This window comes from Molossus molossus, unplaced genomic scaffold, assembly GCF_014108415.1.
Source record: "Molossus molossus isolate mMolMol1 unplaced genomic scaffold, mMolMol1.p scaffold_m16_p_4, whole genome shotgun sequence".
Lineage (NCBI taxonomy): Eukaryota > Metazoa > Chordata > Mammalia > Chiroptera > Molossidae > Molossus > Molossus molossus.
The window spans coordinates 78701142-78768704 of NW_023425377.1; the positions used below are offsets into that span (position 1 = coordinate 78701142).

At 52.2% G+C, this 67563-nt stretch overlaps 2 protein-coding genes across 5 annotated transcripts; both read left to right on the top strand.

Moving 5' to 3' along the window:
• The first annotated feature begins 4988 nt into the window (after positions 1–4988).
• Positions 4989–34548, top strand: MAP2K2 (mitogen-activated protein kinase kinase 2). The gene is made up of 11 exons (XM_036240298.1): positions 4989–5337; positions 8933–9143; positions 15752–15898; positions 23094–23171; positions 24116–24167; positions 24252–24376; positions 25264–25477; positions 27095–27159; positions 28704–28765; positions 29856–29901; positions 32133–34548. The coding sequence occupies exons 1-11, from the start codon at positions 5246–5248 to the stop codon at positions 32241–32243; spliced, it is 1203 nt and encodes a 400-aa protein (XP_036096191.1). The 5' UTR covers positions 4989–5245; the 3' UTR covers positions 32244–34548.
• Positions 34549–50860: 16312 nt separating this feature from the next.
• ZBTB7A (zinc finger and BTB domain containing 7A) lies at positions 50861–64465 on the top strand. 4 transcript variants are annotated; one of them, XM_036240560.1, is made up of 3 exons: positions 50861–50881; positions 60531–61822; positions 63905–64465. In XM_036240560.1, the coding sequence occupies exons 2-3, from the start codon at positions 60546–60548 to the stop codon at positions 64401–64403; spliced, it is 1776 nt and encodes a 591-aa protein (XP_036096453.1). In that variant the 5' UTR covers positions 50861–50881; positions 60531–60545; the 3' UTR covers positions 64404–64465. The 4 variants fall into 4 exon arrangements, with proteins under 4 accessions (XP_036096453.1, XP_036096452.1, XP_036096451.1 ...); XM_036240559.1 differs by lacking the exon at positions 50861–50881 and adding an exon at positions 52036–52135; XM_036240558.1 differs by lacking the exon at positions 50861–50881 and adding an exon at positions 53792–57462.
• Positions 64466–67563: the final 3098 nt, after the last annotated feature.

The following is a 67563-nucleotide window of genomic DNA, read 5'->3' on the forward strand; positions in this document are numbered from 1 at the left end:
AGCCGTTCCTTCAGTTAATCCATTGCGCAGGTGAGAGAGATAAAGTTCAGGGTGCATTTGGAGATAGAAAGTGTGTACACATGTGATATTAATGATAGATTGTGCCTAAGCAAGATAAATGTCACCTTGGATTGAATCTATCAACAAAGCTATTAAAGATTTATTTCCTGAGGGTGGGAGAAGTCACTTAGGAGCCACTCAAGTCTCTGGGACCAGGGAACAAATGTACTAAGAATGTAAGCAATGACAAGTAAAGAGAGATATAACAGGGAGAAGTTATAGAGCAAAATGTGCTCACTAATAAAGATAGAGGAGGAGGTGGAGGGCGTGCATCTGTACTGTAACCTCAATAATAAAACCTCATGTTTTATAACAAGTGCTATGCATCAGGTAATTAGCAGGAAATGCATCTCCCTAAGGACAGAAACACCCATTTCATTTATTCAAGTAGCATTTATGTGTGAAGTTTCAACTCCAAGAAGCTGGACAGGGAGAGAAAGAGACAAATCCAACATCTTCATGCCCTCAAAACATTCCTAACTAGTAGGAAAGGCAAAATGAAAGAGCAGTGATGTGAATCAAAATGCAGCAAGAGCCATTGACCAGAAATAAAAAGAGGGCCTTGGGAATGCCAAGATGCAGGGAAGTAGCAGGAAGCAGGAGAACCAGGCTTTATAGAAAAGGTGACGTGTGAGCTGAGACCCCAAGTAGGAACCAAGGACAACTGAAAATTCTGCACTTGATCTTAACCAAAAGGCCAAGAAGTGATGAGAATGGAAAATTCTGATTTTTAGAAAAGACCTGACCTCTTTAACTTCCACAGGAAGGTTCTCTGGGAAGGGCAATCACCAACTACACACTATGGAATATCATATAGCAAGGAAAAATAAAACTATGGTTAGATACAACCACTTGGATGAATCTCAAAAATATTGTGTGGAGCCTAGCCTGTGTGGCTCAGTGACTGAGTGTTGACCAGTGCACCAAGAGGTCGCTGGTTCTATTCCTAGTCAGGGCACATGGCCAGATTGTGGGCCCGATCCCCAGTGTGGTGTGTGCAGAAGGCGGCCAATCGATATTCTCTCTCATTAATGTTTCTCTCTCTCTCTCCCTCTCCCTTCCTCTCTCTCTAAAATAAATAAAGACAAAAAATTTTTTTTCACATAGTGCGGAGCAAAAGAAGTGGGGACATAAAAGAGTTCATACTGTATGATTCTATTTCTATGAAGCTCTAGAATGCGAAATGTATTTATGTGGATAGAAAGAGAATCTAAGGTGTCTCTGGGTAGCGGTGTGCTCAAGTCAGCTTGTCCTGGCTCACAGGTACCTGTTGTTAACATTCTTTCCAATTCCATGATAATCAGCTGTGGTGAAAATATTTATACCACAAAAATGTGGCCATTGCTAGGTGGCTCAGCTGGTTAAAGCGTTGTCCGATATGCCAAGGTTTGGGGTTTGATTTCCAGTCAGAGCACATACAAGAAGCAACCAATGAATGCATAAATAAGTGGAACAACAAATCAATGTTTCTCTCTCTCATTTCAAAAGCCTACTGTTAAACATTACCAGCACACTACTACTAGGTGGGGTGAGGGGAATTATTAACTGAATGGGGCACTGAAGAAACTCTGGAGTGATGTAAATGTTCCCTGTCTTGTTTCTGGGAATGGTCACATGGGTGCATACAATTGTAAAAGCTCAAGAAATTGAACACTCAAGAACTCTGCATTCATTTTATGTAAGCTAAACCCCAATAAAAAAGACTAGATGCATATATAGCCTAAAATAAAATATGCCAGAGAGATCAATTGCGGAACAGAAGGACAGTGGAAATGCCCAGAGCTAGAAAAGATCATGGCATTATCTGAGGCCAGCTGAGCATTCTCCTGAATTTTGGGTGAGTGGAAGCAGTGAGAAGCAAAACTAAAAAGGCCCAGATTGTAGCAGAGGAACAGGTATACCTGAGAGTAGTTTTAATCAGGGAAGAGCTGTGGTTACATCATTGCATTTTTAGAGCATTGTCACATTTTGCAAATATGTATATGTATATTATATATCTATTTTTTTAAACATTGTATCTCTGGTGCCCTCAGTATCTAGCACATAAAAGGCATTGCAAATTAACTGTTAAAAGAATAACTGAGCTTTGGCTCCGTGGTTAGAGTGTAGGCCTGCAGACCACAGTTGCAGGTTTGATTCCGGTCAAGGTTCAATTCGATACCTTGGTTGTAGTTGGTCCCTGGCCCTGGTTGGGTGGCGTGCAGGAGGCAACCAGTCAATGTGTCTCTTTCTCCCTCTCTCTCTCTCCCCTTCCCTCCCACTCTATCTGAAGATAAATGGAAAAATATTCTCAGGTGAGGATTAAGAAAATACAAATAAAAAGAATAACTGAGCTCTGGCTGGTTTTCTCAGTAGTTAGAGCATAGGCCTGAGGACCAAAGGTTACAGGTTCAATCCCTAACACCAGTCGGGGTGGTGTGGTGAGGAGGCAACCAATCGCTGTGTCCCTCTCACATATATCACTTTGATGTTTCTCTCTCTCTTTCCCTCCTTCCCTTCCACTCTATAAAAATCAATGGAAAAACATCCTCAGGTGAGGATTAACCAAACCAAACCAAAGAATAACTGAGGGGCAGAAGGACATGAAGTGGGCAGGACTGAGCCAGGGAGACCAGGGACCAGGGGAGGTGGGCTGGACCCTGGAAAAGAATAGTGACTGAGCCTTTCCCTGTTTCTTCCCACATGGTTCACAAAGGTACACCCCACCATAAAATGTACACTGTTGCTCAAAGATGTGACAAAGGGAAAAGCAATATGGTGGATTTTACAAAGTCAACTTTTTCCCATTTAAGTGACTGTCCTTTATTCTGTGCTGTGTACTTCCTTCTTTAAAATATCCTTTCTTATAAAATGGTGCAGCTACTGTGGAAAACAGCACAGTTGTTCCTTAAAAAATTAAACATAGGCCCAGCTGATGTGGCTCAATGGATTGAGCATCATCCCATGGACTGAGAGGTCCTGGTTCGATTCCCAGTCAGGGCACGTGCCTGGGTTGCAGGCTCAATCCCTAGTGGGGGGCGTGTGGTCGATGTTTCTCTCTCACATCAATGTTTCTATCTCTCTCCCCCTTCCTCTCTAAAAAAAAATCAATAAAAACATATTTTAAAAAATTAAACATAGCCCAGGCCGCTTTGGCTCAGTCTGTGGTCCAGAGAGACCCGGGTTCGGTTCCCACTAAGCATACGTACCTCAGTTGCGGTTTGTCCCCAGCCCTGTTTGGGTCGTGCAGGTGGCAACCACTCGATGTGTCCCTTTCACATCAATGTTTCTCTCTCCCCCCCCCCCCCCCCCGATTCTATCTGAACAAAATAATGGAAAAATGTCCTCGGGTGAGGATAAAAAAAAAAAAAATTAAACATAGAATTACCACATAATCCAGCAATTCCATTTCTAAGTAGACACACAAAGAAAAGCAGGGACTTGAACAGATGTTTGTACACCCATGTTCAAACATGTTCAAAGCATTATTCACAATAACCAAAAGGTGGAAACACTCAAATGTCTACAACAGATGAACAAATCAACAGAATGGGATCCATCTACCCAACGAAATATTATTCGGTTTTAAAAAGAAAGGAAATTCTGACACCGACTACAACCGTGGATGAACCTTGAAGACATTATGCTGAGTGAAATAAGCCAGACACGGAAGGACAAATACTGTGTGATTCCAGTTATAGGAGGTCCCTAAGGAGTCAGATCCATAGAGACAGAAAGTAGATGGTGGGTGCCAGGTGCTGGGGGAGGAGTGCTGGGGGAGGAGTGCTGGGGGTTAGTGTTTAATAGGGGCAGAGTTTCAGTTTGGGAAGATGGAAAAGTTCCTGGAAGTGGATGATGCCAATGTTTGCACAACAATGTGAATGCACTAAATGCCACTGAACTGTACACTAAAAATTGTAAAAATAGTAACTTTTTTTTTCTTTTTTATCCTCACCCGAGGACATTTTTGCACGTATCTTCAAATAGAGAGGGATGGAGGAAGGGAGGAAGAAAGAGGGAGAAACATTGATGTGAGAGAGACACATGGAGTGTTTGCCACCCACACAACCCCAACAGGGGCCGGGGACAAACTGCAACCCAGGAACGTGCCCTTAGCAGGAACGGAACCTGGGACTCTCTGGTCCGCAGGCTGATGCTCTAACCACTGAGCAAACTGGCCAGGGCAAATGGTAACTTTTATGTTATGTATATTTACCATAATAAAAATATTTTAGCCCTGGCGAACGTGGCTAAGTGGTTAGAGCGTCCTCCTGTGCACCAAAGGTTCTCAGGTTCAATTCCTGGTCAAGGGCACATACCTGGGTTGAGGTTTGATCAGGACAGGTCCGGGTGCTGCAGGAGGCAACCAATGGATGTGTCTCTCTCACATGATGTTTCTTTTTCTTCCTCCCTCACTCCTGCTCTATCTGAAGATAAATGCAAAAATGTCCTGGGGTGAGGATTAAAAAAAATTTTTTTTTAAATACCTCCCTTTCACAAATGAATGGGTTACTTATGGGTTGATGGGGGCTGTGTGTGTGTGTCCATAATTGGCCAAAAAGACTTCAGTTGACTCTGGATGTCTCCCACAACTTGTGGAGATTGAAGTGGCTCATGCAGTCCCAATCCGGCACCCACACGGCTCTGGGAGGACCGGATTTACCCCCTACTCACCTGCTCCAGCTCCTCAATCCTACCGCTGCCTCCTTCTCACCTTGCCTTCACCTGCGCCCCGCCCAGCGCCCCAGGCGCGTGCGCACAGGCGCAGAGAGTGGTGAGCGAGCGCGCACCCTCCGGGCACCGCCTCGGTAGGTCTCCGCCCCTTTTCCCTTCGAGGAGGCGGCCACCGGCCTGTGCACCGACGCCCCGGCGAGGGACAGGGCGGGGCCCTGCGCGGCTCCCGGCGCTGGCTCTCGCGAGAGGCTGGTCTGCGATCTCATCGCTTCCCCTCCCCGCCTTCTGCCTCCGGGGCTCCGGCTGCAGCGTCAGCCTCGGTCCGGCCTCGGCAGCTGCAGCTCATCACTCTCATCCCCGGCGCCCCTTGGCGCCCAGCGGCCCGGGTCCGCAGCACCTCCTGCCCTCGCCGCCCGGGTGCCGGCCTAGGCCGCGGCCTCTGCTCCGGGATCGTGTCGGCGCCGCCCGCTCCCGACCCGCCCCCTATGGGCCCCGGCTAGAGGCGCCGCTGCCGCCGGCCCGCGGAGCCCCGATGCTGGCCCGGAGGAAGCCGGTGCTGCCGGCGCTCACCATCAACCCCGCCATCGCCGAGGGCCCATCCCCCACCAGCGAGGGCGCCTCCGAGTGAGTGGGCCAGGACGGGCTGAGGATGGGTGGGTGGGTGGGGACCCCTGAGTAGGAAGATCGGAGGAGTGGGGCCCCCGACAGGAGGGATGGAACGTGGGGGAGACCCTGAGTGGTGAGGTCGGTGGGGAGGGCGTCCTGGTAGTGAGGTCGGAGTGAGGGGAGGGCCCTATGGATAAATGAGATGTGGGGCACCAAATAGCGACATTTTGGTGAGGGGGGCTCCTGAGTAGTGATTCAGGGTGAAATGATGTCCCTGCAGGAAAAAGATGGGGTATGGGGCCACTGAATGGTTAAATTGGAGTTAGGGGGGAGTCCCTGAGTAGTGAATCCAGGTTGATAGTTGGGGAGAGGTTTCCTGAGGGAAGAGGATGAGTCAGGTGTCCCTAGTAGTGATATCAAGGTGAGGAGGGGTCCTCACATACCCAGAACAGAGTGAATGAGGCCCTTGGGAGTGAGGATGAGGTGAGGAAGTCCATACAAGACCTGGAAAAGGGAAAGAGTTGCCTGAGAGATGAGGATGTGGGAGGGATCCCTGAAGGGGGAGGGGGCTCCCTGAGGGAATTTGTGGGGGGGAAGCCTGAGAAAATTCTGCTAGTTGGGCATGGGGGTGAAGCCCCTGAAGTTGGGGAGAGGTGAGGAGGTCCAGAGGAGGCTGGGGAAGCAGGGAGTGAGGGAAATTTGGAGGGGCAGGGTGTAGGGGGAAATAGGAGACATAGAGGAAAAAAATGGGGGGCCTGCTGAACCCCTGACAGCATGGATTAGCAGAGCCTTGAGGGGCTGGAGAGGTGCAAGAGGTTTGAGGCAATTGAGGGAGACAGGAGGATTTGTGGGGACTGGGACAGAGAAAGGAACATCTCTGGGTGGTGGGGGTTGCATGGTGGCAGAATCTTATTTTTTGAGGGAAAACATGCTTGTGAGGTCACACAGGGTGACTGTGTGGCCCGAGAAGTTTCTATGGCCTCCCCACTCCTGTTCTGCATGGTGGAGCAGAACAGGACAGTCCCAGAGGCCCCTGGCCGGGGTCCCTTTGCTGTGCTGTGGTGTGACCCCCATGAAAACCAGGTTTGAAGGGTGAATGGCATGTTTGGTGCCCCTCAGGGGACTTGGCCTTTTCTGCAACCCCAGTGATGGGTAGAGTGAGGATGAGGGGTAGGAGGTAAGTCTTGATGTATGTGGTTGTAAGTTGACATCTTTCTCTGTCTCCACGCGCATAGCTCATTGTGGGGATGTGTTCCTTATTCAAAAACCCACTCCTCTTCTTAGAAGACAGGTCTTTCTTCATATTCTCTTTCTTTCTTTTATGTGGTATCTGATATCTGTCCCTTCAAGAATTCTCCCAGTAGAGGAAGCCAGCCATTGGGATTCCAGGGTTTTTTATAACCACAGTTGACTTGCCATTAAATTTAAAATGGAATAATCAGCTGACTCCAGTATGCATTTTAGATGTCATAGGGCAGTGCTGGAGACTTTCCAGAGTCTGGCCTCAAAAGTTGCTTTTCAACCCTCCAGTGAAGGAACTGTGTCACATTCATTCATTTCTGTACCTTCCCTCTTCTGTCTATCAGAGTCCTTCTCATTCCTTCTTCATCGAGGTCTTGGTTCACCAAACATTCAGTGATCACCTGCTAGGTCCCCGGACATGGCTTAGGGGGACACTGTGATGAGCGAGGGCCATGAGCACAGGCTGTGCAATCAGGAAGGATACAGGTTTGATTCCAGATACTGCCACTTGCTAGCATTGTGACCCTTGGGCTAGTTACTTAACCTCTCTGACCCTGTTCCCTTATGTGTGGGTTGGGTCTACAAGAGACCTGCCTCTCAAGGGGATCATGAAAATTAAACAAAATAGTGTGATGGTGTTTATAAAGCTCTGGTACTTGCTCAGGAAATGACACCCAACGCCCTTGTCTTCCAGCTACCTCTTTGCAGTACCAGCTCAAGTGACATCTCCCAGTGGCAGGTCATCTTGTTCTTGGCCCATGTGCCCCTTTGTTCGAACCTCTTTATTTTATTTATTTATTTTTTTTAAAAAAAGTTCTCTTTTATTGTATATAAATAATGGTTAGTCCACATTACTGGGGGGAGGGGTTAGTAATTAATCCCTTAATCAACTCTTTTTTTTTTTTTTTTTTTTTTATCCTCACCCGAGGATATTTTTCCATTTTTTGTACAGATAGAGTAGGAGGGAGAGAGAGAGAGAAACATCGACGTGAAGGGACACATCGAGTGGCTGCCACCCGCACGACCAACCAGGGCCGGGGACAAACTGCAACCGAAGTACGTGCCCTGAGCGGGAACCGAACCCGGGTCTCTCCAGACCGCGGGCCGACGCTCTAACCGCTGAGCCAAACTGGCCAGGGCAAGAACCTCTTTAAATTGTAGGCAAAACATAGTCACTTGAGGATTGGAAAGTTCCTGAGAGACCATCCAGACTCCTTTCTATCCCCTGTTTGAATCCCTTCTATGAGATCTTCCCTAAGTGGACAGTCAACCTTGACTTAAACACCCTCAGGAGTTGGTGGCTGAGGACTGCCCCAGGTGGCCCATTCTCTTGTAGAGACTTTTCCCAGAGCTGCACTCACTCTCTGGCACAGTAGCCACTTGAAATGTGACTTGTCCAAATTCAGGGGATCTGTAAGTATAACATGCATCCCAGATTTCAAAGACTTAATATGAAAAAAGGTAAAATAAATATTCCATCAATTTGTTTATATTTATTGCACATTGAGAATTGTATTTCGATGTGTTAAAATCAAATGTACTAAAAGTAATTTCACTTGATATATCATGTTTTTTAATGTGGCTATAAATTTTAAATTGCACACGTTGCTTACATTCTTTTGAACAGCACTGGGTTAGTTCTTGTGTGCATTGTACTAAAGTTAACCAGCCTGTTACAGGGAACTGCATTTTCCTGCAGGATTTGGTTCAAACCCAAGGCATTAATGAGAATAGCTAATTGTCAATTGTACAGTAGTGCTCAGGGTATAATAAGAGTGTGCTGGTTGAGTGGAATGCCCTGGAATTGTCTGCACTGTTTAAATCAGGTCCCTCTTCTCCCTTCCAGAGCCCATGTGTAATTCATGTATGTTATAACTTCTGTCTTCTGCCCATTGGTTCTTGCTCTTTGCTCTGAGGCCACTGAAAACGAGTTCACTTTTCCATCCTCACAAAGACAGGTGTCCTGGCCCAGACCTTCTCTTGTCTGATGCCCAGTCATGTCTCCCCAGTTCCATGTCCCCTTCCAGAGTAGTCAGGAGCCCTTGTATCAGGAAGAAGGGCTCCTGAGTCTGATACCAGGGCCACTGAACCAGAGCTGGTCCTCCTGGTCCTAAGGTCTCCTAACCTTTGTGAGCAGGGAGAGAAATGGTGGCCTCAGTTCTAGGGGAGCCAGCCTTCTCTTCTGGTCAGCTGTGTGTCTGCAAGTTGTCTTTCTCTTCTGCCAGATCATCGGCCTCTCAAGCCCAAGAATCAAGTCTGATTCATCTCTGCATTCTCCTGGCTACACTGCCACATGGTACCCTCAGCTCAGGTTGAGTCATTTTGACAGCTCGCACACTCTTCACTAACCCTTGCCTTTGTGTCTCTATAGAGCAAACTTGGTGGACCTCCAGAAGAAGCTAGAAGAGCTAGAGCTTGACGAGCAGCAGAAGAAGCGGCTAGAAGCCTTTCTCACCCAGAAGGCCAAGGTTGGGGAGCTCAAGGATGATGACTTTGAAAGGATCTCAGAGCTGGGAGCCGGGAACGGTGGTGTGGTCACCAAGGTCCAGCACAGACCTTCAGGCCTCATCATGGCAAGAAAGGTGAGAGGTGGCCAGTGGCAGGCATTCTGTCTCCATGCTCTGTGGGCGGCATGTGGTGGGGATAGGTCCCCCTGGAGATAGGAGAGCAATTTGAAAGGTGCCAGTCTCTGCCTTCTTATTGGCTCCTGGGCTCAGAAGCTCTCCCATCAGCAGTGTGTTCTTGTTCCTGAAAAAGAGCTCGGCTTCTAGTTAGAATGCAGCAGTGCTGGCTTGCCTCAAGCAGCTCTTCCCTTCCATTACTGACTTCTGCCTTCCTTTGGGGATGGCTTAAATTCAGGTTCCCAGAAAGCTGAGTGGAGTTTTTGGAAAAAAAGGTAGAGAGTCAAGTCTCCTTAGAACTGGCATCACCCTAACTTCACAACCAGGAGAAAGCACTGCAGACCAAGACAGGGCCTCTGTTGCGATGGTCCCTGGGCAGTGGGTAACTAAACCACCTGTATTAGTCCAAGTTCTCCAGAGAAGCAAAGGTGTGAGAGGTGGGGGAGAGGTATTTTAAGGAAATGGCTTATGTGATCATGGTAAGTCTTAAATTTGCAGGGCAAGCCAGCAGGCTAGAGTCCTGGAGAAGAGTTGATGTTGCAGCTCAAGTCTGAAGGCCATCTGGAGACCTAAGTCCCTCTTCTTTGGGGGACCTCAGTCTTTTCTCTTAGGGCCTTCAACTGAGTGGATGAGGCCATCCACTTATGGGCGGGTTGTCTGCTTTTCTCAAAGTCAGATGATTTTCATATTAAATCACAACTAAAAAATTACCTTCACAATGAAATCTAGACTGGTGTTTGACCAGATAGCTGGGTACTGTGGGCACATTAAATCAGCCATCACTCCACCCTTCAGTACAAACTTTGGCTCTGAGAAGTCCCGAGCCTCCCTCATCTGGGCTCCTCTGCCACAGTGCAGCCTTCCGATAAACATGCGGACATAACCCCTGGGAGATAATAGGGAGTGGAGAAGAGGAGGATGTGACCATCTAGGAACAGTAGCGTCTTTTTTATTTTTAAATATGTTTTTATTGATTTCTTTAGAGAGAGAGGAAGGGGGGGAGAGAGAGAAACATCAGACAGCTGCCTCCTGCATGCTCCTACTAGGGATTGAGCCTGCAACCCTGGCATGTGCCCCGACCAGGAATCAAACCAGGATCTCTCAGTCCATGGGGTAATGCTCAGTCCACTGAGACACACCAGACAGGCGACAGTGGCTTCTAAACGTAACTGTGAGGACTTCATGTTGACAAATTGTTTAGCTTATACTATCGTGTTCTTTCAGATATTGAAAGCTGCATATTTCTGGAAGCCCAGTGTCCTGTCATTTCCAAATTGTACTCTCAGAAGCCTGACCACCCCATGCCTGGTGGATCCGTACACGTCCCACCTTTCCTGGGAACGATGTGCTTGGTTTCCATCGGGATTTAGCTCTGTAGCTATTTCTCCTGCCTCTAGAGCACTGCCCTCCCTACTAAAACCTATTTCTGTTCCCTTAGCACAGGCAACCTTTTCAAAACCAGAACAGCCCCAGAAATCTCTGGTCTGCCATTGCTTCAAACACCAGGAATAAAAGGCAGGTGTAAGATTCAGACTGTGACTGGGGGGGTACTTTGTTCTAGCTGGGTAGGGTGGGGGGCAGTGCTTGAGAACAGTGCTGGCCAGAGTTTGTATCAGAGAACCAGGGGTTCTCTCAGGCCAGCTTCGGAATCCTCCAGGAGTTCCCAGCATGCCTTGTATAAACGTGAATCTGGGAGTTTGTCTGTACTATAGCTATAGACTCTGTAGCAAGTCTTAAGAGTTTAAAACTAGGATAGATAAGTTCTGTAGTCAAGTTAGCGGTGGTACTCTCCCAGTGTCAGTTTCCTGGTATGGTCCTTCATCATAGAAGATGTCACTGTTGGGGAAGCTGGGGGAAGAGTACATGGGACTCTGCTGCTTTTGCAACTTCCCTGTGCTTCTTTAATTCTTTCAAAATAAAAAGGTATGGGTTTTTTGTTTGTTTGTTTGTTTTTGTAAGGTCCAAAAAATGAGGGTCAGGACCTCAGATTTTGTTCCCTGTATATTTTAACCTCCTCCCAGCAGAGAGTCAGACCAGCACAGGCACCTGCAGGCATTTGGCAAATACATTGAATGAGAAGGCTGTCCACCTGGGCATTGTGTGGTCCAGGGCTGTAACTCCCTATGGCCCAGGAGATCTGAACCGGTCTGTGGGAGTCACGGGTTCCTTGTAATGCATCTGGAATGCCAGTCCACCCAGGAGGCCTGTTGCCTCTATTCATTTGAGAGCACAGATGGGAAAATTACCAAGACAAAGTGGTTTTTAAGAAACAGTGGCCTCAGTCCTTCCTCCACTGCCCTGGCTGGAATTCCGAATTTCCCGGGAAGGCTGGTATGAATTCCATACATTCCAAGTGTGTAGGCTTATCAGATCTCCAAAGGCAGTCTGCCAGCAGGTGTGAGGGTGAAGGTTGGGTGGAGCTCCTGGACACCTATACAACTCCTGCTCTGTGGGCCAGCATCCTTCCAGTCCCTGTGATTGGCAGAGGATCATCCTAACCAGTAGGACGGGCTGGGGAAGCAGCAAGACCAGTTTGGTAAGGCCCAAGAAAACCAGTCTCAATTTCTACAGTCAGGCTTGTTTATAAATGTTTTCTTGACTTAGCATGGCTCTCCAACTCCTGCATCTTTCTGAGGGACCTAGGAACAAAACCACTGCATTACTTGGGCCAGGGGAGATCTTCGAAGAGTTTAACATGTTTGTTACACAAGCGGGGCTCCCTTGACACCCTTCTCTCTACTTGGAGCAAAGGAATGTGCGCTTCTACACTGAAGGTCATGTGACCTGCCCAAGGCCACATAGTAATACTAGCTGCTATCTTTCAAGTGATTGCCCTATGTCAAAGCCAATTCTAAAACCTTGACACATGTGCCCATTTAAATGGAGTGACCGCTCTATTTTACAGGTGGGAAAACAGGCTGGGTTGGGTCTTATCTGAATTAGACTGGAACCTTCATGGCTGACCCTGCCCTTGGGGAAGCTGTCAGGGTTTTACCTCCAGAATCCATGTCCCTCTTTCCCCAGTTTGTACCCTCCACCCCCTGTTCAGATCCCCTATCCTGCAGTCGAAACTGCCTTAAACTTCTTAGACAGGCTCGGTGTTTAGTTTGAACTCCCAGCACCGTTCTGATTTAATTAGCAATTGGGGCTCGATTGGCCCCAGAATAGTGCTATGAAAGACTGTGGGTTCTGGCAGTCTGTGGGCTTAGCCCCAATCCTGACCTGACTGCTCACCAGCTGTGTGTTTCTGGGAATAAAATTTAATGTCTTGGAACCTGAACTTCTCATCAGTGCAGTAGGAGCAGTTACCCTGTCCCCACCAGGGTTGCCACCAAGGTGAATTGTAAGCACATGTGCTCAGAAACATGCCCCTGCCTTCCCATTCCTGCTGTTTCTCTGCATACCGTCAGTGCTGGCTCCTGCTCAATGCAGAAGGTTTGCTTTACAAGCCCCATATATAATGGACCCATTAAAGCAGATCACGTAGCAGCAGCCCCTATGTTCCCTCTTTACCACATCATTCCTGAAAGCCTCTCACTTCCTGGGGCTTTGTTCCACATTCACACCACTCCAGGCTTCCAGGACCTCTGGGATCCTGTCCAGTTCTGCCCAGTTTTGTCCACCTCTTCTCTAAAGCCTGGTGAACTCTCACTCCCCTGCTGCTCGTTCGCCTGTGGCTCCTTTCAGGTTCTTGGTTGAGAGCCACCCTGGGTCAGACACAGCCAATGAGCCCTTGAAATGTGGTCAGTTTGAATCAAGGTGTGCTACATGTGCAAAAAAACACACCAGATTTCAAGGGCTCTGTATGAAAAAAAACCAAAAACTTATGCCCTGGCCAGTTTGGCTCAGAGGTTAGAGTGTCAGCCTTGGGACCAAAGAGTCGTGGGTTTGATTTCGATCAGGGGCATGTGCCTCGGTTATAGTTTGGTCCCTGGCCCTGGTCGGGGTCGTGCGGGAGGCAACCAATGGATATGTCTCTCTGACGTTTATGTTTATCTCTCAAAAAAAAAAAAAAAGGAAGAAAAAAACAACTCATTAATGTTTTTACATTCATCACATGTGACTACTTTTTTTTTTTTTTTTTAAATCCTCACCCGACGATATTTTTCCATTTATCTTCAGATAGAGCAGGAGGGGGAGAGAGAGAGAAAGATTGATGTGAGAGAGACACATCGATTGATTGCCTCCTGCATGACCCCAACCGGGGTTGGGGACGAACCGCAACCAAGGTACATGTCCTTGGCTGCAATCAAACCCACGACTTTTTGGTCTGTGGGCTGAAGCTCTAACCCCTGAGCCAAACCAGCCAGGGCAATACTTTTTTGATATATTACATTGAGTTAAACAAAAGACATGAAAAATTAATTTTACCTGCTCCTTTTCACTTTATTCATATGGCAGCTAAAGGATTTTTAAATTACATTTGTGGCTCGTGGTGTATTTCTGTTGGGCAACCCAGGTGTCCATCACCCTGCATTGTCCATCCATCAGCCTCCCATCTTCCATGAAAATGTCAGAGCTCCATTTTCAGAGCCAGCATCTCACCCCTTCAAAGCACATATGCAGCCCTGGCCAGTTTTGCTCAGCGGTTAGAGCATCAGCCTGCAGACCAAGGAGTCCTGGGTTCGATTCCAGCGAAGGGCATGTACCTCCATTGCGGTTCATCCCCGGCCCGGTTGGGGTCATGCGGGTGGCAACCAGTTGATGTGTCTCTTTCACATCGATGTTTCTCTCTTTCTGTCTCTCTTTCCCATCTGCTCTGTCTGAAGATAAATGTAAAAGCATCCTCGGGTAAGGATTAAAAATAAAAACAAAGCACATATGCACGTGCTGTCGGGCATCTCCTCACAGATGCAGTGCCACCGAAGGAGAGAACATACTGGAGCTCTGGTGTGATGCCATCCTGGAGTGGCAGGGGGAAGTGGGCAGTGTCCCAGGAACCATAGCCAGGGCTGGGTTCTGCAGGCTAGGTTGGGTGGAGAACCAAATGCCTGAGGAGCCCTGAGGGCTGGAGGGTCCGAGTCAAGGAGGCACTGCCTGGGCATGATAGGGGCACCAGGCTCCGTGCTGCTGGGGCCTGCCACAGTTCTCAAGGTCACAAGGGTCATTGGCATGGGCCTGTGAGCAGGTGGTGCCCCCCCCCCCCAAAAAAAACGTGTACTTAGTACACGCCCCTTTGTGCCTTGGTGTCCTTGAACAGGCAGTTCTTTGTCCCTCTGCCTGCAGCGCTGGCCTCAGTGTCACCTGAGCCCCAGATCACCTCTCCATGATTCCTCCATTGGGGCACCTCCACCATACTGGGGTTGTTTCACCTGCTTCTCTTCCCTCCTGATGGCATGTCTCTGAGCAGGGTCATCTTTGCCATCTTTCTCCTCATCACTGACCTCTGCTGTGACCAACTTTATGTAAATGTTGGAGTTGATGGCAATCACTTTCAGATACCTATAATCTGGCTCTGGCTCTCTGGCAAAGGGGTATAAAGCACATCTTTTTCTTAACGTATCACAGTAGCTAGAGCATCTAGGACTTTAAGTCCTGGGCTTTAGACCTGGACCCACAACCTTCACTCTGCTTCTGGGCAGTGGATCTTGGCTTGCTTAGGGTTTATAGTTAAGCATTGCTCCGGGCGTTTTGTCTGCTCTCTGTTCTGCATGTCTGTGGACAGTCCTTTGGTTTCTCACCTTTTGAAATGTAATAAATTTGGTGACAATCCTGGCTGCTGGCTTGAACTCAAGTGGAAGGGCAGCAAGGATCCTCAGGAGGTGACCAGAGGCTCTCTGCTTTTGTCTCGAGCCTGGAGGTGGGAAGGGCTCCAGAGAAACCCACCCCTGAATGAGGGGCTGAGCAGTGGTGAAGTAATCCCCTGCCAGGCCATTCCCTGGGCTGGGTCCTGGGAAAGGCTGGGAAGAAAGCTCCTCTGAACAGAGCTTTCCCTGTAACCAGCTGAAAAATGTTTGCTCTATTCATGGGTTTTTTAAACAACTTTATTTGAAATGCAATTCACTTACTGGACAGTTTACCCTTTTAGAGTGTATAATTCAGTGTTTTTAGTGTGTTCACAGCATTGTGCATCCATTGCCATCACCGATTTTAGAACATTTCCATCACCCCCAAAGTAGTCTCAGCCCCAGCCCTTGGCAACCACCAATCTGCTTCCTGTCTCTGGATTTGCCTGTCCTGAACATTTCACTTAAACGGAATCACACACTATGTGGCCTTTTGTGTCTGGCTTCTCTTTCTGAGCATCGTGTGTCCGTTTCATCCACATTGTAATGAGTGTCAGTGCTTCACTCCTTTTCGTGGATGAGTAACATTCCGATGTGTGGATGGACCACATTTTGTTGGGTTGCTTCCAAGTATTAGTAGTTGTGAATCATACTGCTGTGAACACATGTACATGTGTGTGCATGGATATGTGTGTTCAGTTCTGGGTAGATGGATACCTAGGAATGGTTTGCTGACTGGTCTTGAACGCTGTCGTGTGCACCTTAAGTGCAGAGGACTGGAGTCACCCCCACATGGCGCCCCTCAGCAGCCTGCTCTTAAACCCACTTTCCATTCCCTTGCAGCTAATTCACCTGGAGATCAAACCGGCCATCCGGAACCAGATCATCCGAGAGCTGCAGGTGCTGCACGAGTGTAACTCCCCATACATTGTGGGCTTCTATGGGGCCTTCTACAGCGACGGCGAGATCAGCATTTGCATGGAGCACATGGTAAGCACGGCAGAGCACCCTGGACCCAGGGGCCCAGCCAGTGTCCCCAGAGCCACCCGGGCTTGCAACCAGGGAGATGTGACAGGACAAAGGGTTCATGTAGAATGAGAGGGTGGCTGGTGAAAAGGAAGTTCTCTACCCTGGCTGGTTCGGCTCAGCGGTTAGAATGATGGCCCGTGGACCAAAGAGTCACGGGTTTCGTACCCATCCCTGGTCAGGGTCATGCAGGAGGCAACCAATAGATGTATCTCACTCACTGAAGTTTCTCTCTCTCTGAAGATAAATGGAAAAAAATATCCTTGGGTAAGGATTAAAAAAAATTACATAAAAAAAGGAGGTTCGCCCAGCCAGTGTGGCTCAGTGGTTGAGTGTCAACCCATGCACCAAGCGGTTGCCAGTTCGATTCCTGGTCAGGGCACATGCCCAGGTTGTTGGCCAAATCTCCAGTGGAGGGCATGCAGGAGGCGGCCAGTCAATGTTCTCTCTCATTGATGTTTCCATCTCTTTCTCTAAAGTCAATAAAGAAAAAAATTTTTTAAGAAAACAAAGGAGGTTCTCTGCCTGTGTCCCTCGGTATCCTGTCCTCAGAGACCACAGCACACCTCTTTCCAAGGCATCCCTCCTGGAAACAGTCAGTGCCATGCAAGCTTACATGTATAGGTTCCTTCTTTTTTTTTTTTTAATCCTCACTCAAGGACATTTTTCTATTTTTTGTTCAGATAGAGTGGGAGGGAGAGAGAGAGAGAGAGAGAAACATCGACGTGAAAGGGACACATCCAGTGGCTGCCACCCTCACGACCAACCAGGGCCGGGGACAAACTGCAACTGAGCTACGTGCCCTTAGCAGGAACCGAACCCAGGTCTCTCTGGACTGCAGGCCGGTGCTCTAACCGCAGAGCCAAACCTGCCAGGGCCCTTCTTTTTTTTTTAATTTTGTGTTGTTGTTAATCCTCACTCAATGGTATTTTTCTATTGATTTTTAGATAAAGTGGAAGGGAGGGACGGAGAGAGAGAGAGACACATCCATGTGAGAGAGACACATCGATTGGTTGCCTCCCACGTCATAGAACCTGCAACCCAGGTACATACCCTTGACCAGGAATCAAACCTGCGACCCTTGGGTCCACAGGCCGAAACTCAGACCAGGCGTGGGGAATGTCTGGCCTGCAGGCTGTATAAAACCTGTGAAATCAGTACCAGCTAACATCACACGCCTCACCAAATTAGCCTGACCAAATATAGCAGGCTAATTTTTAAGTTGATAATTTTGTATGGCCCACAAATGATGTTATAAATATCCAAATGGCCCTTGGCAGAAAAAAGGTTCCCCACCCCTGCCACTGAGCCAAATTGGCCTGGGTGAGTTCCTTCGTTTTTAAACGCCAGACGCCCTACTCCCAACTTTGCTCTTTCACTGGGTACAAGGTAGAAATTATTTTCTGTCAGCATATCGAGCCAGCTCTTCTCCCTCTGTCTAGTATTCTGGCATCTGCATATACCTGTAAGGTAATTTACTAAACTCTTGTTGGTGGACACTGAAGTTGTTTCTGACCCCTGCCCTGTTTTGAATGATGCTGCCTTGAATGTTTTTATATGGATACAAGCATCCCCGATGGGATTGGGGGGCCCAAGGGTACATGACATTGAAAATTTGATGGATGTTTCCAAAGTGCCTTCAAAAGAGAGTACGCAGTTTGGGAACTATTTTAAAGATAGGACCTGGGTTCTATCAGATCTGTGGATAGAAGCTCTGGGGTGGAGCATGGGCACCCATCTTTTTTTAAAACCACCACGGTGGAGTTGGCTATACCCCCTGGTTAAGAAACTCTGGTCTTGTAGCTCAGAAGTGGGTGGGATTGGGTGTAACGAAAGCAGAAGTGGTCAGAGCTGAAGGCCTTGGGGGGAAATGTCTCTGACCCTCTGCCAAACCCACTTGAGCAGGTACCAGACTGCCTGCTACCCGGATGGGCTCAGGCCTGGCGGGGCCCTTGCAAAACCAGGATGCAACGTGGCTTTAGGCACACGCTTGCCGGCTTCAGTTACACCTTGCAAATGTGCTGTCGCCTGACAGTTTTGTAATGAAGGCAGGAAACGAATTTGAGCAAGTGCTTGCAAGGAATGCACTGTGAGCAAGCTTCCTGGGGTAACAGCTCAGAGGGAGTGCCCACTAGAAGGTGCTCCCCACCCCCTTGCCTTGCTTCTACCTAGCATGGAGATCCCCATCAGGCAGCACCCTCACCTAGGAGAGGGAGATCATATCTGCCTGCCTGTAGGGCAAAGTCACTGTGTAGACAAGAATCAAGGAGGGGAAAGGACGGAAGTCAATTTTTGATCTGAGGGGAGCCTCTGTACTGTAGCTCCTCTTCCTTCCTCCCCCTCCCTGCTCTCCCTTCTCCCCCTCCACCTCTTCTCCCTCCTCTCTTTTCCCTCCTCTCCAGTGCTGTTGGCACCCTTACCTGTTCTCCCTGAATATCATGAGAATTTGAAGGCACCTCTTTTCCTTGCAGAAAATGGGGAGCAGCAGCACAGTCTGGCACCCCTCCACTCCCCTTTCTATTCTTGGTGAATGTAAACCATCGGTTTCCAGCACTAGGTGTCTACCTCCCAGCAGCACACAGTCCGACCCACCAGGAGGCAGGGGGCAATTGCTAGCCATTTGGTTTATTTATTGTGCTCATCCTTTAAAAATTTCTAGTTGGATTTTTTGGTTTGCTTTTATAATGAGCATACAAGGACAGTAGAACCTATATATAATGCCCAAATGAAAAGACATGCTAAGATGAGGCCTGTACTCTCTCGCCTTCTCCTGATAGGAGTTCTGTTTCATAAAACTTGGAGGCCACTGCCCTGGTTTGTGTGGCTCAATTGGCTGAATATCATCCTGTGCACCAAAAGGTTGCTGATTTGATTATTAGGGCACATACCCAGGTTGGGGGTTCAATCCCTAGTCAGGATATGTACGGGAGGCAACTGATCAGTGTTTATCTCTCACATCAATGTTTCTCTCCCCCCCTCCCCCCTCCCTTCCTCTCTTTAAAATCAATAAAAACATATTTAAAAATAAAAACTTGGAGGCCACTGATTTTCAAGATTAAGATGAGCCTTTAGAACAGGGGACTTGGTGAGGAAGGCATGAATGGAACAAAATGACATTAAAGCAACAAAAGGGCCTTTGCTGTCGCCACTTCTTATAGTACTTTTTTTTCCCATTGATAAGAGAGAGAGAGATATTGATATAGAGAGAAACATCATTCGGTTGCCTCCTGTATGCTCCCAGACCAGGGATCGAACCTGAAACCTAGATTTGTTCCCTGACTGGAAATCAAACCCATAATCCTTCAGTGCACAGGTCAGTGCTCCAACCAACTGAGCCACACCAGCCAGGGTCCTGACAGTATTTTTATGTCAAATAAACCCCTCCAGAATTGATCCACATATATGTAAGTTTTCCCAGTTAGTGGGGCATTGCTGCTTTGTGCATTCATGTACCATATTGTGGGGCACCCCGCATGGCGGTGTAGATGGCGCCCTGGGGTCAGGCTTCAGCCCCAACACGTACCTCTCAGCGTATGACTCTGGATGAGATTCTCACCCCTTCTTGCCTGTCAAGCCAAGGGCAGTGGTAGTACCTTCCCCTGGCCCAAGCCACACAGGATATTAATATCACCATTGTCACTGGGGCCATTTTTCTGTCACCTTCCTTTCTCATTTTAAGTTATTTGTTAATTGAACAATTATTTCTCTTTAATGTTTTTAAAAATTTATTTTAGAGAGAGAGGAAGGGAAAAGGAGAGAGAGATAGAAACATTAATGAGAGGGAAACATCGATTGGCTGCCTCTTTTATGTCCCCCACCAGGGATCGAGCCCATAACCCAGGCATGTGCCCTGACCAGGAATCAAACTGGTGACCTCTTGGTCCACGGAGTAATGCTCAACCAACCTTTTTTTTTTTTTTTTTTTTTTAACTTATTGATTTAAGAGAGAAAACAAACATCAATTTGTTGATCCACTTATTTATGCATTCGTTGGTTGATTCTTATGTGTGCACTGACTGGAGATTGCATCTACAATCTTGGCATATGGGGACGATGCTCTAACCAACTGAGCTACCCAGCCAGGATATTAATTTCTCTTTTTTTTACCACCATGACATCTCACTTATATCCCATCTTTTGGAACTTCTTGCTGATGGATGGTGATGTTTCATCTTCATGCAAAGTCATGTGGGAATTGACTCTTGTTTCCCCTCCAGAAGGTTCCAGCTGCAGCTTTTGAGAAAAGACCGCTAATTGATAATACAGCTTAGGTTCAACGCAGAAAGTTATGCCTCACCTGGCCAGAGTGTGTTGGCCTTCGGGGTTTGAGGACGGCGGGGCTGGCAGTTGCTGAGTGGCCTAGGTCTGTTAGGGGAGAAATTCAGGCATGGACGCAGGGGACAGTGGGTATCTCAGAGCAGAGTAGCTGGGGAGCTGCTTACTGACCACTCAGAGACTCTAGTCAAACCCTGAAGAATGCACCCCCCCCCCATTCTGTAATAAAAAATCAGACACACCCTGACTGGTTTGGCTCAGTGGTTAGGGTGTCAACCCACGGACCAAAGGGTTGCAGGTTAGCCCTGGCCGGTTTGGATCAGCAGTTAGAGTGTCAGTCTGCGGACCAGAGAGTCCTGGGTTTGGTTCCCGCTAAGGGCATGTACCTCGGTTGCAGTTAGTCCCTGCCCTAGTTGGGGTTGAGCGGGTGGCAACCAGTCAGTGTGTATTTCTCACATCGATGTTTCTCTCTCTCTCTTCCCCCCTCCCTCCCTTCCGCTCTATCTGAAGATAAATGCAAAAATGTCCTCTAGTGAAGGAAAAAAATATGGTCGCAGGTTTAATTCTTGTCAAGGGCATCTGGGTTGCAGGTTCGATCCCCAGCTCAGGTCAGGGTTATGCAGGAGGCAACCAATTGATGTGTCTCTCTCACATCATTGTTTTTCTCTATGTCCCTCTTATTCTCTCTTTAAAAAAAAAATCCATGGAAAAATATCCTCAGGTGAGGATTAATAACAACAACAAAAATCACATTGTCAGTAGGGACAGAGAGCAAGAATGCCACCGGCCACTCTGCAGTGAGAACTGAATTCGTACTGTGTTAACCTGTTCAGAAAATTTCCGAGGAGGAAAAGATGCATGATATGAACCCATGAATATAAATGCTTAAAACTCTATATTTCCTTGTGCGTATGGATGTGTATGCAAATGTACAGAAAGATCTGAAAGACTATAAGTCACACTTTTGGGGAGGCCAGTGGAATCACGGGGATCAGAGTGTTACTTCTCTACATTTAAATTTTTATAAAAATAATGTGTTCATGTACTACCTGCTTAATAAAAGCAAGATTTTAAGATAACATTTAAAACACTTACACACAAAATGAAACTGTATGGTCATGCATAAAGACGGATTTGGGGTCAAAAAGACCTAGTTGTGACATCTCCTGCACCACATCCTGTGCATGTGACTTGAGCAAATGACTTACCCTCTTAGCTCTAGACCAGGGGATCTCATGCAGGGGACACTGGGACCTCATCACAACTAGGGAGATGCTGGTGGAGGTCAGAGATGCTGCTCAACACCCCACAGTGCCCGGTATAGCCCCCACCAAGAATGGCCCAGCCCCAGTGTTCCAGTGCCGAGGGGGAGACCCTGTAAGAGAGAGCAGTAGTGTTTAGTGTCCTTCACGGAGGTGCTCTAAGTTAACTCCTGAGACCCCAGCATGGTGCCTGGCCCACCGTAGCCTCTCTGAAGATGTCCTCCCTGAGTGTTCTTATTCAGTGAACATATTGCAACTCTATGAAAGTTCATAATGAAAGGGCCTATGTTAGGGAACAGGGATTATGGTTTCAAAAAACTTTTAGATTCTTTTAAGGTTGATTGATAGAACAAGAAATGAGAAGAATAGAAGGAATTTCCATCTTGCCCTGCAGGTAGAGTGGGCTGGGCCGCGCACCCTGGTCAGACCAGGTTCGCCTTCCTGGCTTCCTCCTTGGCCACACCCACACTCTACAAGTTTGGGTCCTTTACTTGTTGACAGAGTCACGCACATTCTTGAAGCTTCAAAGTACTTTGGGTTTTCTAAAAGTCTCCACCACGAACACAGCTGGGGTGCCAGAGAGGGGAGACCTGGGCATCTCAGAGGCTTCTCCCTGCCCTAGGTGACGCAGAAGATACCCCAAGGAAGCCGAACCTGTGGGACTCCCAGAGCAGTGCAGTAGAGGAAGTGCAGGCTCCAGGGCCACCTGCCACCAGTTCAAATTCTGGCCCCACTTAACCCCTGAGCCTCAGCTCCACTTTCCTACCTGGAGTGCAGACGAGACGAAGGCAGGCCCATGGTTGGAACTTGGCCCACCTAAAGTCCTAGGGGGCCCGCCAGACATGTCCTCAGAGCCCCACCTCTGAAGAGGCACCCAGCCAGAACTAACAACACCCTGAGTTTTGGTTTCCAGATTTTTAGCAGACAACTTTGCACAAGACGCTTGATTTCTGTCATTTCCTCATTGCCAGGTAGATTTGGGGCCACGCCCAGGGTGGAGTCAGGGGATCACCTGGGATGACCTGTGTCAAATTCTTTGTGGGACAGTCTCATGCACAATGGCAGTGAGCACAGGACAAGACCTAAGGGAAGGGGCAGAGCTTTCATCCCCAGGTGTCTTCTGAGCCCCTGAGCAGCAGGTCCCTTCTCAACTAGGTGGAGGGAGGGGGGCAGCAGGCAAGAGGCCAGTTGGCTTGACCACCTTTCTCCTGCACTGGGCAGTTACAGGCATTGTCTTTGCTCTCAGTCCCTGTCCTGCTTGGGGCTGTAACAAGAACCCAGGCCCAGAAATGGATGGGTCTAGTGCACCCTCGAGGTGGCTCCAGTTGCAAGCCTGGTGGCCGGGCCTGCTGCTGTCGTGGCAACGTCAGGAAGGCTGAGTCATGGGGAGCGCACAGATACTCTCCTTCTGAACTAGATGTGCTGTCCTGGGCCAAGGGTTGCCTTTAGTTATGGTCTGGACTCTGCTTCCCATGGAGAAAACTAAGCATCACTTTCCAGGAACCAGGGAAATGCATTTTTATACCTGGTACTTGAGGGTCCCTGTGGGATCTGTCTCTGCAGTGGCCCTGCCAGGCCACCTGCTCAGAACGCTTGCTTTCTCTCTCCTGTGCTGCCCCCAGGACGGTGGCTCTCTGGACCAGGTGTTGAAAGAAGCCAAGAGAATTCCAGAAGAGATCCTGGGGAAGGTCAGCATTGCGGTGAGTGTGCAGTGCCGCTCCCCCGGCCATCACAGCACTGGGTGTGTGCGCGTGCTCCTAGCCCCATGCTTGGCCTCTATTCTCACTCCTACCGTCTCCACGTGGCCAGCGGTGCGTGTCACTGCAGCCCCTTTAAACAAGGAGAGTGTCACCCAGCCGGTGTGGCTCAATGGTTGAGCGTTGACCACGCACCAGAGGTCACCGTTCGATTCCTGGTCAGGGCACATGCCCAGGTTGTGGGCCTGCTCCCCAGGGTGGGGCTTGCAGGAAGCAGCCAGTCTATGTTCTCACTCATCGATGTTTCTATCCCTTTCCCTTCCTCTCTCTCTAAAAATAAAGAAAAAAAAATGAGAGAGAGTGCTGACACCAGTCTCCATTGGCTGTGTGCTGAAAAGGGGCATCCCTTTGCCCATAAAATAGGGGTAACGCTTTCCTGCCCCATATAGGTTCCAGGTTGCACGGGACCCTGGTGATGTAGTCCCAGGCACACAGTGTCCCCCAGCGCAGTATCATGAGTGTTTCCTCTCTGACTTGGTGACAGAGCCACCATACCCTTCACCCCATCAGTCTGGAAGGGTTCCTTAGCACAGCCCCAGCATCAAAGCATTCAACAGATGACGCCTGGTGGGCAGGTATGGCTTCTGTTCGGAGGCAGGGCGGCCCCCGGGCACTCACAGCCCTAACAGAGCCTTGGCCTTGTCTTAGCTTCCATGGGCCTCAGCCCCTCCTCTGAGACTGAGGAGATGGCAGTGTCTGCCTTGTGGGTGGTTGGATGGGTGGGGGGTGGGGGGGTGGTCATGTGAGAATCAGTGAGGTAGGCATCTGTACCCCTCAGTGCCGGGTGTCACTGCCATCCCTGTCTCCTCTCGCTCGTCCCCACCTGAAAACGGGTTCCCCCACATGGCACTGCTCTGCTGACCTCACACCCTGTGGCTCCTTTGCAGGTTCTGCGGGGCCTGGCATATCTCCGGGAAAAGCACCAGATCATGCACCGAGGTAAGATGCACAGGAGCCCCTCCCGGGCCTCTAGGGCCAGTGGGTGGGCCTGAGCCACGCCTCACCCGCTGGCTCTGCTCTCAGATGTGAAACCGTCTAACATCCTCGTCAACTCCAGAGGGGAGATCAAGCTGTGCGATTTTGGGGTGAGCGGGCAGCTCATCGACTCCATGGCCAACTCCTTCGTGGGAACTCGATCCTACATGTCTGTAAGTCCTTTGAGAGGTGTTTTAACATCACGTGCCCTCCCCTCCCCCACTCTCATTGGCTCTTCCCCATTTTCCAGTTTTCCAAAAGCCTGCATGTCCTCATGATATACTTTCTCTTCCTTGCTGGGTTTCTCCTCTCTGAAATTCTGATTTCCACCATGTTCTCACTCAGGTTTATCTCTGGGAATGCCTGCCTGGTTCCTTCCCACAGTCAAGAAGAGTAGTTGGTTAATTTCTGAGCCAAGAAGCTAGCCCTTGGGTATTTTAGGAAACATCGGGTGATAGTTGAAGCAGATTCTGATAAGTTAGTCTTAGGGTTGCTATGAACAAAGAGGCATTCCACTGTCTTTCTTGGGCTGGTCACCCTTTTTTAGAAGTGCCAGGGATTTGGGTTTTGTGTTTTTGGTTATCCTCACCCGAAGATATTTTTCCTTTGACACAGAGTGGGTGGGAGGGAGGGAGGGAGGGAGGGGGAGAGAAAGAGAGAAGCATTGATGTGAGAGAGACACATCGATTGGTTGCCTCCTGCACAAACCTGTATGGGGCAGGGATCAAACCTGCAACCCAGGTACATGTCCTTGACCGGGAATTGAACCCGAGACCCTTTCGCCGACCCTTTAATCGCTAAACCAAACCAGCCAGGGTGGATTTGAGTTTTTAAAGAGCTTCTGTCAGCCCTGGCTGGAAGCTTCTCTCTCCCAAGGTGGGTGGAGGGAGGAGACAGAATCACTTTTTTCTCTAAAGGAGTGGCAGGGGTCAGGATAGGGCTGTGAGGGAACAGTGGAGAGACACTCAGATGCCACCCCTGATCTGGTGCACCGCCCCCAGGTGCCAGTGTTTATCTTTCTCCCTCTGGGCCTTTCTTTTCTCTCTATCTCACCTAATAGCCAGAGCGGTTGCAAGGCACTCACTACTCAGTGCAGTCAGACATCTGGAGCATGGGCCTGTCCCTGGTGGAGCTGTCCATTGGAAGGTATCCCATCCCCCCGCCAGACGCCAAGGAACTGGAGGCCATATTTGGCCGGCCCATGGTCGATGGGGCAGAAGGAGAGCCTCACAGCATCTCACCGCGGCCGAGACCCCCTGGACGCCCCATCAGTGGTATGGCCTGTGTCTGGCATTTCCGGTTTGGATGGGCAATGACCAGCGTAGGGAATGCCATGCCGGGGGATGGCAGCTGTCTCCCCTCTGGCCCTTCTTGGCAGCACCTGTCCCCTGGGTCGTGCTAACTGCGGTCAGTAGTCCTCAGATGGTCCTAAGGCTTCTAGGGACGTGCTGGAAGCAGCGCCCCTGACCTGTCCCATCCGGGACAGCTGCACCTGTTGTCACCAGCTGGTGGGATCTAGAAACCAGCCCCTCAGCCAAGCCACTGGTTGGGTTGGATTTTCCAACATTTTATCACGAAAATGTCCAAGCATACAGAAAAGCCAAAAGGCTTGCCCAGTGAACTCCCTATGCCCACCGCCTAGCCACTGCCCTGAATGTTCTGCTGTGTTTGGGCCAGGCCTTCCAGGGACACCCACAGTTGAAAGGAACTGGACTCAATTTCCTTAGGGAGGGGACAAGAGGCTGGAGGCATTGGGCTCCTAGACAGTTCTTGGTACTAAGAGCGGCCGCCTATGAGTTGGAAGGCTGAGAGGTTCAGGCTGATGTTTCCACCACTCTGGAGGGTGGCGACGGGGAGGGTCGCAGCTGAGGTGGCATAACCTGGGAACAGTGCTTGAAAGGAAGAAAGTTGAGTTAAGTGAGAGTCCAGTGTATTATGGTCCATTGGCTTCATAACAGTTTTATTGAAATAGAATTCAAGTACCATATGATTCTCTCTTTTCAGGCGTGTAATTTAGTGGATTTTGGTATTGCGCTTCACACTTTTCTATGGCTGAATAAGATTCCCCTGGGTGGATGGACTATATTTTGTGTATTTGTTCACCACTGATAGACACATGGGCTGTCAAATGGTGATTTTCAGTGTTTTCAAGTCTAGACCTTCCTCTTTCCTAGGGCTGCACCCAGACGGTTAGGTGTCTTGATTTCCTGTAAGGGGAGAATCTTGGAATCTTGCCCCCAACTGTGTCCCCAGGCTCTGCCCCCGCACCTCCCAGTCCAACTCCCCTATGGCCTCCCTGGTGTTCCCCTTCGGCCCCTTCCCAGCTGGGAGGAACGGTGGGTCATGCCAGGCCACCCTGGCCCTCCAGCACCTTCTCCAGCCCCTGCCCCAGCCTTCATGCCCATTTCAGGATGGGACAGAAGGCAAAAGTCCAATTGCCAAACCCAGACCTGGCCAGCTGGGTCTAGGACAGGGGTCAGCCACCCCCTGCCAGCCTACTGCAGCCTCCACCTGAAGCTCCATGCACAGTCATGCTGCTGTCCTCGCTTGCAGTCAGCACACCAGCACCACCCCACACTGCACCGTGTGCCACTAAGCAGGGGGTCGTACCACCTGGATGCAGCACCATGCCAAATGTGTAACTTCTCAAAAAATGCTCCTGTTCCTTTTGGTGTTTTACTTTTATTTTATTTATTTATTTTAATTCATTAGGAGTGAAGTTACTTTCCTAGGAAGTGAACTTAGTAGCCAGGCCAGGGAGCCTCCCCTGGTTCCGGCCAGTATGGGAAAAAAGTTCCCGGCTTACCCAGCACGCTCAGACCTTAGTGCCCAACAGAAATGCATCGGCCACTTGCCTGTCTCACCCCCGTTTTTGTTTTTCTCTTGGGCAGGTCACGGGGTGGATAGCCGACCGGCTATGGCTATCTTCGAACTGCTGGATTATATTGTGAATGAGGTGGGTACCTGAAGGCCCTTTGACACGTCTTCATGCTGGCGAATTCAGTTGTTGAAATGGAGACCATTCTTTTCAAAAGGTTATCAAGTGTAAAAACATGTGGTGTTCTAGCTGTGCTGCAGAAATCCACCCCTCCCCAAGAGACATGTTTTTGTATTTATAAAGATGAACCCAGCCCGGCCGGTGTGGCTCAGTGGTTGAACGTCGATCCATGCACCAAGAGGTCCCCGGTTTGATTCCCGGTCAGGGCACATGCCCAGGTTGTGGGCCAAATCCCTAGTGGGGGGCATACAAGAGGCAGCCACTCAGTGTTCTCTCTCATCGATGTTTCTCTCTCTCTCCCTCTCCCTTCCTCTCTCTCAAAAAAAAAATCAATAAAGAAAAATTTTTTTTAAAAAATGAACCCAGAATTCCCACCGCAGCCCTCTCCCTTCTAGGCCAGTAGCCAAGTGTTTGGGTCAAGGAGCTAAGCCACTCCCAGAGCTCTGACACCCAGCATCTCTTTCTCTGAGCATCTTGAGTCAGTGTACATGGAGTCATAAATAGTCCCATTTCCTTAGGGAAAGCCCAGGGCCCACTCTTTTCTGGGAAGAAGGCACAGAGCACCTGGAAGGGTGGTGTGAATGTTCCCATTGTACAGACATAAACAGGCCTAAGGATGGAAGCAACCTTCTCCGAGGCCTGCATCTGGGAAGGGATGGAGCAGGACCTGACCCCTAAGCCTCCCTCTCAGCAAGGCCCAGTCACCTTCACCGGGCCTCTGGGCTGACATGTATTTTCCATGACCCTTTGGAGTCTGGGCAGAGAAACAGGGCAGCTGGGCTGCCTGTGGTATGGGGATTGGCCCAGGGCTGAGTGTCAAGGTGAGCAGTCGGTGGCAACAGAACAGGGTGGAGTGACTGGTGACACAGCTCTGCCTGTATTCGAAAGTGCCACCCAGCGAGCACCTCCCTCCCTGAGCAGGAAGACTGGGTCCCGGGACTGGGGAGGTGGAAGGAGCTGAAGAGGAGGCCCTGTGGTTTTCACCAGGACAGTCTCTGACACGGGCCTGATCCTGCACATGACCGTCACCAGCCTTGGACGTGTGTCAGGCCCAGCTCCTCAGGCTCTTCCAGCATTCAGGCCCTAAACCCTGCAAAGAGCTACCCTCTGGTCCAGACCTTTAGCTCATTCAAGACACCCACAGAGGTGGGTGGCTCGGACGAGTGACACCACCCTTGTCCATAAAATGAAGGTGAGCCCTGCTCTCCTTCCCTGTAGAGCCAGTGTGATTCTCAGATGAGCACTGTCAAAAGAAAACCGTGGAAGAGCCCAACCCAGTTGGCAGAGCCAGTGGCAGGGCCTGCCGAGAAGCCGCTGGATGGGAGAGGAGAGGGGTGCCCCCTCCGCCCCTAGCAGGATGAAGGGACTGGGCCCCGAGAGGTGTGTCCTGAGGGTCCCCAAGGGCCATGCTGCCCTCACATGCGCAAGGCTAGTAAGCGTCTTCTTCCTAATTCCAGAACCATCCGTGAGTGTCCTACTCCCACCTGTGTTCTCTCCCACAGCCCCCTCCGAAGCTGCCTAGTGGCGTCTTCACCCAGGACTTCCAGGAATTTGTGAATAAATGGTAAGGTGCCACAACCTCCAGTGTGGTCTTGGGTGGGTAGGGCTGGGTGCCAGGCCCTCAGAAGCCGCCCCCCCCCCCCCCCCCCCCCGTCTCCTGGAGTGGGCCGCCCACGCTCCCAGCCATCAACCTAGATGTGTCCCTTTCTGGCCCCAGCCCAGACCCCTCTGCCGAGCCTACCGCTCAGGAATGCTGGGTGGACAGCAGCATCTGGTGGGACACCTGTGGTCACCTGAGAACCCAGATTCTCTTTCCAAGGCTGCTAAGTCACGGTGTCCAGCTGCCATCCCCAGCTCATCCCCAAAACCCGGAGTGAACCAGGATTACAGGCACTTTGGAAATAAAGCTGTTCCCACCTTGCTTTCTGCCAGCAGGCTCCCCCAATCCCCTGAGCCCTGCAACCCAACAGCGTCTGAAAAGCCTTCCTAGCCAGGTGCTAGGAGGTGGTCAGCTGTTCCCTCTGAAGAAGGGCCTGGGGCCAGTGGCCTGGAGACCAGGAGAGAGGGGCCAGCACCGCCCCACTTACCTTTAGGGCCACCCTGCATGTCAGGATGAGCGGACATGCCAACCTGGTGCCTGGAGACTGCATGACTTACAGCAGCAGACCTGCCCCAGGGGTGAAGGTGCCACAGGCTTTCTGCATTACTTCTGGCCAATGCGGCGTGGCACAAATCCAATTAGCCATTGTCCGTGTGAACATTTTTATCTCCATGCAAGGTTTTCTGTGTCCGAAGGGCTACCATTGGGCCCCACGTTGCTTTGAGTAGTTGCATTTAAGCAGTTCTGCTTTTTTGAAGGAAAAAGTTCCATTTTGACAATCAGACTCCCAAATTTGGGGGTTTTGCTGGAAATGGAGCTGTAGTTGCTGCTGGGCCTCTGACCAAGCAGTAGCTGGGGTTTCCCATTTTCTCTCCCTTTCTCTCTGGTCGTGGTCTCAGACCCATGCGCTTCACCCCCAAGGCATCCTGCCCTGACACCACTGACCCATGGGGACCAGGCAGTAGAGTGGTAGCAAGTCCCCAAGGCCACCAGCTAACTGCCCTGTCTTGTCTCCCCATGCTCTGTCTGGTTGCCCATCTCATGGAACCCCCAGCCTCATTAAGAACCCAGCCGAGCGAGCAGATCTGAAGATGCTCATGGTGAGTGATGCTGCAGATTCTGGGGTCACCAGGGGTGCAGGCTACCACCCAGGGCCCCTTCCTTCTCAGGAGAGGGAAATCCTGGCCAGGCCTCCTGAGCCAGCTCTTGTCATGGGGTGCGTGTCCAGCAGGAGAGCCCCTGTGGGTCTCCTGGCCCATAAGCGAGAATGATCCAGAGTGATCTCTGCCCTCTCAGCTCCTGGGGGAACATAAGGGCTCCAGCCATGAGTGGTTGCAGTTGTTTCTGGAGAACGGTGGGCTCTAAAGCTTCTGGACTGCTCCCATCTTGGGCTTGTCAAGCCCCCGCAGGTCAGGGAGGCCATGGGGTTGGTGCCTTTCTTAATGTCCCACACCACTCAATGTCCTTGAAAACCAAAGTGGCCACTGAAACTCGCCTTCCACTCAGGACCTTACATAGGACATTTGTGTAATTTGCCTGTTCCTCCCAAGGCTCGGTGCTCCCTGCCTGTGAGTCTTGCCTTCCGTGCCTCCTCTGAGAAGGCCCCGGCACCCTGTCTAATCCCACCCCACTGTTAGTTGTGGCGACAGGCTGTGTCCCGGTTGTAGTCACCATTTGCTGTGATCAAAATAGGAAACCTAGCCTGGAGTACCGCGTGGGAAGGGGTCTGCATCTGCCTGATTCTAGAAACTTCTTACTGTGTTTGACATAGGAGGTTTTCCAGAATCATATAAGATACATGTTTATTATAAAAGATACAAACATGAAACAGAGAAGCGCATTCATGTTGAAATGCCCGACAGAGCTCCCCTTCACCAGCTCTCCCATTCACCCTGTGTAGGAAAACCTCCCGGGCCTCTCTGCCTTAGTAAAACTGTCTGACCCTGGCCGGTTTGGCTCGGCGGTTAGAGCGTTGGCCTGCAGTCCAGAGAGGCCCCAGTTCGGTTCCCGCTAAGGGCACGTGCCTCGGTTGCAGTTTGTCCCCGGCCCTGGTTGGTCATGCGGGTGGCAGCCACTTGATGGATGTGTCCCTTTCACAGCGATGTTTCTCTCTCTCTCTTCCTCTCTCTCCCTCCCACTCTACCTGAACAAAATAAATAAATTAAATAAATAAATAAATAAAACTGTCTGCTCTTCAGGGCTAACTTTGCACCTAGACCACAGGAGTTCTGTTTCCTTCTTTGGCGTTTCACCCAAGCCTGCACCGACCTTCAGGAAGATGAGGGTGCTCTTGCCTGCCCCCAGCTTGCATAAGAGGCAGCACCCCTCCATGGACCCTGAGGCCCCGCCCTCCTGCCCTGGGCCACCCTCCAGGCACACCCTGGTCGGAAAAGCATCCGTTTGCCCCACCCCACCCAGAACCAGGAAGCTCTAGTGCTCTGCTGTTTCTGCTGGAAGCGCCAGCTAGCGAGGCTATCTAAATTCCCTAGACAGTGGAATGCACAAATCTGCTCTTCAGCCTCACAGCCATATCTATCTATTTATGTATATTTTTTGTTAATCTTCACTCAAGGATATTTTTTCATGGATTTTTTTTTTTTTAATATTGAGAGGGAGGGAGGGAGAAAGAGAGAAACATTGATGTGAGAGAGACCACATCGATTGGTTGCCTCCCTCATGACCCTGATCAGAGCTGGGGATCGAACCTGCAACCCAGGCAGGTGCCCTTGACCAGGAATCAAACCTGTGACCCTTCAAACCAAGGGCCAATACTATGACCACTGAGCCAAACCAACCAGGGCCTCACAGCCTCATTGAAAGGGCCCAGGGGCCTCTTGTGGCTGGTGGCTGCCATACTGGATGGGATTGTAGGAAACTTGCTATCTTCACAGGCAGTTCTGCTACAGATCAGATGGTCTCTGCCTGCAGGGAACATTAGGCCATGTCTGCTGACCCCCATGATCATCACAACTGGGGGTACTCTTGGCATTGAATGGGTGGGGGCCAGACATGCGGGCTCGCCATTCCACAGTACCCAGGACAGCCCCACAGGGATCAACCTGGCCCCAGTGTAGCAGTGCTGAGGCAGAGACCTGGGCTGCAAGGAGCTCAGAGCAGCCCCATTGTCCCCTGAGACCCTGTCCCACTTCTTTGTAGCTTTGGGCATGGCACTTCCCTGCTCCCTGTCCTAAGTGTGTCTTTCTGCACTGGGGACTTTTTCTCTCTGTTTTTGGGTTTTGATCCCCGATGGCCTGCCAGATCTGAGCAGAAGCCTGGACCCTTTCTCCCTGTGGACACCAGGCTGTTCACGGCACCTCTTCTTCCCTTTCAGAACCATGGCTTCATCAAACGGTCTGAGGTGGAAGAAGTGGATTTTGCTGGCTGGTTGTGTAAAACGCTGCGTCTGAACCAGCCCAGCACGCCCACGCGTACTGCTGTGTGATTCTGCTGGTGATCTGGCCGAGTCGGTCCACCCGCCCTCCCGCCCAGGACAGACCAGCTCCTCCCCTCCTTTCCCGCGAGCCTCGGAGGAGACGACACACACAGCGGAACATTCACTTCCTCTTCCACCTGTCGCAGCTTTGGGCCCCGTGGTCTCTGGGGAAGGGTGACGCTGCCCATGTTGTCGTCTCGGAACCTGCTTACTTAGGTTTAAAAAAAAAAAAAAAAAAACAGGGAAAGAACAAGCAAACCGAGATCCTTGTACTTGTTCTGTTTGTTCTTTGGGTGTCAGCCTCTGGTCCAACCCCAGGAGGAACAGTGTCCCTCAGCGGCAGCCCAGCCAGCTGGGCCACAGAGAAATTGGGGTAGGGGTGGCATCAGGAACTGGCTTTGCTCTTTTTTTCAAGGGACAAAGACTCAGGGAACCCCTAGGCATTGGCATCTTGCACTAAAACAGGAAATGCTGCCTTGCATTTCTGTGTGTCATCCCCTTGCCTGGCACCTGCCCCTTTAATGGTGGCCCTCAGCAGGCCCAAATAGCAGTTGGCTGTTGGTTGTCATGAGGTCCACTGCCCCTGGCCACTGCTGCCTCTTGTCATGCAGCCTGGTACAGCCAGCCCTGCCTGTCCTCAGCAGAGTGTGACCTGCCCCAAAGGGGCCTGGTCCTCTCCTGTGCCTTAGGAGCAGACACTTCTGACTCTTCGTAGTAGCAGCTGAGCCAACACTCGACTCGGCAGAAAGGAAGTGTTGGGTTTCCAAGAGCTCAGTGCGGTTGAACCCCCCAGCAGATTCAGCAGATAAGGCCTGTGCTCCCCCTCACCTGCCTACGTGAGCGGGTGGCACTGTCAGTCACCTCTGCTCACCCAGTGAATCAAAAGTGATCACCCAGGGCACATCCCTCTTTCGGGCCCTTGAACCGTTGTCCACAGCTGGTTGTGACTGAAACAGCGGGAGGGAGGTTGCCCTGGTCCCTGTGTACTTTGAGGTGGCCAGCCTTTCTGCCTCAGGGCTCAGACAGAGACCAGAAGGCCACCTCTGGGCCTTCAGAAGTATGAAACGGGGGAGGTCAGGGCTGCTTCTAAGGCTCCCCTTCTCCGCACTCTGGACATGTTAAAGCTCTCAGCCACCCCTCTCAATGCATCCTGATGGCTTGAAACAAGCTGATATTTATCTGTGGCAAATTGTAGGGAAGGGTTCTCGGAGGGACGTGGCCTGGTGCAAGCCAAGCTGGCCTTGCGTTTCTGGAGAAGGTGCAGCAGAAGGCAGGGGCATGTGGCCCTGTGGGAACTGCTAGATCCTTTTCTTAGGGAGACCCTTCTAGTCTCCCGTGTTCCTTTTTTTTTTTCGGTGGACACCAGAGAGAAGACAAATTGGTGGCTCTTTCAACCAACTTTCCAGGTTTCTGCCACTTCATAGTCTACCCCCTCCCCCAAAGTTTCACCTGATTTAGAAAAGAACAAGAAGATAACTAAAAGTTATGAAGGTGTTGCTCTGTGAGTACCCCAGCTCCCTCTGGACCTTCCTCAGAGGGGAAGGGCCCCTCACTGGTGAACCACAGATGGGCCACATCTTTGGGCCTGTCCTGTATATCTCGGGTTCCCATTAGCGTGGAACCAGCTGCCATTTACATGGAGTAAAAGACCACATTGGTGGGGGTTGGAGGGAGCTGGGGGTGGAATTTAGGGTTGGTAAGGGGAATAGGAGGGTGACTTGAAAGTGGGTCCCTCCACAAGCATTGAGAGGTCTAGGTGCCACCCCAAGGCCCTCAACTACACACAACATCTGGGCCACTATCTGCATTCTCTACTATACTGTTGTTTTTGCCAGGATTCCTTGGCACATCTGGAAAGGTGTAGAGAGAAACTAGCTCTTCCCACTCAGCATCATAACTTCTGGAAAGGGGGGAATCACACCAGAGTTTGTCTGAACCACTGACAGCTGAGTTTCCAGGTGTCTCCCTCAGTAGCCATTCCCAAATTTGGTACCTGCTAATTCAGTCACTGTGGTCCTCATGGTCCAGGACTGGCTGCTCCTAACTGCCTGGCCAATGTGACCGCAGACCTAGGGACCTGCTTCCTGTCCCAGCAATGTATTGCAAGGGGGCAGGCATTTTAGTGAAACTCCATGACTGCCCTTGGTTAGGGGGTCTCCTGAGGTAGGGATTCAGGCAGAAGTTGTCATCAGGCCTCGGCCCTGGTTCTTAGGAGAGACCGAGTGTTTTGTACATGTGTCAAGATTTCTTTGGCTGTTCTTTAAAAACCCTGGGACGGCCAAGTACGTGAGATGATAGCCACTGTGTTAAGGTGGATGTTGTGAACACAGCAATGCCTATGACCCCCCCCCCCCAGCACCCCTCTCTGACCTCTGTCCAAAAAAAAAAAGCTTTAGAATTTTGCACAATGGGTATTCTTTATTTGTTTTGTGTTTTCTTCACTTTTTTGGTGCTTGGTTTGCAAGAAGAAAATCTCAAACACGTTGTCAATACAAGTCTGTGCAGCTCAACAGCACTTTACATGACCACGTGCTGTCCCGTGTCCCCACCTGGTTCCTTTCCATGGTGTTTGTACCTCAGAGCCAGTAGCTCACCCCAACAGCCCAGTGGTGACCCACAAAATAAGTGATCACTCAGCTTCATTAGATGATGGGTTGGATCTGTGCAAATGTTTGATTTATTAAGTGACTGCCCACCCCCTTCATCCTGTGCATTCTTAGACCGGATCAGTCTGGCCCCTGGACAGGTCGCATTCCCTTCTATGAGCATAACAAACAGCGTTCCAGGGCGGGGTGGGGGTGGGGGGTTGGAAACATGAAAAAAAGGGCTGCAGAACCAGCAAGCCAATTCCAGGCAGGTGGGTTTGCAATCTCAATTTTCTAGTAGCTGTAGTTACAATAGGAAAAAGAAACACATGAAGGTAATTTGATGGTATGTTTTATTTAACACAATAGAGCCCAAATATGACCACTTCCACCTTGTCATCAATATGAGAAACTACTGTGGTATTTTACATACTTTTTTCTTTTTTATGAAGTCTGTAATACAGGGTTTTGCCCTCAGCACATCTCAGTTCTAACCCACCACATCTCAGGTGACACATGTGGCCATGTGTACATCCTTTCTGTGCTGTGTCCTCTCCCAGCTGTCATTAGCCCACAGGGTCTCAATGGAGACAATCTACCCCTCACCCTAGGGACACTGGGCGATGTCTGGGAACATCTGTGGCTGTCACGACTTGGGGTGCTCCTGGCATCAACTGGGTAGGGGCCAGGGATGCTGCCCCACACTCCACAGTACCAGGGACAGCCCCCCACAGAGAATGACTGGGCCCCAATGTCCACAGTGCTCAGGAGAGAAAGCCGGATTTAGCCCCAGCCCCTCCCCAAATTTGACACTGTAGGAGGCCACAGCTGCCCAGCAGCAGAGGTAAGACCCTGGCTCGTGTGTGTCAGGAAGCCCTGCTTAAAGCCACTAGGCTTCCTGTGTCTAGAGCCTGGGACACCGTGCGGCAGTGGGGTGTGGGCAGGGGCAGCCCAGAATCTTCTGGAAGGTGGGCAGTTGGGAGAAGTGCACTCAGCTGGCCACAAGGGGAGGAGGTGTATACCAAGCAGGGCAGGAAGCCTCGGGCCCAGGATGTGGAACTCCGCCTCCCTCTCAGGCTGTGGAATCCAGGTTAACAGAGTTCAGAGGAAGCTGTGACAGGGTTTCCCAGAAAGCTGGGTTCGAGGTGAAGTAGGGGTGAGGAAGGGGAAGGGATTCTGAAACCAGAAACAGTGGGCTCCAGCCCCCAGCCCCTCCTTTCTGGACTGGTAGCTGAACAGGTGTTCAGCCCCTGGCTGGCCACCCTGAGGCTGGAGGCCGAACCTTGAACCACAGACCAGGTAGGCACAGGACCTGCTTGTTCTGCAGTCCCCATGGCAATGATGGCTCTCTAAGAGGAAGGAGGGCGGGAGGGAGAGGCCTGGGCCTCATGGCAGCCTGAGTCTCGAGTTTCTGCCCAGGCTTCCCAGGGGACAGAGGGAGGCCCACAGAGAAGCACCTGGAGAATCAGAGCCCTCAGGTGAGAGGGACTCAGGCCTTGAGCCCTGTCTCCTACCCCATAATACCCTCCCCATGGCAGCAGAAGAGAGACTGCCTGGACTGGCATGGCATCCCAGCTGCCCCCTGGCTCTGCAGCTTCAGGGAAGGTCACACTCCTGTAGACCTCAGTTTCCTCCTCTGCGAAGGGGGGTATCACAGACTAAAGAAGATGGCTGGCATCTGCCATTCCCCCAGAAATGGCCTCCCCACTTACTCAGATCCCCTCACCTCCTTCTGTGGGGACCCAGGTTGGGATAAGGGCTGCCCAGGGGGTCCTTGGGGAGGAGGAGAGGGAGGGGGAGCTACAAATCTCTCCCTTACCTTGTCTTCCTGGCCGGGCACCTGCTCTTCCCTGCTCTGAAAGGTTCTCTCTTGCATCTCCATCCCCAACTTCTGCTCCAACTTCAGGCTCAGGAAAAACATCCCAGGGGCTGCCAGACCTCCACAGTAAACCCTCAGCACATCTGCCGCTTTAACTTCCCCCCATAGTCTTAGTCCCATGGCCTTGGACTTGGCAGTGGTTCTTCAACACCATAGATACATAGGCACAAGCAGTAAAAGGAAAAATAGGTGAACTTGAACTTTGTCAAAATTTAAAACTTGGTTGCAAAAAGAGAGTGAAAAGATACCCCACATAGTAGGAGAAAATACTTGTAAATCCTATTTGGGAGATGGGTCTGATGCCAGAATACAAGAAAAATCATTAGGACCTGGCAACCAAGGAACAACTGCCCGATTGAAAGGCGGGCAGTGGATGTGAACGGACGTCTCCCTAAAGATGACAAACAAGTTGCCAGTGAGCATGAGGAGACGCTGCACTTCGTCTCCCGGTGGGCAGCCGGGCACCTGGAACTGAGCTGGGGAGGGGGCAGGGCGACTGGGATCAGAGCTCTTGGGGTCCGGCAGCCCACAGAGGGGAGGGGACTACGCCGGGATGCTCAGCACCCTAGGGCTGGGAGATGAGTTAGCAAGGATGTGGCCTGAGGTCCCAAGATGGGGGCGGGGAGGGGTGCAGCTGGGTGGAGGAGGGGCTGGGGAGGCCCCACCTCCCACGGGCGATAGGGATGCCTAAACCCGAGGTGCACTGTCTCCGGTCTTCACCCCCACATTAAAGAACAGGAAGAGACTCTGGAGTCACAGCATCGGATCCTGTGTGACTCCCCCCCCCCCTCCTCCTTCCAGAGGGGCTCCCTGCCTAAGGGGAGGAGAGAGACGAGGCACAGGTGCGGTGCGGGGAGTCCTCCCGCCCACCTGCTCCATGGAGGAAGCCCCTCCCCTGCTCTCCTTCCCCTCCCAGTCTCTCCTCTCCCCTCCCCTATTTTCTCATCTGTCCCCTCCCCTTCCTTTCCCTCCCGTCTTCTCCCTTTGGCCTGCCCACCCCCAGCCCAGTGATCCTCCTCTTTGAAGGGGAGGGGCCATTTTCCAGAGCTGAGTTCCCAGCCTTACTGGCTCTTCTTTGGAACTTCTGGAAGCCTCTCAGAGTCTTGTGTTTGGAATTCTGAGGTTAACAATCAGGCCATCCTGGGTGGAGGTGGGGACAGGGTTTTCCCCGAGCCCAGAAGAGACCTGGAGAGCCTGGTGCCAGGCTGCCTCTGCTGGGTGCTCCTCTTGTGCCCAGAAAATACCATACATCATTTATTGTGGGTGGACATGCACTGATCAAGACCTATTTTGGTTACCTTAAAGTCTGCCCTCACTCACAGCAGCATGATTCACTGGAAACAACCCAAATGTCTATGGATGGATGAATGAATAAACAAACCATCCACACACTGGAATATTACTCAGCCATGAAAAGGAGAGATGCTCTAACACTTGCTACAGCGTGGATGGACCTTGAAAACACCATGCTCAGTGAAGCCAGACACAAAAGACCATCAGTGTGTGGTTCCATTTATGTGAGATATTCAGAATAGGTAAATCCACAGGAACAGAAAGTAGATTCCTGGTTGCCAGGGGTTGAGGTGGGGGAATGGAGAGTGACTACTGATGGGGATAGGGCTTCTTCTGGGGTGATGAGAATGTTCTGGAATTAGGCAGTGGTGATGGTTATACAATGTTGTGAATGTACTAAAAACCACTGTCTTGCAAACTTTGAATGAACAGTGTGATATGGGAATAATATCTCAATAAAGGCTGTTAATAAAATACATACAAACGCTCTGTCCGGCAGGTGTGGCTCAGTAGTTGAGCGTCGACCCATGCACCAGGAGGTTGCTGGTTTGATTCCCGGTCACGGCACATGCCCAGGTTGTGGGCCGAATTCCCAGTGTGGGGCATGTAGGAGGTGGCCAGTCGATGTTCTTTCATCGATGTTTCTCTCTCTCTCTCTCTCTCTCTCTCTCTCAACTCAATAAAGGAAAAAACAAAAACGCTCTCTCATGTATGTACACACACTCACTATCTCCCAGAAGCTGTTACTGACATCCCCAAGTGACTCCCCTGTCCTGTCAGACTAGTCCTTAATCAGGCCCTGAGTGGGGTGCTGGGGAGAGAGGTGAATGGGCCTAGCTCCTGACCTTAAGTGGCTCTCAGGCAGGCTTAGATGGGAGTGGACCTGTGTACCAGGCTGTGGCCCCCCATCCTGCAGGAGCAGGATGGGAGTGAGGCAGGGGAGAAAACACTTCAGTCCCAAAGGCAAGCAGGTGTGCTGGAAAGCAAGCAGAGCAGCTGGGGTCTGCCAGACCACGGAGCCCACCATGGCAGGAAGTCTCAGGGGATGCTGTCACCCAACCCAGGCCCTAGATTCAGGCCACATGAAGCTTCTTCCTGGTGGTTTCTGGGCCAAGGGTCCCTTGCTGGGTAAGAAAGCCGATATCCTGCTGTTCTGCCCCACCCCCTTCCACTGGGGACTTTGTGGGACTGTCCTCGACATTCACTAGCATTCACTAGCTGGGGTCAGCAAGACTTTGATCTTCCCAGCACCCTGTGGGATGGACATGATTCAGCCCCGCTTTTATGAGGGCAAGGAGCACAAAAGAAGGAGCCCAGAGCCAAGAGGTCACTCGCCCTGTCCAAGGGCATGTAGAGAGAACTTGACCTTGACTCCAAGAATGCCCAGACCAAAGGAAGGTCAGGAAAGGAAGCGAGTGGCCCTGAGGGGAGTGGGGTGGAGGCCGCACCTGACACAGCCTGCCCCCCCCCCCACTCCCTTCACCCCGATCTTTCTTCTTTCCCTCCTGGGCCTGAAAGTGAAACCGGTGACACCAAAGTGAAACTGAAGCTATTGCCGGGCAGCCAGGCCCGCCTGCAGAGGAAGAAGAGAGAGGGTGACTCCTCCAGCCAGCCCACGTGGCAGGCAGTGGGTTGGAGGGAGGGAAGGAGGAGTTGCTTTTTAAATTTCAGTGATTTAAGAAAAAAAAGAACTGAGGGAGAGGTCTGGCAGACCAGAAATGCTGCCACATTCCCCCTCCCACACACCCCTCCACTCCTTCCCTGGTTGTAGGTCCCCACCAATCTGAGTGTCTCTAGGATGGCAGCAGCAGGGACAGACTGGCTTTGTTCACTTAGGGTCTCTCTGGGTGAAGACAACCAGGGGCCATCTCTACTGGTTACCCAGCTTCAGGCTGCAAGGGCCCATTGCACAGACAGAAAGCCAAGGCTCCCCCAGAGTGGAGACAGGCTATTGTGGGGGTGGAGGGCAGCCAGATGGCTCAAGTCCTGGGTTGTCTAAGGGCCCCTTAGCAGTAGTTTGCCTTGTCTCCAGAGCACAGAGAGGGAGGAAGCAAAGCAGGCATGGTTTGCAGCAGGCAGGATTGAAGTTAGACCCATGCCAGAAGTTTCTTCTGTGGACATTTGGGACCAGGTCATTCTCTGGGGTGGGGCCACCCTGGACACTGTGGAGTGTTGAGCAGCATCCCTGGCCTCCACCCACGTGATGCAGGATCACGCCTGGTCTTCGCAACCCACTTCCCTAAGCAAATTCCCATAGTGTGAGGCCAGGCCATGGAAACTGTGGTGGAGACAGAGCTCTGAGCCAGGCCCCCAAGGTAGACAGGCTGCCCCACCCCCAGCTTTGGAGCACTCCACCGAGGTTCTGAGGGACCTCTGTGAGCCATGTCCAGCCTGGAATTGAGGGGGTGTCCCAGATAACAGCGCAGAGATGGAGAGAAGGGCCAGAGCTAGATGGGAACTGAGAGCTTCAGGCTGGAAGAGCCCATTGCACGGGTGGGAATTCTGAGCTGTTGGTGCAATCAGGGGCAGCAGCAGCACCCGAATATAACTGCCTTTTTCTACCTTCTGGACTGAGTCTAAGCAGCCTCTGAAGTGAGGTGCACCAGCCCCCAGGTGCAGGTATACCAGACATCTATCCAACTGCTCTGATGAGTTCAGAGACTGCAGAAAGTGTTCCCTGCTCAGAGAATATTTCTCCTGGGATGCTCAGGGGGTGTCCCAGGACAGGGCTCAGGGTGGCACTTGGGTGCTCTGTACAGCAACGATTTGCCAAGGAGTACTGAAGTATTTCAACACTTGCACACCTGGTTTGGCCACCCCAGGGTGTGCTGGCTCTGCCTGAGAACACATTTTGGAAGGGGCCCCAGAACCTGGGAGGGGCCTGAATGGGAGGAGATTTCTACTGAAAGGAAACCAGAGGGGCTTCCGGCAACTCACCTGGCCTCTTTTGTACCTGTGTACAGATCTCAGGTCTATCAGACACCTACCACCTACAAAGTTCCTGCCCACAAAATCAGCGATTTGCCGTCAAGTGGTCACAGTGGGATTTAAAGGGTCTGACTCCAGAAGCTCAGCAAATAGCCACTTGCTTCTGTAGCTGTGGGTGGTAGTTTGTGTGTTCCTTTCTCCCTAATGTCTTCACCTGCCAAGTAAAAAAGGCCAAACTTTGTTAAGTTAGACCCTGACATAGTATCTTTTCTTTCTTTCTTTCTTTCTTTCTTTCTTTCTTTCTTTCTTTCTTTCTTTCTTTCTTTCTTTCTTTCTTCCTTCCTTCCTTCCTTCCTTCCTTCCTTCCTTTCTTCCTTCCTTCCTTCCTTCCTTCCTTCCTTCCTTCCTAGTCTTTTAAGTGTGTGTGTGTGTGTGTGTGTATTATTGATTTTTTTTTAGAGAGAGAGGAAGGGGGAGAGAGAGAAATCTTGGTTGGCTGCCTTCTGCACTGCCCCCCCCCCCCCCCCCCCCCCGCTGGGATTGAGCTCAAAACCCAGGCATGTGCCCTGACCATTAATCAAACCCGGACCTCTCAGTCCATGGGATGATGCTCAGTCCACTGAGCCACACCATCCAGGCTTTTTTTTTTTTTAACAATCAGAACCCTGTTATTATTATTGATGTTGCTGTAAAATATATAATAAAAATTCACCATCGTAACCATTCTTTTTTTAAATTTTAATTTATTTTTTCATCACTTTTTATCCCCTCTGTGTTCTCTACCAGCTCCACTCACCCCATCCATCTGAACCATTCCTAAGTACACTGTTCACCGGCATTAAGTCCACTCACATTGTGTTGTGAAGTTATCCCCACCATCCAGCTCCAGAACTTTTCATCTTCACAAACTTTGTCTCCATTAACATGACACTTCTAATAAAATCCAAAGCACTGCCCTGGCCGGTTTGGCTCAGCGGTTAGAGCGTCGGCCTGCGGTCCGGAGAGACCGGGGCTTGGTTCCCGCTAAGGGCACGTACCTCGGTTGCAGTTTGTCCCCAGCCCTGGTTGGTCATGCGGGTGGCAGCCACTTGATGTGTCCCTTTCACGTCGATGTCTCTCTCTCTCTCTCTCTCTCTCTTCCTCTCTCTCCCTCCCACTCTATCTGTACAAAAAATGGAAAAATGTCCTCGGGTGAGGATAAAAACTAATGATAATAAAAAAAAAATCCAAAGCACTTACCTGGCCTATAGGTGCCCATTCATTGCCCTCTGAACATGCTGCCCTTGCCACACTGGCCTCCTGGCTGATTTTCCATCACTAAGTTCAATCCTACCTCCAGGTCTTTATCCTCACACCTGAGAACCTGACCCCAGATTCACATTCAGGTTTCTGGTCAAATACCTCCTCCTTGAAAAATTGTCCATGATGCCCTGGCCGGTTTGGCTCAGCAGTTAGAGCGTCGGCCTGCTGTCCGGAGAGACCGGGGCTTGGTTCCCGCTAAGGGCATGTACCTCGGTTGCAGTTTGTCCCAGCCCTGGTTGGGTAGTGTGGGTGGCCACCACTCGATGTGTCCCTTTCACATCCATGTTTCTCTCTCTTTCTCTCTCTCTCCTACTCTATCTGAACAAAATATCAAAAAAATGTCCTCGGGTGAGAATAAAAAAAAAAATTGTCCATGATGACCATTTTTATTTATTTATTATTTTATTTATTTTGTTAATCCTCGAGTGAGGCTATTTTTCCATTGATTTTTAGATAGAGTGAAAGGGAGGGAGGGAGAGAGAGAGGAAAAAAAATAATGTGAAAGAAACACATTGTTTGGTTTCCTTTCGAACGACCCCAACCAGGGCTGAGCATCAAACCTGCAACCCAGGTACGTGCCCTTGACTGGGAATTGAACCTGAGACCCTTTCATCCAAGGGCCGATGCTCTAACTGCTGAGCAAAACTGGCCAGGGCCCTGATGACCATTTTTTAAAAAGAACTAGCTCCTACACAAAACTAGATGATTGATTCTATGGGGTCCTGAGCCTTTTGCTGTCTTTATTATTATTATTGTTATTATTATTTATTTATTTATTTATTTATTGCTTTTAGAGAGAGGGAGAAAGGGAGAGAGAGATTGAGTTGTTCCATTTATTTATGCACTCATTGTTTGCTTCTTGTATGTGCCCTGACAGGGGATTGAACCTGCAACCTTGGTGTATGGGGACGATGCTCTAACCAACTGAGCTAATGAACCAGGGCCTGCCTTTTTGTTGTCTTTCAGCTATTTTTCAACTTGTAGAAAACTGATAATAATGGCCATGATTCTTGCTCACATAGATACAAACTAACTGCCCAGTCAGGTTTTGCTTCTGTTTGTAAATTCATTCCAGCATTTCTTATTTGCTTAAAAATGGATGTTCTTAGAATTTTCCTTTGAACCGGTTGTGCCATCTTACTGGTCCCTTCATTAACTAATAAGTGAAATAAAATCTTTTGACACATGTTCATTTTTTAAAAACATCCTCCAGGCCCTGTTAACTGTCTGTTCAGTTCCTCTGGTTAACTGCCTTCATTGCACTTACTGATAATTTTCTGAAATTCTTTACTTGTCAATTTGTTTATTAACTTTATCCTACACTAGAATGTAAGTTGGAGATCAGGGACCTGGCCCATAGGAGGCGCCCAGGGCTGGCTATGTGGTCTTCCAGGCAGATGAACTGCTAAACAGAATGTTCCAGAATGGTCATAGGGTCCACATCAAGCTCAGTGATCCCAGGGTTCTAGAACCTGTCTGTGTCCCTGTCTGCATCCCTCCCTTTTTCAAAACTGGAACACTTACCCCCAGCTCCCTTTACCAGAACTTCCTCCAGAAAAACCAATTAACCAGGATCCCCAGGCCCATGTGCAAACACTTTTAACACCTTGAGCTGCGAGTCCCCTGGACCTGCAGTCTCAAATTCATCCACAGTAGCCAAAAGAGACCCCTTATCCCCTCCCCTCTCAGTCATGGTTGAGAGAACAGTCAATGTCCATTGGAAAACCTAAGGACATTGGATCCAAGTGCTCAAAGACACTTTCCCCTTGTTCTGTGACTGCTTCCTAAGCATGAGAAAGAGATATGACCCTTGCCACTTAAGTCCAGAGCCAGAGGGTAAACTGGGCAGCAGGATTAGAACAAAAAGATTGGTTTTAAGAAACACCAGCTTCATGAGGGATTTAGAGCATTAGGGGTTCAGAAAGCCACCCCCATAGATTGTGGAGGAGCTGGAGTCTGGGATGGAGAATGGCAGGGTCCCCCTTGCAAACTCATCTGGCAGACCCAGGTCTGGAGAAATGTGAACTCCTTTCTGCCCAGAGCAGCTCCTCCCAAGGCATCCTCCAAGAGGAAGGGAACTCTCAGGAAGTCAACCTGGATCTTCCAAAAAGCTTGAAACCTTTAAACCTCACCCCCATCCTCTGGGTTTTGATAGTGGGCTGGATAACAGAGGCAGGACTGTGTGTGTGTGTGTGTGTGTGTGTGTGTGTGTGTGTGTGTGTAGTAAACACACCAAACTCAAGAAACCTGGGTTTCAGTCCTACCTTTGATGCTCAGCATCTGTATTATGTTCTGTAGTAACTGAGACACAGTCTCTTAAAATAGCTTAAGCATTTTGAAAATTAAATGAGACAATGAAAATATGAGTTTTGTAAGTTGCAAAATATTCCTCAATCAAAAAGGAATAATGTTTACATGTATAATTTTTAGTTGAGATATAATTCACGTTATATAATTCACCCTTTTATTTATATTATTTTATTTTATATTATTTTATTTTATTTATTTTTATTTTTTTAATCCTCACCTGAGGACACTTTTGCATTTATCTTCAGATAGAGCGGGAGGGAGAGAGGGAGGAAGAGAAAGAGAGAGAAACATCAATGTGAGAGACACATCGACTGGTTACCACCCGCACGACCCCAACCAGGGCCGGGGACAAACCACAACTGAGGTACGTGGCCTTAGCAGGAACCAAACCCAGGACTCTCTGGTCCATGGGCCGATGCTCTAACTGCTGAGCCACACCGGCCAGGGCCAATTCACCCTTTTAAACTGTATAATTCTGCCTGGCCGGTGTGGTTCAGTGGTTGAGTGTCGACCCATGAACACCAAGAGGTCACCAGTCAGCCCTGGCTGGTTTTGCGCAGTGGTTAGAGCGTCGGTCTGTGGTCCAGAGAGACCTGGGTTTGGTTCCCGCTAAGGGCACGTACCACGGTTGCAGTTTGTCCCCGGCCCTGGTTGGGTCATGCGGGAGGAAGCCACTTGATTTGTTCCTTTCACGTCGATGTTTCTCTCTCTCTCTCTCTCTTTCCTACTCTATCTGAACAAAAAATGGAAAAATGTCCTCGGGTGAGGATTAAAAAAATAAAAAAGAGGTCACCAGTTCGATTCCCAGTTAGGGCACATGTCCAGGTTGCGGGCCCAATCCCCAGTGGGGGGCATGCAGGAGGCAACCGATCGATGTTCTCTCTCATCGATGTTTCTATCTCTCTCTCCCTGTCCCTTCCTCCCTCTGTAAAATCAATAAAGAGCCCTAGCCGGTTTGGCTCAGCAGTTAGAGTGTCGGCCTGCGGTCCCAAGAGACCCGAGTTCGGTTCCTGCTAACGGCACGTACCTCAGCTGCAGTTTGTCCCCGGCCCTCATTGGGTTGTGCAGGTGGCAACTACTCGATGTGTCCCTTTTACATCGATGTTTTTTTCTCTCTCTCTCTCTCCCCCTCCCAGTCTATCTGAACAAAATATCCAAAAATGTCCTCGGGTGAGGATAAAAATAAATAAATAAATAAATAAATAAATAAATAAAATCAATAAAGAAAAATTATTTAAAAAATAATAAAGTGTATAATTCATTGGTTTGTAGTATATTCAGAAAGCTGTGCAACCATTACCACTATCTAATTTCAGAACATTTTTAGAACCCCAAAAAGAAATGTCATGATCAATAACAATCACTCCATTTCCCTTCCCAGCACCTCCCAGATTCCAAGCAACCAGTTATTCACTTTCTATCTCGATGGATTTGCCTGTTCTGGACAGTTCACATAAATTGAAACACATTATATGTTTTTATGAGCATTTTCACTGAGCATCGTGTTTTTAAGCTTCATCTATGTTGTAGCGTGTGTCAGTGTTTCACTTCTTTTTACGGCCGAGTAATATCCCATTGTGTGGATGGCCCACGTTATGCTTATCCATTCATTCATTGATGAAAAGACATTTGGACGCTTTATAAATTTTGACAATTGTGAATAGTGCTGTTATGGATAGTCATGTAGAAGATTTTGTGCAGATGTTTTTATTTCTGTTGGGTGAATACCAAGGAGTGGAATTGCTGGGTCATTTGGACACTTCATGTTTCACTTTTTCAGCCTATTCCCACAGCACCTGAACCATCTTCCTTTCCTCCACCTGTGTATGAGGGCTCCAGTTCCTCCCCGTCCTCACCAACACTTGTTAGTGTCCATCTTTTTCATTCTAGCCGTCTTAGTAGGGGTGAAGTGGTGTCTCCTGGTGGTTTGACTTGCATTTCCCTAGTGACTAAGGATGTTGGGCAACTTTTCATGAGCTTTATTGGCCATTGGCATATCTTTTTTGAAGAAATGTCTATTCAAATCCTTTGCCCATTTAAACATTTTGGTTATGTTTTATTGTTGAGTTCAAGGTTTCTTTTTAAAGTTATTTTTATTTATTATTATAATTTTTTGCATTTATCTTCAGATAGAGCTGGAAGGAGTGAGGGAGGAAGAGAGAGAGAAACATCGATGTGAGAGACACATCGACTGGCTGCCACCCACACGACCCCATGGGGCCAGGGACAAACTGCAACCAAGGTACGTGCCCTTACTGGGAACCAAACCCAGGACTCTCTGGTCCACAGGCTGATGCTCTAACCACTGAGAAAACCGGCCAGGGCATTATTATTTTTTATTAATCCTCACCAGAGGATTTTTTAGAGAGAGTGGAAGGAAGGGAGAGAGGGGGAGAGTGAGAGAGAGAGAGAGAGATCAATGTGAGAGAGACACATTGGCTGCCTCCTGCACATGTCCTGACCAGGGTGGGGATTGAACCTACAACCCAGGTAAGTGCCCTTGACTAGGAATTGAACCCAAGACCCATCAGTGCACAGGCTGTTGCTCTAACCACTGAGAAACACCAGCCAGGGCAAAGTTTCTTTGTTATTTTATTTTTCAATTACAGTTTATAGTCAACATTACTTTGTATTAGTTTTAGGCATACAGCATAATGATTAGACAACAAGGTTTCTTTATCAGATCTATGATTTGCAAATATTTTCTCCCATTCTGTGAGTTTTTCTTCCAGTTTCTTGATGTATCCTTTTGAAGCACAAAAGTTAAGAAATGCTACTTTAAAGATATTTTTTAAAATTTTATTTTAAGTAATGTATGCATGATACAAAATTTAAAAGATCAAAGAATAGAGAATGAACAGAAGCTCTCTTACCCTGCTCCCTATCCCCCCTATTTCCTACCCCAGAAACAACCCTATTTATGGTGACAAGAATTATCTGTTTAAAATATATAACTGCAGGCTAGCCAACATAATTCAAATTCAAGTTCTTCCACTCCCATGCTGTGTGTCTTTGGTAAGTTACTTATTCTCTCTGAGTCTCCATGTTTTCACTTGTACATCAGGGATGATAACCCCTGCTACACAGATGGACTACAATAACATGCAAAATCCAGCAAATGAGAGCTGGAATTACTACTCACCCTGAAATAAATCTGTTTGGAGACAAGTGTCAAGTAGTTATCAATTTATATATATGTTATTAAACAATGTTGTTTGTCTAAATCCTCACCAGAGGATATTTTTCCATCTATTTTCAGACAGAGTGGGAAGGAGAGAGAAGGAGGGAGAGGGAGAGGAAGAGGGAGAGGCAGAGAGAGAGAGAGAGAGAGAGAGAGAGAGAGAAACATCAATGTGAGAGAGACACATCCATTGGTTGCTTCCCATACGTCCTAGACCAAGGCTGGGGACTGAATGGCAACTGAGGTACATGCTCTTAACCGGATCAAACCTGAGACTCTTCGGTCCATGGGCTGATGCTCCAACTACTGAGCCAAACTGCCCGGGGTCAATTTTTATATTGTTTTATTGCTAAGATGGAGCTGGTCCTGATACATTCCAAGAACCCTTTACCCAAGCATCTTATGTGATCTATTGATGAGGTCAAAATGCCTTGGGTGTGTGCGAATTTTCACCTTTGGAAATGTGTGTTTCATCTCTGCCCAGATAATAATAATAGTAATAATAACAACAGCAACAACAACATAATCATATCTACAATGTAGTCAGGATTTTCCTCTTGTATGCACTGTGTTATTTAAGTATGTTACATGTACCATCTTGTTTCTGCCTTGTCACGACCCTAAGAAGTTTCTGCCATTATTCTCTCCAAAAGATGGAAAATCAGAGAGATTAAGTAACCTGCCCTAGGTCACACAGTAAATCAATCTTTTATACTTCACTAGGTTTTAAAATAGTATCTACTTGAGTATTTGGGGAGTAGGGACTGAGCTATGGGTGTCAGGACAAATCTTTGCCTCCCTCTCTCATTCTGTTTTCACTGCTCAGGCAGGAGTGGGCATAGAGTAGGGGTATGCCACCCTGGCAGTTCCTGAAGGACTCACCTCCCAGCCCTTCTGGCAGGGTCCAGAGCCAGGTGACTTCCTTGCTCATGGTCCCTCTCTGGGCCTCCGTTTTCTCAAATGAAAGGTGGAATTGTAGAACCCCTGATTTTTCCCAGGGTGTAATCAGGATTAGATTCAACACCAATTTCAAACAGGAGTTCCCTGCTCCTTCTGAGTCAGGTTATCAACTGTGGAGAACTAATGCAGGATATCTGAGGCTGGGTGGTGGTGGTGGGAAACTGACTCACCCCTAGGAGCTTGTCGGCCTGGAGTAAAATCATTTGGGACTAAGGCTGGAACTTGAATTATCTGCAGGAGTTCAAACACAGTCCCGAGACCTGCAAATGGTGTTTCTATTTGGCCCTTTTAGTCCCAAGGCTGATAGCAGGGTGGTTAAAGAAGGAAGCAGTTTTATATGCCAGGCAGGGTCGTTAGAGCAAAGTCCCTGAGTTCCACCCTCTCCCTGTCTCCAGCGGCCCCTCCCTCAGTCCCTTCCCACCTAATTGGGGCTAGTTTAAGGCTTCCAGTCCCCGGCTGTCACTTCCCCTCTGGGGGCCTCCTGGGCTTCCCCTTGAAGCCAAATTATTATTACAAAAGTCAATTCAATCTGGGAATTTAAAGGCACTTTTAACATGTGTGAAGAGGCAATAAAGTGAAGGGTGAGGGGCGGGGATGAAAAGCTTTGAAGTCAGAGAAAGACAGACATAGGGTCCATTTCACCTATGGCAGCACAAGTTTCCTGCCTGTAAAGTAATGGTGGTAATAATGCTAATAACTAATAATAATAACAACTAATGATAATGATAATGCGATTAGATGTTAGAATGGAGGTAAACAGAACCCCGGACAGAGCCAGCAACTTGAGAAATGCTCAGTAAACGGCTGCTATAGCAGGTGCCAACCCTCTCTGTCCAAGGGAATGAGGAAGAGGAAACTGAGGCCCGAAGGCCCCCAGGCGGCTGATCGCACCAGCCAGCCCTTCCCGGGCGCTTACTGTATGCAGTGGGCAGCGGCCGGCCGGCTCAGGCTGTTCTCACCGCTGTCCCCTCCTCCCCCTCCCCCGTCCCCCGCCAGACCTCTCCCACGACCGGGGAGGAAGTGGGAGAAATGAACAGGGAAAAAAAAGTTGGTTGAGCCAACGCCTCCCCACTCCTCACCTCCGCCCCTCCGGAGCCACGCAGACCCTTTCGGGAGCGGCCCGCAAGACCCAGGCGTCCGGGTCCGGGTCCCTGTCCCGCCCAGCTGCCTGCAGTTGGGTGGGGGAACTCGGAAAGCCCGGAAAACAACCGCCCAGCCCGCCCCTCGCCAACCCCTTCCCCGCTACGCCTCTGGCGCAGCGGGCGGAGGCGACTCCTTTATATAATCGCGGGCGGGCAGGTTGGCTGTTTCATTTAGGGACCCAGGAGCTCAGCGCACCCGAGCCGTCACCCAAAAGCCCGCCCCCGGGTCCTTTCTGCGGTTGGGCAAACTGAGGCCCGGGGAGGGCGGGCGGCGGACCCAAGATTCCCACCCCGTCGCCCCCTCTACTACCCCCAGCTGCCGGGGCTGCCGCGACCCACGCCCGCGTCGGTCCTAGCAGTACGCACAGCCCTCCCCGCCCCCGCTGCCATCCTGCCACGCCCCAGGCATCGGGGGCAAAGCCCGCGGCCCCCCCCCCCGCACCCGCCCCTGCGCAGAGGCTGGGGGCCTGTTTATCTGGAGGCCCCCACCCCCTCCACCCCAGGGGGCCCGCTCCCCCCGCGTCCCGGGGAGCTCTGGGGCCAGATAAGCTGGCAAGCTGGCACCGCGCCGCGCAGCGGGGCGGAGAGGTCAGAGGAGGGGGGGCGCGCTGGGGGCGGGCTGGACCCCCCTCAACTTGACAAAACCTAATAACAGCTCGGTCTCCCCGGAGCAGCGGGCGAAGCCCCACGGGAGGGCAGAGACGTGGCAAGAGGGGACCTGCCGAGCCTGTTCTGGCCTCCAAGGCAGGGGGAGGCGGGCTGGGCGCGGGGGGTGGGGGGGGCCGGCGGCTGCGGCACCTTTAAGACAAGGGAGGACCCCTCTTGCCCTCGGAGAAACCAGGAAGGGAGTCGCGAGCATCATACGGGGCTTTAGCTGTACTGTACAGTTACTGTAGGGGCAGTGACGCCGCCGCCGCCGCCGGAGCGAGGGAGAGACGAGGGGAGAGCGAGCGAGGCTAAGATCGAAACGCGGACCCCGGAGGCGAGCGGCTGAGGAGCCCAGACCCAACTCCGGGCCCCGGCCCCACGCGCCCCGGCCCAGCCCGGCCTCGGCCCGGCCCCGCGAGGTAAGTCAGCGCCCGGCGCGGTCCCCAGTACAGGGTGCAGGGAGAGGACGAACCTGGGGCTCTGAGCCCACCCCTGCCCTCTTGGGAAGGGACGATCCAGGCAACCAGGGACGTTCCGCAAGTTTCAGAGGAGGGGGTGGTTTGCAGCTGCCGAGAGGCTGGAGGAGCCCTGGATCCCGAGCCCGGGGAGGGGGCGCCGCCCGGGAGGTGGAATTGGGGGCGAAGTGCATGGGCTTGTGCGCCAACTGTCTTTTCCCCCCACCCCCGGGGTGCATGGCTTTTCGGGGCTCCCAGGCGCGCAGAGAGCGGGGGAGGGGAAGCGGGGCTGCATTGAGGGTGGGGGGAGCCGGCGTGGGGAGAAGGGGGGCGCGTCGCGTGCTAAGTTTGCTGCTGGGTACTGGGGGCGCTCTCCCCCTTTCCCGGGGCCGATTCGGTGCTGTGTGTATACGTTGGAGTTGGCCAGGATTGAGCTCCATGGGATATGGGGGGAGGGGGCTGAAAAACAGGGAGGGGGGCTTTGCAAAGGAGGGGGAAGGGGTGGGGTGTCCGGGTGGGCGGGCGCGCCCGCGGGGTCCTCTGGGCCTCGTAGTCTTCCTGCCGCTTGCGGCAGGCAGGTGGTAGGCGGATCGTACTACAAGTCCCAGTGTGCGCCGCGCCGGCGGCCCGCCGCGGCACGAGGGTAGGGGCGGTGCGGAGGAGGGGCGGTGAGTGGCGGGCCGACGAGCCAATGGGCGCGGGCCGATCGCGCGGTGCGGCGCGGGGGCGGGCTCAGCAGACTCGGGGGCGGGGCCTGAAGCCAGGCTCCCCTCGCCGGGGGCCGGTGGCTGTCCCCGGCTTCCGGCTGCGCGGCCCGCGGGCCGGCCCCCTTCCCGCCCCGGGGCCCCTCCCTGCCTGGTTGTGTAACCGTCCCCAGCCCCCCTCTTCTCGGCCCCCTGCCCCGGTTGGGGGGGTGTCACCGACCCGGTGCTCCCCGGGGAGGGCAGCGGCCGGAGCGGCCGCGCCGCTCAGGCGAGCCCGGGGATGCGCGGCCTAGTGCAAGACGGGCCCGGGCGTGGGGAAGGCGGGCGGGCGGACCCAGATCCGGGGTAATTTGCATCGCCCTCCCCCCAGTCCGGGTGGGGATTGGCCGCCGGCGGCGGGGGGTGGCGCGGAGCCAGGCTTACTGCCGTCTCCCGGCCCCTCGGAGGAAGCCTACCCTGCTGCCGCCACCGCCGCCGCCAGGCCGGGCCCCCTCGCCGCTGACCCGGGAAGGAGGTAGGAGCCCCTCGGTCGGGCTGTGCGGCGGGGGCCCGTAGGCCGGGGCGGGGGCCGCGCGCTGCGGCCGGCGCGGGGGAGGGGGCCGCTTCCTGCCCCTGCCGGGGCCTGACTCATCCCTGGGTGGGGGGACCGGCCTGGCCCCTCGCCCTGCCCGCGCGGCCGCCCGGCCCCGGCCCCGGCTCTGGCCCCGGGAGAGGGGGCAGAGAGCACGCCTCTCCACCGCCCGCGCCCCCAAAGCGCGTGACCCTGTCTCCTCTGGCCCAGACCCCCCTCCTTTCCCTTGACGCCACCACCACGTGCGAACCCTGAGCCCGGGCAGAGGAGGGGTGACCTGGTGGGATCTGGCTCCCTCTCTCACTTTACCTCCCTCCTCAGCCTAGGAACCGGCCCCCTCCCCCAGCGCGGGGCCTGGGAACCAGGCAGGGGCCTGAGCCAAACACTGGGGCTGAGTGCCCCCCCCCCACCCCCCAACCTCCTCGGACTCAGGCCTTTGCGCGTTCTAGGAGGCACTGTCCTCGCTGACTGGGGAACCTGGTGGATCGCAGCAAGAGACTACTGTCCAACCAGGCCAGGGCACCCAGTAGGTGCCCACTAAATGTTTGGAGAATGCAGCCAGCAGTTGGCAGATGGGCAAGGGGGAGGCTGGCAACTCCTCTCTCGCCCTAGCCAGGTGGCGGAAGTAAGAGAGGTGTTGGTGCCCCTTTCCCCGGGCGGGCCCACCTGGCTCACCCATGGGTGACAGGCCTGGTTTGCTTCCCCTCTCCTGGCCAGCTGCCTCCAGGAGCAGAGTTGGCCTGAGAGGGAGAGGGCGTCTAGGATTCCATGTCCCCCCCACACACACACCCAACACGGCCAGGGCGTAACCCTGAGTGTGCCGCTCCCACACTGGGGGGGCCCTCCCCAGGACCAGCCAATCACTTCCTATTGGCAGAGCTGGTCTTGGGAGAGGTCTGGGGAGTTCAGGCTGGGCCCTGCTGCTCCAGGCCCTGGGCATTTTCCCCCAGGACCACCCCTGGTGGGGCCCCTAGAGCATGCCAGGCACTTATCAGCTGGGCTTGGGTCTCTGTTTACTGCCAGCCATCGCTGTGGAGACAAGAGCCTGGGGCAGAGGGGGGGGCAGGAGCCAGTGACTGGAGGAGCGAAGCCCTGGGATCCGCATGCCTAATGAAGAAAGAGGAGCCATCGGGGACACTGAAATTTTAATTCGTGGGTCACTTTGGGGGGGGTATATATTCAGTTCTGATTGGCTGCTGGGTGGCCAGTCAGCACCCTGGTGTGCTGAGAGCCACACAACTCTCAGCAGAAGCCCTCTGAGAAAGAAGCTGCTGGGGTGACTGCAGGGAGTTGATGTGTCCCTTTCTCTGTGTGGAAGACTGAGTCCCAGCAGAGCTGAGCCTTCGTCCAGTGGGGAAGGTTCCAGGGCAGTAGCAAGTCCTGTGTTTGTTTGTTTTTTTTACTTCCTTTCTTTTCCTTGGGGCCCCCTGACCCACAGCTGGGTCAGGCTGATGGCTGTCCCCTTCCGTATTTGAGAAAACCGAAGCTCAGAGGAGAGGCTAAATATGATCATGGGCTTAGAGCAAACCTCAGAGAGGGTTCCTTGTTGAACAGGGGAGACTGAGGCTGGGGTGGGGGGGTGGGAAAGCAGAGAGCAGCCCAAGGTCATGCAGCCAAAGCTGAGTCTGACCCCTGTGGTCTCCTTCCAGCTCGGGACTTGTCTAAAGTCCTCCCTGCATCCCAGCAGAGGGGCGCCTGCCCACCTGTCTTCTAGAGGGTCAGGAGGTTGACAGCAGGCACCTGTTGGCCAAATGGAGCCTCCCTGAGGTTTATTAAACCCTTTGCCCCCCAAAAAATAGTGAGGCTCAGAGAGGGCCTGAGGTGCCCAAGGTTACACAGCATGAGCCCAGTTCTCCTATCTTCCACCTTTCCTGGCAGGCACCTTTAAGACCTGCAGGGCCCTTATTGCCCCTTCCAAGTCACAGCACTGCACCTTGGTGCCTTGGCTACCGGAGATGGGCAGAGTTCTGGGTTTTATGATCCATTGTACCTGAGGAGGTCACCTCACAAGAGCCAGGACTCAGGGCCAGCCCTGGGAGGGGAGCTGCTGGGGTTTCCAGTGCCAGCGCACTTGCTCTGTGACCTTGGACATGCTCCTTGGCCTCTCGTAGCCTGAGTGTCCCCCTTTTAACATGGGGCTGTTGTAGGGTCCCCCCTAGGTGGTGCCTGTAGATCTATGTTTTCTTTTTCTCTCTCATGGGGGAAGCACCTAGGTCACCTCGGGGCACAGCAGGGATTCTGTTGGAGTGTGTGTCTCCTGGATGCCTGAGACACTCGGCACCCCCACCTGTCACCTTGTGTTCCAGGCACTTGGGAGACCATAAACCACCCTGCAACAGCCGTGGTCAGTGGAGACCAGAGGTACAGGCTTGGGTGGGGGCCAGTGTGATCCAATCCCAGCCTGGCACTGAGGTCCACTAAGGGAGGTCACTTCCCCTCTGCCACCTTCAGTTTTCCCATCAGTACAACGAGGAGGTTGCCTTCAGCCCAACAGTGTCATTGTGAGGATATACTCAGTGGTTCCTCAGGAATGTTTGTTGAGTGCTGTTCAGTGTCAGGGCCTAGGGGGAGCCCCTCCTGAATGCTTGTGCAGATGCCCCTTAGGGTCAGGGCCCCTTCCCTGAGTTCACAGATGTTGGCTAGACTCCAGCCCTACCCCAGGTGCCCTGTGTGACCCCTGGCAAGCCTCTCCCTTTTCTGGGCCATCAGAAGGCAGGTCAGAGGGGGTGTGAGAATAAACTCCCTCAGCTCAAGGCCCCCCAGGTCGGGGATTTAGTCATCTGCTGGTACCTAGGGGCAGTGTGTGAGGGGGGAGGGGGAAGGAGAAGACTAGTTAGGCAGGCTGGAGCCAGGTGTCCTGTGTTCAAATCCATCTCTGCTGTGTGCCTGGGCAAGTTGCTTTTCTCTCTCTCAGCCTCAGTTTCCTGACCTGTAAAGTGGGGCAGTGATCCTGCCTCCCAAAGCTGTAAGAATGGATGTTGAGATGATTGAGATCAGACTTCCCCTGTCCTTAGGGCCCAAGGCCGGAGCTTGGAGCACCAAAGTGCTGGTGCCACCTGGAGAATCTGGCACTTCTGAGGAGTGTGGCCAAAGGACCAGCCCCTCCATCTGTCCTCCCAGCAGGCTGTGGACGGCCACTTGGTAGAAGCGTCCCCACCCACACCTTTCTGGTTTAACTGGAAAATAAGGCCTGGTCTTACCTCCCATCAGGATGTGTTTGATGGGAGGGAACTGGCCAGATTTATGGGCACAGGACATGGGCCTCAACAGGCCGAGCACCCTTTTGGGGCTTCCATGCAGAGCCCTCCACCTGCTCAGGCTGGGGGTGGGAGTGGGGGTTGTGCCAGTGCTCCAGGTGACAAGCAGGCCTCAGGGAAGGGAGGGGGAGAGGTCTGGAGGCAGAGAGGAGCAGGCCTCTCATGGGCATCTTGGATAAGCAGGTAAAGCCTGAGCAAGGGCAGGGTAGACAGTGAGGGGGTTCTTTGAAGCCTAGCTTTGCCTACTTCAGTGAGGGAAGCTTGTTCCTTCTACTTCACCCTGAATGGTTGTCTTCCCTGGGCTTTCTCTTGGAACTCAGTGTTGGTGTCGGGGCTGTACTTCCTGGCCCATGACAGCACCCAAAGCGTGGGAACAGGGTGAGCATGAGCTCCACCCATGAGTTGGGGGTCAGATGGGATCCCCATGATCTCATCCTCCTACCCTACCCCCCCCCCCCACACACACACACACACACTTCCCACTGGGCCTGCAGCCTTCCTGCCTCTGGCCCTTTAAGGCTGGGTCAGGAAGCCCCTCCCCATTTAGGGCAATAAATGGACACATAAAATGGCCGAGGGCCTGTTTGCTGGTGTCTGGCCAGAGAGAGGCCTGTGAGAACAGAGGGGCAGGGAGTGGGCTGACAGTGGGCAGCTAGCAGTCACTCAGGGCCTTTGGTGACACCCCCCCCCCCCCAATCAGGACGCTGAATTCCTGTCCCATTAAACCCCTGGCCAGGGACTCGCCAGGCGGGGATTGGCACCAAGTCAGGGTAGGGTAACCCATCGGGACCAACCTTGCAACACAGGCTGTGTGCCAGAGAGGGGGCGGGGGCGGCCGGGTGTGGGCCTGGCAGCTGAACCTGGGCACCAGGCTTGCTGTGTGCCCTTGGACCAGCTGCCCACCCTCTCTGGGCCTGGTTTTGCTCCCCTGGCTTCTTCCTCAGTCACCACAACCCACTTCCTTGGCACAGAGTAGGTGGTGAGGTGGCTGGAATAATATTCAGAAATGAAGTTCAAAAAGCTCCTCGTTCGTGAGGGAGGAGGAAAACAGCCTTATTGAGGATGCAGTAGCACACAGTAGGTTTCCAGGCAACATTTGTGGAATGGATGAGAGGGACTCTGGACCTAGAGCACTTCCAGCCCCCTTGCCACTGTCAGGATCCCTGAGGAAACTGAGGCACAGAGGGGTGTTGCCTCTTGTCCAAGGTCACCTAGCTTGGAAGTGGAAGAGTTGGGGTTTGGATCTGGGCTGCCATGTCTGGCACACAGTAGGTGTTTAATGTCTCTTGAGTTTCTTTTTGTATTCTCTCTGGGTGGGGAAGTGCGAGGACCTTGACCCCCTCATGAAGCTGCCCCCAAACACTCCTCAAGGAAGGCCTTGGGTGGCAACTGCCTGCCCGCCCTGCTGCTGGCCACCCTCTTTTTTTTCTGAGGAGTGTGGGTGGGAGGAGGAGGCCCAGCCCCAACCCTCACCTTGTGCCTGACTTTGGAAAGCCTCCTGTTAACGCAGCCTTCTTCCCCAAGTCCCCTCTCCCAAGCACTCACCTCTAGGCCTTTGCCTCTGCTGTTCCCCATGCCCAGGACACCTTTCCTATGATCTTAGGGTCCTTCCTGGGTAACACCTGCTGCTCCTGGGACCAGGTCAAGGGATTCTTAACCTCACCTCATGTCCCAGCTGTTGAGTGGCAATGGTTCAGGCTAGCTCAGGTCAGAGAGTCTAAGTCCCCACCTGGCTGCTAGTCTTGTCATCTCTCCGAGCCTCTCCTCAGCCCAGGGCTTTACAGTGGAGAGGATGAGAAATGAAGGTGCTTGGTTAGTTTCTGAAAGTTCCCAGGTACAGAGGAGGGCTCCCAGGAGGGCTGATTCCCATGTTTATTTATTATATATACTTTGGTGCCCGCCCCTAGCAGAAACCAAACCTAGGACTCTGTTCCGTAGGCCGACACTCCAACGGCTGAGCCAAACCGGCCAGGTCCTGCTTTCTTGGAAAGAAGCTTCAGCAAGTGATCCTAGGTTAGATGGGAGGTGGGACCAGCACTGTCCCCTGGTCCTGGGTGTGTCAGCTAGCTGGTTGGGTGGGGCTGGGTGGAGCTCTTTCCAGCTTATAGTTGTCTTTGGTTCATCTGGTTGAATGCTGTGCTCCTACTAAGCGCCATCCAAGGGAGGAGAGCCCTAGAAATGGCCCAGAGGGAGGAGGGCACCCCACCTCCAACCCAGGAGTAGCCTACTGAGGCCTGCCCCTCAGCCCATGGAGTCAACACAGGCCCCAGAAATCCCAGGAGGACAGGCTACCTCGGGGGTGGGGATGTGGGGGTGGAGTTGTGATGAAAGACAGCCCAGGTGGGTGTCAGCCTGAGCTCTGGGGACCCTAACACTGACTGTCATGGGCATGGAACTTCCTGGAGAAGTTTTGTTGGATTGTCACTACCAAGGAAACCCCCATTTCTGGAGTATCTACTAGGTGTCAGGTGCCAACTGGCCTCTGAGATAAAAGGGAACCAGAAGCTTTCCTGTTGAGAAGATGCCAGGGTGCTCAGTGGGTATTTTTCTTCCAGGCCCCACCTGACCCACCAAGAGGGCTCAGCTGTCCTCCTTTTCCTATCTAACAGGCTCTTCCGCCTCTTAGAGGGAGAACCCTGAGAGGCCCAGATGGAGGCAGTGGCTCTGGGCATGGCAGGCAAGCGAGATGTGTTCCTGGAGAGGGTGTGGGTCAGGTGTCTGCAGAGCCAGTTTAGTTTCCAGGTTGAGGAAAGAGGTGATGGCTTGTTGGGTGGGTAAGGGGCCAACCTCTCACCTCTGTCAGCTCCTGGACCCCAGAACCTATGGATCACCCTTGCTGAGCACCCTTGGACAGGATTCCATAAGTCTGGGCCTTGGTTTTCTCATTTGTAAAATGGGGGGATCATGCTACTTTCATGGGGACTTTCCTTGGTTGGCACTTCCTCAGGCCCTGCCCTTTGAGGGGATGGTTTCTGATGATTATCCAGGGAAATAGAGGCTCCGTCTGGGAGAGGACAGGGACATGGACGCTCAGGCCCTTTGCACGTGGCCCACTTCACCCAGCCAGTTGAGACCAGTGCCCCAGGTCAGGTTTGAGGCCCAAGCTTTTGCCTTTCTAGCTGGGTGGCTTCTGGCAAAATGGGAGCCTGGGCTGAAATAGGACTGTGCCAGCCCCCTGGCCTAGTGCGCTCAGTGCTCGAGGGAGGCTGGGGGTGGAGTGGCTATGGGTGTGGGTGAGTCACCTGAACTATTTCAGGTCCTGACCTTGAGGCCCCTGGAGACACCTCAAGGTCCAAGGGGACCTTAGGGACATCTGGGGGACAATGCCAAGCAGGGGCAGGGTAGCCATCTTGGGGCATTGGTGGCCTGGATGAAGAGGAAGATAAAAGGAAGGGCTGAGGCCAGTCTGACCCCGCTTACTCCCTGGAGCCTGGGAGCCAGATGGCAGATGGTGGAAGGGGGCAAAAGCCGCCACAGGGGCTCCTCAGATGGGGTCAGCCTCCATCATCCTACTCCCAGCAGCCATATCTGAGCTGAACCCCCCTCTCCACCCCACCACCGAAGGCTGGTGGAACAGAGGGGACAAGCTGAGCAGCTGGTTCGGTCTGCGAGAAAGAGGGCGGGCCTTGGAGAGAGACATCCTGGGAAGTGTAGTGCCTGCCTGAGCACTACACAGAGGCCTCTGTGTCAGCCCTGAGGCCTGGACCCGACTCCCAGGGCAGCCCTGGGTCAGGACAATCCCATCCTTGCTTTATGCCATGCTGGACCAACCCTGGGTTCCCTTGCCTGGCCAGCTACCTGAATCCCACTCGTGGCACAGCAGGAGGGATCTAGGTTAGAGCTGAGCAGGGCTGGGCCACTTGGCTGGGAAGTTGTTGGTGGTCCCAGGGTCCTTAGGAGGCTGAGGAAGGCCCAGCTCAGCCCACTCCCTGCCATCTAGGGTCTCTGGCCCAAGAGCTGACTGGCTGGGCCTGGAGGAATGTGGGTTGTGTTGGGTGGCTTGGGACAGCCGGGGGCTCCCCAGAGAGGGTGGAGGGGTGGGGACAGGAGCCAGAGGGTTGCACAAGCACCCGAGTGGGTGGATGAGTCACAGCCCAGGGGAAGGCGGAAAAAAGGAGGGGTGGGGAGAGGAATGGGACAGACTAAGTTTTCTCAATGGCCTGGCTCTTCCAAAGGCTTCTGCCCATTTGACAGATGGGGAGATTGAGGCTCAGAAAGTGGCAGGGCCTTATCCTGACTGTACAGTGCAGATAGGGGGCTGAAAGCTGGAGAGGGCTGGTGAGGTAGAAGGCCCCAGCCCTGTACTCTTTCTTGTCAGGGTTGGCTGGGGTAGCAGGGAAAAAGCGTCAGGTGGTAGCCTGGTTTCCCCCATTACTCACTGCCAGGGCTGAATTGAGTCCTGGGGTCTCCACTGGGCCAGAAAGGGGTTTGTCCTTCAAAGTCACTGCCACACAACACCAGGACAGACCTATGGCCCCAATGACCCCAGCTAGGTTTTGGCCTTGCCCCTTCCTACTGACTCAGGGGCTCCCAGGAGAACTAGGCCTCACATGAGGCAGAGGGTGGGAGAGGCTGAGGGGCCTGGTGAAGATATTGGTTGGAGCACAGCTGTGCTGCCTCGGGCACATGTGATCCTCTCCCTGGGCCCTGTCTTGTCACTTCTGCGGTAGAGCGAGTGCTGCCCGAGGGTTCAGACATGACAGCGCACAGTAGGAGCCTTGTGCATCCTAGAGAGGGTATGGGTAGAAGCTTGTGCTCAGATTCAGTAGGAAACAACTTATATTGTGGCATTTATTGAGCTTCTGTATACTCCTATATCACTTCACATTACCCTTTGGTATGCATGCCCTTTAGTGGTGGGGCGGATGCCAGTCTTCATCTCTCAAGCACCCAGTGTGGCTTTTGCTAGCATAATCTCACATTCTGCAATCTAATGCAGAACAGACATGGACTGCCCTGGTGCACATCTGGGGAAACTGAGGCTGGGAGGGCAGGGTGGGGCACTACTCTTGGGGTCTCAAGGCTTGGTGGGTGCCCTCCCCCCCATACTCACTACCACCCCTTCCTCTCTGGTGCTGTAGGTCTCGGCGCGGAAGATGGCCGGCGGCGTGGACGGCCCCATTGGGATTCCGTTCCCCGACCACAGCAGTGACATTCTGAGTGGGCTTAACGAGCAGCGGACACAAGGCCTGCTGTGCGACGTAGTGATCCTGGTGGAAGGCCGTGAGTTTCCCACGCACCGCTCAGTGTTGGCGGCCTGCAGCCAGTACTTCAAGAAGCTGTTCACGTCGGGTGCTGTAGTAGACCAGCAGAACGTGTACGAGATTGACTTCGTCAGTGCTGAGGCGCTCACGGCTCTCATGGACTTTGCCTATACAGCCACGCTGACTGTTAGCACAGCCAACGTGGGTGACATCCTCAGTGCCGCCCGCTTGTTGGAGATCCCCGCTGTGAGCCATGTCTGCGCCGACCTCCTTGACAGGCAGATTCTGGCAGCCGATGCGGGTGCCGACGCCGGGCAGCTGGACCTGGTAGATCAAATTGATCAGCGAAACCTCCTCCGTGCCAAGGAGTACCTCGAGTTCTTCCAGAGTAACCCCATGAACAGCCTGCCCCCCGCAGCCGCTGCTGCAGCTGCTGCCGCTGCCAGCTTTCCATGGTCAGCCTTTGGTGCATCTGAAGATGACCTGGATGCCACCAAGGAGGCTGTGGCCGCTGCTGTGGCTGCCGTGGCCGCAGGCGACTGCAATGGCTTGGACTTCTATGGGCCTGGCCCCCCGGCTGAGCGGCCCCCAGCCGGGGATGGGGACGAGGGCGACAGCAACCCGGGTCTGTGGCCAGAGCGGGACGAGGACACCCCTGGTGGGGGCCTCTTTCCACCCCCAGTAGCCCCGCCAGCTGCTACCACGCAGAATGGCCACTATGGCCGGGGTGGGGAGGAGGAGGTGACCTCACTGTCAGAGGTAGCCCCAGAGCCAGGAGACTCTCCCGGTTTCCTGTCGGGAACAGCTGAGGGTGAGGACGGTGATGGGACTGATGCAGATGGGCTTGCGGCCAGTACGCTACTACAACAGATGATGTCGTCGGTGGGCCGTTCGGGGTCAGCACCAGCAGGGGACAGCGATGAGGAGTCTAGGGCAGATGACAAGGGCGTCGTGGACTACTACCTGAAGTACTTCAGCAGTGCCCATGACAGTGACGTCTACCCTGCTTGGTCGCAGAAGGTGGAGAAGAAGATCCGGGCCAAGGCCTTCCAGAAGTGCCCCATCTGCGAGAAGGTTATCCAGGGTGCTGGCAAGCTGCCTCGGCACATCCGGACCCACACTGGTGAGAAGCCCTATGAATGCAACATCTGCAAGGTCCGATTCACCAGGTGAGCCAGTGCCACTGTGACGGGGCGGAGGGTGGTGGGTGGCTTCCTGGGTCTTTTGCCCCTTCCCCTCCACATGCACACACAAACACTGCCTCTGTGGAAGAAGGCAGTACTGCCTTGTCCTGGAATGGTGCCTTTTCATTTCAAGGTGCTCACCCCCCCCCCCCCCCCCCCCGCCTTGTGTGCCCCTTCAGAGCAGTCTTTGGGTGGGGAGAGTGCAAGCACTAAACCATATGAGCACAAAAAAATATAAAATGTGCCAGGCAGTGCTGCAGGGTGCTGGAAGGAAGAGCACCAGGATTCGCTCTTCTTTTTTTCAGGTGTAGTTCTTCAGAATGGAGGAGAATTTTTGCCTTGAGAGAGGCAGTAGCCTGTTAGGGAGCAGGGAGCTCTGATTCCTTGAGTCACTTTAAGTCTCCTGTGAGCCTAGGAACTTGCTTCATTCAGCCAGCATTTTGGGGGCACCTGGTGCATGCCAGGCCCTGTTCTAGGCGCTGGGGATGCAGAAGTGGCAAGATGGGCCAAAATCCCCATGGATAGAGCATGTGTGAGACAAAACCAAAGAATTGATAACACTAGTTGTTGGGCGGGGTATGGCTGTGGGTGCTGCTTTAAACAGAGCAGAGACCTGAAGGAGGTGAGAGGGGACAGGCAGAGGGAACAGCCAGTGCAAAGGATCAAGACCAGTTCAGCTTGGAGGATCACTGAAGCCAGGAAGAGAAATTGGCATAGGAGCCACTGGGCTTGGTCCTTGGGCAGGATTTTGAGGCTGGGCTGGGGGAAATTTGTGATTTGGTCTTAAAAGTCCAGAGGTAGCTGGCTGGGCCTTGTGGGCCAGCCTAGTGGGGGTGGGGGGCTAATGTTCGGGGGCCTGGCCAGTCTAAGTGACTCAGCACCAGCCCCTATCCCCACCCACCCTGGGGTTCCCCCAGCCACACCCACCCAGACTGAAGAAAGAAGGCATTGTTCCAGCTTCCCAGCTCTGCCCCATGGGGATAGGACCTGAGGACTGACCTCTGGCCCCCTCCCCAGCAGGCCAGGAGAGGAGGGTGTGGCCTGGAGTCCAGGGCCCAGGAGTACCAGGCAGGGGGCAAAGGACATCACTGGGAAGGCAGGCAGTGTAGTTGGTGGCCTGGCCCATCTCTTTGATAAGATTGTGGTTCTTTTAGTTTTGGGGGCTCCATCCTCCTCCAGATGGGGGTATGGAGATGACTGTGGGCCTTGCCCTTAGGGGTCTCTGGGACCGCAAGGACCAGCTTGGTGAGGGCTCAGCAAGCCAGGGTCTGGAGAGGTGACCCGGCTAACCTGTGACCTCAACACAGGCCTCAGGCTATTGCATTCTGACCTGGAGTTCTTTTGGCCACCCTATTCCAAACCCAGAGCTGATCCCATTTGCCAGTCTGGGAAACTGAGGCACAGAAAGAGGCACCAGGCCAGGCCTCTTCTCTCCATGTGCCCACCTGGCTGCTCTCTGGCCCTGACCCAGGGCCCCAGCCCCCACCCCTTCCTCTAGGGCCAGGAGCCCAGAGGCCCCCTCTGAGTCACACTAGAGAGTTGAGTAAGCCAGGCCTGTGGCTGCTGGGGCTATAATTACCCGGGCCAGGGCTTGGGGTGATGAAACTGGAGCTGACTCCACCTCTACCCCAACTTAGCGCAGCCCCTGACCCGCTCTGCAACTCAGCTCAAGTCACTTCCCCTCTCTGAGCCTTAGCTGGGGATATTTCTGTGTAGTGCTAGCACAGTCGGTCCCTGCTGCCCCTCTGTGACCTGGCCCCGTGCAGTGGTCTGGGCAGGGCACCTGGGAGACTCGGCAGAGCCCAGGCAGGAGGCCTGTTATCTTCCTCCTTCTATGTATAAAAAAAGGGATTCAGAGAGGTTCAGCTTTTTGCCCAAGGCCACACAGCAAGCAAGGTCTAAGGCCCTTTTCAGACCTTGGAAGGCCTTTCTCTACCCCATTGTCTCATTTTGCTCGGGACTCACTAGCCACAGCCTGCCTTTCGGTCACAGTTTCAACCTCAAGGCCAGTGGGGCTGAGTGGAGGGGTCCTGGCCTAGCACCCGCTGACCCTCGCCCCATCCACAGGCAGGACAAGCTCAAGGTGCACATGAGGAAGCACACAGGTGAGAAGCCGTACCTGTGCCAGCAGTGCGGGGCGGCCTTTGCCCACAACTACGACCTGAAAAACCACATGCGCGTGCACACCGGCTTGCGGCCCTACCAGTGCGACAGCTGCTGCAAGACCTTCGTCCGCTCCGACCACCTGCACAGACACCTCAAGAAAGACGGCTGTAATGGCGTCCCCTCTCGCCGTGGCCGCAAGCCCCGTGTCCGGGGCGGGGGGCTCGGGGGACCCGACCCTGGCCCTGGGGCCACTGCGCCGCCCAGCGCCTCCGCCCCACCTGGCTCCCCTGAGGCCCGGCGCAATGGCCAGGAGAAGCACTTTAAGGACGAGGACGAGGACGAGGAGGAGGCCAGCCCTGATGGCCTGGGCAGGTTGAATGTAGCGGGTACTGGCGGAGGGGGTGGTGATGGGGCCACTGGGACCCCTGCTGACGGCAGCTTCGCAGCCGGACTCGCCTGAAAACCAAAAAGAGAAAACAGAAACCCGAGAGAGAGAGAAAAAATCACCCACCCCACCCCCAAAAACACAAAAAAAGAAAATCTATCTATATACAGATATCTATATCGATATATATATATATATACAGATATATATATATGAAGCATCACAGAATCTAGGATAGTGCTTTTCTCAGATTTTTCTCTTTCATGATGTTCTCTCCCTCCACGGGGACTCTTGCACCCCACCCCCAGCTCCCTCTCCCCTACCCCGTTGATGGGTTTTCGGGGCTTGGTTTGGGATTTGTGGGACACACGGGTTCTGAGCCCCCCCACTGGGTGCCCCCAGTGTGGGGACTGGGGTCCCATCGAGACCTGGGCAGGGTCCCAGGTCCGGGGCAGGGATGAGGGCTGCTGTGGGGGTGGTGAGTAAGACTGGGGTGAGCTTTAGTTTTTCTCCCCTTGCTGGTTTCTATGAGTCTTTGAGACAAGACCTTAAATGATTTCTGTCCACTGTGAGTGGACGTTAAAATGGTCCCTGTCCCCACCCCCACCTTCCTTCCTCAGGGCACTTCTTAAGTGGGGGTCTTGCCCCTCGATCTCCCCTATGGCCTCCTCGCCTATCCTTGTCTGTGGTCCCCTGTATCTCCTGGCCACTGCGATACAAATTATTTATTTCCAGGTATGGAGAAAGGGGGGAAGACAGAGGAAAAGGGGGCACCAGGGTGGCTCCCAGGGGCTCCTGCTGCCTTCCTTTACGGCACTTACAACCTTGTGGGGCACCCGGGGGCCTCCTCTCAGAGTGCCCCCACCACCCCTGTCTGTGTCCCCTGACCCAGGTCACCTAGACCCCCATCTCAAGTTTGGAAATTCAAAACTTGTCTTCACCCTCTCCCCACCTGTCCCCCTAGCCCTCTCCCAAATTTTTAAAGCACTTTTTAGATTGTTTTTCCCTCTTTTCCTCCTTAAAAACAAAATTTATATATAGAGATATATATATATATATAAAATATACTTTTCCTCAGAGGAGCAGGCAACAGTGTGGGGTGAGACAGCCAAGGGCAGAGGGAACCCAGGGTCTTATGGTGGCAGGGAAGAGGGGAGAGAAGAGTCCAGAAGTTCCAATGTCACAAAAGCAATAAAAAAGATTTTACAAAATGAAAGGAGAAAAAAAAAAAAAGACAACCAACCACAAATAGAAGTCTTGGCACTTTGTAACAGAACGGGTACTATACTTTATCTTAATTTAAAAACATGTTTACAAGTTGCAACCAACTTCTATGAAAAGTTGAAAAGACAAAAAAATAAAAATAAGAGCGAGAGAGCGAGCGAGAGAGCGAGAGAGAGCAAAAAGAAATTCCTTATAGCTGATTTATTTTTGTACAAAATAATAAAAGAAAAAACCCACCACCAGATGTAGAATCCACTTCTGTTCCCCGAGTTGAGAAAGGGGTCAGGAAGGCCATGGGCGAGGGCAAGGTCTTCTGAGTTAGCCTGTGCTTTACCATGGGGGTTTGCCTGTCGGGCAGGACTGGGGTTTTTGTGTTTCTGCCATGTTCCCCCCATTCTGTCCCTTTTTTAGTTTTGATTTAGAGATGTCTCATTACCCACTAGCCATACAATGGCCACCCATGTCCATGGGGACCCTCCTTACTGACTCCCTAGCTCAGGGATGGGCCCAAGAGAGGGCTGGCCTTTCAACCAGCCAGAGCAATCCAGTTCCCCCTAACCTGTCCCTCTTCCTTGCCCACTTCTTGGCTTTCTGCCTTTCCAACATGTCCACCTTTCTTTGTGGCCACTGAGGAGCTGCCATCTTGGATATGCCATCCCCATTAAGGTGGGTGACAGGGGACCCACCTCCAGGGCCTTACACCCCCCCAAAAGCACCCCTCTTTTTACTCAAAGGCACTGACTGTCATCTGGGGGCTGGCACCTGCACCCCCCCCAGCCTCTGGCTCCCCAAAGGCCCGGTGTTGACCGAGCCACAGGCCACGGACAGGGGCCAGGGCAGGGGAAACCATGTTGCCCGAGGCCAGGGCACCTTCACCCCCTCTTGCATATGCAACGCCTAGTGTGGGACCCTGTATAAAGACACATCCTGCTGAGCTGAGATCCTTCCCCATAAAGCCTGAGGTATATGGGGGTGCCTCTGCTCCCCCTCTAGTCGCTGGCCTGTCTCCTGGTACCCCTTTGCTCTGTGACAAACCCCGTCTTGTCTTTTTCATTTTCTTTTGTTAAAGGGAAGCTTTTTAAGAAGGCAACTTTTATCATTTCTACAGGATAGTTTTCGCCTCCTCCCAGCCCACCAGCCCCCCAAATGTCTCAGGAACCCCCCTCCTGAGGGGGGTGGCAGGGGAGCCCAGGGCCAGGTGGCATTGTTCACACCCCAATATCACAGGGCGAGCTCTTTCCGAGAACCATCTGTGGAGGCCAAGCAGAGAGCTCGAGCACCCAGGCCAGGGCCTCCCCATCTCAGCTTCCAGAGAGGTTCCCTGAGGGGATAGCCCTCTCCCCCTACCCACACACCTCCTTGCAATAAAACCAACTGAAAAATTACAGCTGTCGTCCTGGCCAGTGGGGGTGACTGGACTTGGGGAATCGAGGCCTCTGGGACTATGGTGGGGGCTGAACCCTGCCGAGCACATTTTAACACAAAGCTCCTTGGGAATTGCACTAAACCCCTACCCTTAGCTCTGCGCCCAGCTTTCACCAGCCCTGCCCACCCACTCCGCCTTAACCCTTCTTCTGCTGCCCGCCAATCTGTCCCCAGGGCCACAGCATCTGCATGGGCCCAGAGCCGGGACCCCCACCTACCCCCGCCCGCCCAGCCCCCTAACTCCGCGCAATCACATACTGTATATAGATGTGGATCGATTTTATTTTTATTCTTTAAATTAAGGTTGTGATAAAGTGTTGCCAAAGATACTGCTGAATTCTCGCGTTTCAGGAAACAAATATTTGAGGGAGAACGTGCTGACTGGTCAGAAAGGACAGCAAAAAGTGTTTTTGTTTGGTTGTTTGGTTTTTTTTTTTTTTTTCTTTTTTGGGGTGTTTTTTTAACTGCCTGGTACAAAAAAAAAAAGACAAAGTGAAATTGTTATTTCCATCATCTTGGTGAAATTGCGTGGATGTGTGTGTGCGCATGTGTGCGAGAGTGAGGTCTAGGCTGGGGACTTCAGATG

Excerpts from the sequence above, each read along its gene's own strand:
- ZBTB7A (XM_036240556.1), top strand. The coding sequence starts at position 56,553 with ATGGATGAGAGGGACTCTGGACCTAGAGCACTTCCAGCCCCCTTGCCA. Across the intron at positions 56,718-60,530 it reads GCTGCCATGTCTGGCACACA|GTCTCGGCGCGGAAGATGGC; the intron begins GTAGGTGTTTAA and ends CTGGTGCTGTAG. Across the intron at positions 61,823-63,904 it reads TGCAAGGTCCGATTCACCAG|GCAGGACAAGCTCAAGGTGC; the intron begins GTGAGCCAGTGC and ends CCCCATCCACAG.
- MAP2K2 (XM_036240298.1), top strand. The coding sequence starts at position 5,246 with ATGCTGGCCCGGAGGAAGCCGGTGCTGCCGGCGCTCACCATCAACCCC. Across the intron at positions 27,160-28,703 it reads TGGATTATATTGTGAATGAG|CCCCCTCCGAAGCTGCCTAG; the intron begins GTGGGTACCTGA and ends TCTCTCCCACAG. Across the intron at positions 29,902-32,132 it reads CAGATCTGAAGATGCTCATG|AACCATGGCTTCATCAAACG; the intron begins GTGAGTGATGCT and ends CTTCCCTTTCAG.